This window comes from Phyllobates terribilis, unplaced genomic scaffold (assembly GCF_046119375.1).
Source record: "Phyllobates terribilis strain yellow unplaced genomic scaffold, ASM4611937v1 Scaffold_2__4_contigs__length_985480577, whole genome shotgun sequence".
Taxonomy (NCBI): Eukaryota; Metazoa; Chordata; class Amphibia; order Anura; family Dendrobatidae; genus Phyllobates; species Phyllobates terribilis.
The window spans coordinates 971,784,009-971,856,097 of record NW_027362762.1 but is presented as its reverse complement, the minus strand read 5'-3'; positions in this window follow the sequence as shown (position 1 = coordinate 971,856,097).

Sequence of the window (72,089 nt, the reverse complement as noted above, 5' to 3'; positions counted from 1 at the left end):
AGACATTACTAGTGTAATAACCAGCTCTAGAATAATCTCTACATCAGACATTACAAGTGTAATAACCGGCACTAGAATAATCTCTACGTCAGACACTACTAGTGTAATAACCAGCTCTAGAATAATCTCTACATCAGACACTACTAGTGTAATAAACGGCTCTAGAATAATCTCTACGTCAGACATTACTAGTGTAATAACCGGCTCTAGAATAATCTCTACATCAGACATTACTAGCGTAATAACCAGCTCTAGAATAATCTCCACGTCAGACACTACTAGTGTAATAACCAGCTCTAGAATAATCTCTACGTCAGACATTACTAGCGTAATAGCCGGCTCTAGCATAATCTCCACGTCAGACATTACTAGTGTAATAACCAGCTCTAGAATAATCTCTGCGTCAGACATTACTAGCGTTATAACCAGCTCTAGAATAATCTCTACGTCAGACATTACTAGCGTAATAACCGGCTCTAGAATAATCTCTACGTCAGACATTACTAGTGTAATAACCGGCTCTAGAATAATCTCCACGTCAGACACTACTAGTGTAATAACCGGCTCTAGAATAATCTCTAGGTCAGACATTACTAGTGTAATAACCGGCTCTAGAATAATCTCTACTTCAGACATTACTAGTGTAATAACCGGCTCTAGAATAATCTCTACGTCAGACACTACTAGTGTAATAACCGGCTCTAGAATAATCTCCACGTCAGACATTACTAGCGTTATAACCAGCTCTAGAATAATCTCTACTTCAGACGTTACTAGCGTAATAACCAGCTCTAGAATAATCTCCATGTCAGACACTACTAGTGTAATAACCGGCTCTAGAATAATCTCCACGTCAGACATTACTAGCGTAATAACCAGCTCTAGAATAATATCCACGTCAGACACTACTAGTGTAATAACCAGCTCTAGAATAATCTCTACGTCAGACACTACTAGCGTAATAACCGGCTCTAGAATAATCTCCACGTCAGACATTACTAGTATAATAACCGGCTCTAGAATAATCTCGACGTCAGACATTACTAGTGTAATAACCGGCTCTAGAATAATCTATACGTCAGACATTACTAGTGTAATAACCAGCTCTAGAATAATCACTACATCAGACATTACTAGCGTAATAACCGGCTCTAGAATAATCTCTACGTCAGACATTACTAGCGTAATAACCGGCTCCAGAATAATCTCTACGTCAGACACAACTAGCGTAATAACCGGCTCTAGAATAAACTCTACGTCAGACATTACTAGTGTAATAACCAGCTCTAGAATAATCTCGACGTCAGACATTACTAGTGTAATAACCAGCTCTAGAATAATCTCCACGTCAGACATTACTAGCGTAATAACCAGCTCTAGAATAATCTCCACGTCAGACATTACTAGCGTAATAACCGGCTCTAGAATAATCTCAATGTCAGATATTACTAGTGTAATAACCAGCTCTAGAATAATCTCGACGTCAGACATTACTAGTGTAATAACCAGCTCTAGAATAATCTCTACGTCAGACATTACTAGCGTAATACCCGGCTCCAGAATAATCTCTACGTCAGACTTTACTAGCGTAATAACCGGCTCTAGAATAATCTCTACGTCAGACACTACTAGCATTATAACCAGCTCTAGAATAATCTCCACGTCAGACACTACTAGCGTAATAACCAGCTCTGGAATAATCTCTACGTCAGACACTACTAGCGTAATAACCGGCTCTAGAATAAACTCTACGTCAGACACTACTAGCATTATAACCAGCTCTAGAATAATCTCCACGTCAGACACTACTAGCGTAATAATCAGCTCTGGAATAATCTCTACGTCAGACACTACTAGCGTAATAACCGGCTATAGAATAAACTCTACGTCAGACATTACTAGCGTAATAACCAGCTCTAGAATAATCTCTACGTCAGACATTACTAGTGTAATAAGCAGCTCTAGAATCTCTACATCAGACATTACTAGCGTAATAACCGGCTCTAGAATAATCTCTACGTCAGACATTACTAGCGTAATAACCGGCTCTAGAATAATCTCTACGTCAGACATTACTAGCGTAATAACCGGCTCTAGAATAATCTCTACGTCAGACATTACTAGTATAATAACCGGCTCTAGAATAATCTTTACGTCAGACACTACTAGTGTAAGAAGCGGCTCTAGAATAATCTCTACGTCAGACATTACTAGCGTAATAACCGGCTCTAGAATAATCTCTACGTCAGACACTACTAGTGTAATAACCGACTCCAGAATAATCTCTACGTCAGACATTACTAATGTAATAACCGGCTCTAGAATAATCTCTACGTCAGACACTACTAGTGTAATAAACGGCTCTAGAATAATCTCTACGTCAGACGTTACTAGTGTAATAACCAGCTCTAGAATAATCTCCACGTCAGACACTACTAGTGTAATAACCGGCTCTAGAATAATCTCCACGTCAGACATTACTAGCGTAATAACCAGCTCTAGAATAATATACACGTCAGACACTACTAGTGTAATAACCAGCTCTAGAATAATCTCTACGTCAGACACTACTAGCGTAATAACCAGCTCTAGAATAATCTTAACGTCAGACATTACTAGTGTAATAACCGGCTCTAGAATAATCTCGACGTCAGACATTACTAGTGTAATAACCGGCTCTAGAATAATCTCTTCGTCAGACATTACTAGTGTAATAACCAGCTCTAGAATAATCACTACATCAGACATTACTAGCGTAATAACCGGCTCTAGAATAATCTCTACGTCAGACATTACTAGCGTAATACCCGGCTCCAGAATAATCTCTACGTCAGACTTTACTAGCGTAATAACCGGCTCTAGAATAATCTCTACGTCAGACACTACTAGCATTATAACCAGCTCTAGAATAATCTCCACGTCAGACACTACTAGCGTAATAACCAGCTCTGGAATAATCTCTACGTCAGACACTACTAGCGTAATAACCGGCTCTAGAATAAACTCTACGTCAGACATTACTAGTGTAATAACCAGCTCTAGAATAATCTCGACGTCAGACATTACTAGTGTAATAACCAGCTCTAGAATAATCTCGACGTCAGACATTACTAGTGTAATAACCAGCTCTAGAATAATCTCTAGGTCAGACATTACTAGTGTAATAACCGGCTCTAGAATAATCTCTACGTCAGACGTTACTAGCGTTATAACCGGCTCTAGAATAATCTCTACGTCAGACGTTACTAGCGTAGTAACCAGCTCTAGAATAATCTCTACGTCAGACATTACTAGCGTAATATCCAGCTCTAGAATAATCTCCACGTCAGACATTACTAGTGTAATAACCAGCTCTAGAATAATCTCCACGTCAGACATTACTAGCGTAATAACCAGCTCTAGAATAATCTCCACGTCAGACATTACTAGTGTAATAACCATCTCTAGAATAATCTCCACGACAGACATTACTAGTGTAATAACCAGCTCTAGAATAATCTCCACGTCAGACATTACTAGCGTAATAACCAGCTCTAGAATAATCTCCACGTCAGACATTACTAGTGTAATAACCAGCTCTAGAATAATCTCCACGTCAGACATTACTAGCGTAATAACCATCTCTAGAATAATCTCCACGTCAGACATTACTAGCGTAATAACCAGCTCTAGAATAATCTCTACGTCAGACATTACTAGCGTAATAACCAGCTCTAGAATAATCTCTACGTCAGACTTTACTAGCGTAATAACCAGCTCTAGAATAATCTCCACGTCAGACACTACTAGTGTAATTACCGGCTCTAGAATAATCTCTAGGTCAGACATTACTAGTGTAATAACCGGCTCTAGAATAATCTCTACTTCAGACATTACTAGTGTAATAACCGGCTCTAGAATAATCTCTACGTCAGACACTACTAGTGTAATAACCGGATCTAGAATAATCTCTACGTCAGACGTTACTAGCGTTATAACCAGCTCTAGAATAATCTCTACTTCAGACATTACTAGTGTAATAACCGGCTCTAGAATAATCTCTACGTCAGACACTACTAGTGTAATAACCAGCTCTAGAATAATCTCTACGTCAGACATTACTAGTGTAATAACCAGCTCTAGAATAATCTCTACGTCAGACAATACTAGCGTAATAACCGGCTCTAGAATAATCTCTACGTTAGACATTACTAGTGTAATAACCGGCTCTAGAATAAGCTCGACGTCAGACATTACTAGTGTAATAACCAGCTCTAGAATAATCTCCACGTCAGACATTACTAGCGTAATAACCAGCTCTAGAATAATCACCACGTCAGACATTACTAGTGTAATAACCAGCTCTAGAATAATCTCCACGTCAGACATTACTAGCGTAATAACCAGCTCTAGAATAATCTCCACGTCAGACATTACTAGCGTAATAACCATCTCTAGAATAATCTCCACGTCAGACATTACTAGCGTAATAACCAGCTCTAGAATAATCTCTACGTCAGACATTACTAGTGTAATAAGCAGCTCTAGAATCTCTACATCAGACATTACTAGCGTAATAACCGGCTCTAGAATAATCTCTACGTCAGACATTACTAGCGTAATAACCGGCTCTAGAATAATCTCTACGTCAGACATTACTAGTGTAATAACCGGCTTTAGAATAATCTCTACGTCAGACACTACTAGTGTAAGAACCGGCTCTAGAATAATCTCTACGTCAGACATTACTAGCGTAATAACCGGCTCTAGAATAATCTCTACGTCAGACACTACTAGTGTAATAACCGGCTCCAGAATAATCTCTACGTCAGACATTACTAATGTAATAACCGGCTCTAGAATAATCTCTACGTCAGACACTACTAGTGTAATAACCGGCTCTAGAATAATCTCTACGTCAGACATTACTAGTGTAATAACTGGCTCTAGAATAATCTGTACGTCAGACATTACTAGTGTAATAACCGGCTCTAGAATAATCTCTACGTCAGACATTACTAGTGTAATAACCGGCTCTAGAATAATCTATACGTCAGACATTACTAGTGTAATAACCAGCTCTAGAATAATCTCCACGTCAGACATTACTAGTGTAATAACCAGCTCTAGAATAATTTCTACGTCAGACATTACTAGTGTAATAACCGGCTCTAGAATAATCTCTACATCAGACATTACTAGTGTAATAACCAGCTCTAGAATAATCTCCACGTCAGACATTACTAGTGTAATAACCAGCTCTAGAATAATGTCTACATCAGACATTACAAGTGTAATAACCGGCACTAGAATAATCTCTACGTCAGACACTACTAGTGTAATAACCAGCTCTAGAATAATCTCTACATCAGACACTACTAGTGTAATAAACGGCTCTAGAATAATCTCTACGTCAGACATTACTAGTGTAATAACTGGCTCTAGAATAATCTCTACATCAGACATTACTAGCGTAATAACCAGCTCTAGAATAATCTCCACGTCAGACACTACTAGTGTAATAACCATCTCTAGAATAATCTCTACGTCAGACATTACTAGCGTAATAGCCGGCTCTAGCATAATCTCCACGTCAGACATTACTAGTGTAATAACCAGCTCTAGAATAATCTCTGCGTCAGACATTACTAGCGTTATAACCAGCTCTAGAATAATCTCTACGTCAGACATTACTAGCGTAATAACCGGCTCTAGAATAATCTCTACGTCAGACATTACTAGTGTAATAACCGGCTCTAGAATAATCTCCACGTCAGACACTACTAGTGTAATAACCGGCTCTAGAATAATCTCTAGGTCAGACATTACTAGTGTAATAACCGGCTCTAGAATAATCTCTACTTCAGACATTACTAGTGTAATAACCGGCTCTAGAATAATCTCTACGTCAGACACTACTAGTGTAATAACCGGCTCTAGAATAATCTCTACGTCAGACATTACTAGCGTTATAACCAGCTCTAGAATAATCTCTACTTCAGACGTTACTAGCGTAATAACCAGCTCTAGAATAATCTCCATGTCAGACACTACTAGTGTAATAACCGGCTCTAGAATAATCTCCACGTCAGACATTACTTGCGTAATAACCAGCTCTAGAATAATATCCACGTCAGACACTACTAGTGTAATAACCAGCTCTAGAATAATCTCTACGTCAGACACTACTAGCGTAATAACCGGCTCTAGAATAATCTCGACGTCAGACATTACTAGTATAATAACCGGCTCTAGAATAATCTCGACGTCAGACATTACTAGTGTAATAACCGGCTCTAGAATAATCTATACGTCAGACATTACTAGTGTAATAACCAGCTCTAGAATAATCACTACATCAGACATTACTAGCGTAATAACCGGCTCTAGAATAATCTCTACGTCAGACATTACTAGCGTAATAACCGGCTCCAGAATAATCTCTACGTCAGACACAACTAGCGTAATAACCGGCTCTAGAATAAACTCTACGTCAGACATTACTAGTGTAATAACCAGCTCTAGAATAATCTCGACGTCAGACATTACTAGTGTAATAACCAGCTCTAGAATAATCTCCACGTCAGACATTACTAGCGTAATAACCAGCTCTAGAATAATCTCCACGTCAGACATTACTAGTGTAATAACCAGCTCTAGAATAATCTCCACGTCAGACATTACTAGCGTAATAACCAGCTCTAGAATAATCTCCACGTCAGACATTACTAGCGTAATAACCATCTGTAGAATAATCTCCACGTCAGACATTACTAGCGTAATAACCAGCTCTAGAATAATCTCTACGTCAGACATTACTAGTGTAATAAGCAGCTCTAGAATCTCTACATCAGACATTACTAGCGTAATAACCGGCTCTAGAATAATCTCTACGTCAGACATTACTTGCGTAATAACCGGCTCTAGAATAATCTCTACGTCAGACATTACTAGTATAATAACCGGCTCTAGAATAATCTTTACGTCAGACACTACTAGTGTAAGAAGCGGCTCTAGAATAATCTCTACGTCAGACATTACTAGCGTAATAACCGGCTCTAGAATAATCTCTACGTCAGACACTACTAGTGTAATAACCGACTCCAGAATAATCTCTACGTCAGACATTACTAATGTAATAACCGGCTCTAGAATAATCTCTACGTCAGACACTACTAGTGTAATAAACGGCTCTAGAATAATCTCTACGTCAGACGTTACTAGTGTAATAACCAGCTCTAGAATAATCTCCACGTCAGACACTACTAGTGTAATAACCGGCTCTAGAATAATCTCCACGTCAGACATTACTAGCGTAATAACCAGCTCTAGAATAATATCCACGTCAGACACTACTAGTGTAATAACCAGCTCTAGAATAATCTCTACGTCAGACACTACTAGCGTAATAACCGGCTCTAGAATAATCTTAACGTCAGACATTACTAGTGTAATAACCGGCTCTAGAATAATCTCGACGTCAGACATTACTAGTGTAATAACCGGCTCTAGAATAATCTCTTCGTCAGACATTACTAGTGTAATAACCAGCTCTAGAATAATCACTACATCAGACATTACTAGCGTAATAACCGGCTCTAGAATAATCTCTACGTCAGACATTACTAGCGTAATACCCGGCTCCAGAATAATCTCTACGTCAGACTTTACTAGCGTAATAACCGGCTCTAGAATAATCTCTACGTCAGACACTACTAGCATTATAACCAGCTCTAGAATAATCTCCACGTCAGACACTACTAGCGTAATAACCAGCTCTGGAATAATCTCTACGTCAGACACTACTAGCGTAATAACCGGCTCTAGAATAAACTCTACGTCAGACATTACTAGTGTAATAACCAGCTCTAGAATAATCTCGACGTCAGACATTACTAGTGTAATAACCAGCTCTAGAATAATCTCGACGTCAGACATTACTAGTGTAATAACCAGCTCTAGAATAATCTCTAGGTCAGACATTACTAGTGTAATAACCGGCTCTAGAATAATCTCTACGTCAGACGTTACTAGCGTTATAACCGGCTCTAGAATAATCTCTACGTCAGACGTTACTAGCGTAGTAACCAGCTCTAGAATAATCTCTACGTCAGACATTACTAGCGTAATATCCAGCTCTAGAATAATCTCCACGTCAGACATTACTAGTGTAATAACCAGCTCTAGAATAATCTCCACGTCAGACATTACTAGCGTAATAACCAGCTCTAGAATAATCTCCACGTCAGACATTACTAGTGTAATAACCATCTCTAGAATAATCTCCACGACAGACATTACTAGTGTAATAACCAGCTCTAGAATAATCTCCACGTCAGACATTACTAGCGTAATAACCAGCTCTAGAATAATCTCCACGTCAGACATTACTAGTGTAATAACCAGCTCTAGAATAATCTCCACGTCAGACATTACTAGCGTAATAACCATCTCTAGAATAATCTCCACGTCAGACATTACTAGCGTAATAACCAGCTCTAGAATAATCTCTACGTCAGACATTACTAGCGTAATAACCAGCTCTAGAATAATCTCTACGTCAGACTTTACTAGCGTAATAACCAGCTCTAGAATAATCTCCACGTCAGACACTACTAGTGTAATTACCGGCTCTAGAATAATCTCTAGGTCAGACATTACTAGTGTAATAACCGGCTCTAGAATAATCTCTACTTCAGACATTACTAGTGTAATAACCGGCTCTAGAATAATCTCTACGTCAGACACTACTAGTGTAATAACCGGATCTAGAATAATCTCTACGTCAGACGTTACTAGCGTTATAACCAGCTCTAGAATAATCTCTACTTCAGACATTACTAGTGTAATAACCGGCTCTAGAATAATCTCTACGTCAGACACTACTAGTGTAATAACCAGCTCTAGAATAATCTCTACGTCAGACATTACTAGTGTAATAACCAGCTCTAGAATAATCTCTACGTCAGACAATACTAGCGTAATAACCGGCTCTAGAATAATCTCTACGTTAGACATTACTAGTGTAATAACCGGCTCTAGAATAAGCTCGACGTCAGACATTACTAGTGTAATAACCAGCTCTAGAATAATCTCCACGTCAGACATTACTAGCGTAATAACCAGCTCTAGAATAATCTCCACGTCAGACATTACTAGTGTAATAACCAGCTCTAGAATAATCTCCACGTCAGACATTACTAGCGTAATAACCAGCTCTAGAATAATCTCCACGTCAGACATTACTAGCGTAATAACCATCTCTAGAATAATCTCCACGTCAGACATTACTAGCGTAATAACCAGCTCTAGAATAATCTCTACGTCAGACATTACTAGTGTAATAAGCAGCTCTAGAATCTCTACATCAGACATTACTAGCGTAATAACCGGCTCTAGAATAATCTCTACGTCAGACATTACTAGCGTAATAACCGGCTCTAGAATAATCTCTACGTCAGACATTACTAGTGTAATAACCGGCTTTAGAATAATCTCTACGTCAGACACTACTAGTGTAAGAACCGGCTCTAGAATAATCTCTACGTCAGACATTACTAGCGTAATAACCGGCTCTAGAATAATCTCTACGTCAGACACTACTAGTGTAATAACCGGCTCCAGAATAATCTCTACGTCAGACATTACTAATGTAATAACCGGCTCTAGAATAATCTCTACGTCAGACACTACTAGTGTAATAACCGGCTCTAGAATAATCTCTACGTCAGACATTACTAGTGTAATAACTGGCTCTAGAATAATCTGTACGTCAGACATTACTAGTGTAATAACCGGCTCTAGAATAATCTCTACGTCAGACATTACTAGTGTAATAACCGGCTCTAGAATAATCTATACGTCAGACATTACTAGTGTAATAACCAGCTCTAGAATAATCTCCACGTCAGACATTACTAGTGTAATAACCAGCTCTAGAATAATTTCTACGTCAGACATTACTAGTGTAATAACCGGCTCTAGAATAATCTCTACATCAGACATTACTAGTGTAATAACCAGCTCTAGAATAATCTCCACGTCAGACATTACTAGTGTAATAACCAGCTCTAGAATAATCTCTACATCAGACATTACAAGTGTAATAACCGGCACTAGAATAATCTCTACGTCAGACACTACTAGTGTAATAACCAGCTCTAGAATAATCTCTACATCAGACACTACTAGTGTAATAAACGGCTCTAGAATAATCTCTACGTCAGACATTACTAGTGTAATAACTGGCTCTAGAATAATCTCTACATCAGACATTACTAGCGTAATAACCAGCTCTAGAATAATCTCCACGTCAGACACTACTAGTGTAATAACCATCTCTAGAATAATCTCTACGTCAGACATTACTAGCGTAATAGCCGGCTCTAGCATAATCTCCACGTCAGACATTACTAGTGTAATAACCAGCTCTAGAATAATCTCTGCGTCAGACATTACTAGCGTTATAACCAGCTCTAGAATAATCTCTACGTCAGACATTACTAGCGTAATAACCGGCTCTAGAATAATCTCTACGTCAGACATTACTAGTGTAATAACCGGCTCTAGAATAATCTCCACGTCAGACACTACTAGTGTAATAACCGGCTCTAGAATAATCTCTAGGTCAGACATTACTAGTGTAATAACCGGCTCTAGAATAATCTCTACTTCAGACATTACTAGTGTAATAACCGGCTCTAGAATAATCTCTACGTCAGACACTACTAGTGTAATAACCGGCTCTAGAATAATCTCTACGTCAGACATTACTAGCGTTATAACCAGCTCTAGAATAATCTCTACTTCAGACGTTACTAGCGTAATAACCAGCTCTAGAATAATCTCCATGTCAGACACTACTAGTGTAATAACCGGCTCTAGAATAATCTCCACGTCAGACATTACTAGCGTAATAACCAGCTCTAGAATAATATCCACGTGAGACACTACTAGTGTAATAACCAGCTCTAGAATAATCTCTACGTCAGACACTACTAGCGTAATAACCGGCTCTAGAATAATCTCGACGTCAGACATTACTAGTATAATAACCGGCTCTAGAATAATCTCGACGTCAGACATTACTAGTGTAATAACCGGCTCTAGAATAATCTATACGTCAGACATTACTAGTGTAATAACCAGCTCTAGAATAATCACTACATCAGACATTACTAGCGTAATAACCGGCTCTAGAATAATCTCTACGTCAGACATTACTAGCGTAATAACCGGCTCCAGAATAATCTCTACGTCAGACACAACTAGCGTAATAACCGGCTCTAGAATAAACTCTACGTCAGACATTACTAGTGTAATAACCAGCTCTAGAATAATCTCGACGTCAGACATTACTAGTGTAATAACCAGCTCTAGAATAATCTCCACGTCAGACATTACTAGCGTAATAACCAGCTCTAGAATAATCTCCACGTCAGACATTACTAGCGTAATAACCGGCTCTAGAATAATCTCAATGTCAGATATTACTAGTGTAATAACCAGCTCTAGAATAATCTCGACGTCAGACATTACTAGTGTAATAACCAGCTCTAGAATAATCTCTACGTCAGACATTACTAGCGTAATACCCGGCTCCAGAATAATCTCTACGTCAGACTTTACTAGCGTAATAACCGGCTCTAGAATAATCTCTACGTCAGACACTACTAGCATTATAACCAGCTCTAGAATAATCTCCACGTCAGACACTACTAGCGTAATAACCAGCTCTGGAATAATCTCTACGTCAGACACTACTAGCGTAATAACCGGCTCTAGAATAAACTCTACGTCAGACACTACTAGCATTATAACCAGCTCTAGAATAATCTCCACGTCAGACACTACTAGCGTAATAACCAGCTCTGGAATAATCTCTACGTCAGACACTACTAGCGTAATAACCGGCTCTAGAATAAACTCTACGTCAGACATTACTAGTGTAATAACTAGCTCTAGAATAATCTCGACGTCAGACATTACTAGTGTAATAACCAGCTCTAGAATAATCTCGACGTCAGACATTACTAATGTAATAACCGGCTCTAGAATAATCTCTACGTCAGACGTTACTAGCGTTATAACCGGCTCTAGAATAATCTCTACATCAGACGTTACTAGCGTAATAACCAGCTCTAGAATAATCTCCACGTCAGACATTACTAGCGTAATAACCAGCTCTAGAATAATCTCCACGTCAGACATTACTAGCGTAATAACCAGCTCTAGAATAATCTCCACGTCAGACATTACTAGTGTAATAGCCAGCTCTAGAATAATCTCCACGTCAGACATTACTAGCGTAATAACCAGCTCTAGAATAATCTCCACGTCAGACATTACTAGCGTAATAACCATCTCTAGAATAATCTCCACGTCAGACATTACTAGCGTAATAACCGGCTCTAGAATAATCTCTACGTCAGACATTACTAGCGTAATAACCGGCTCTAGAATAATCTCTACGTCAGACATTACTAGTATAATAACCGGCTCTAGAATAATCTTTACGTCAGACACTACTAGTGTAAGAAGCGGCTCTAGAATAATCTCTACGTCAGACATTACTAGCGTAATAACCGGCTCTAGAATAATCTCTACGTCAGACACTACTAGTGTAATAACCGGCTCCAGAATAATCTCTACGTCAGACATTACTAATGTAATAACCGGCTCTAGAATAATCTCTACGTCAGACACTACTAGTGTAATAAACGGCTCTAGAATAATCTCTACGTCAGACGTTACTAGTGTAATAACCAGCTCTAGAATAATCTCCACGTCAGACACTACTAGTGTAATAACCGGCTCTAGAATAATCTCCACGTCAGACATTACTAGCGTAATAACCAGCTCTAGAATAATATCCACGTCAGACACTACTAGTGTAATAACCAGCTCTAGAATAATCTCTACGTCAGACACTACTAGCGTAATAACCGGCTCTAGAATAATCTTAACGTCAGACATTACTAGTGTAATAACCGGCTCTAGAATAATCTCGACGTCAGACATTACTAGTGTAATAACCGGCTCTAGAATAATCTCTTCGTCAGACATTACTAGTGTAATAACCAGCTCTAGAATAATCACTACATCAGACATTACTAGCGTAATAACCGGCTCTAGAATAATCTCTACGTCAGACATTACTAGCGTAATACCCGGCTCCAGAATAATCTCTACGTCAGACTTTACTAGCGTAATAACCGGCTCTAGAATAATCTCTACGTCAGACACTACTAGCATTATAACCAGCTCTAGAATAATCTCCACGTCAGACACTACTAGCGTAATAACCAGCTCTGGAATAATCTCTACGTCAGACACTACTAGCGTAATAACCGGCTCTAGAATAAACTCTACGTCAGACATTACTAGTGTAATAACCAGCTCTAGAATAATCTCGACGTCAGACATTACTAGTGTAATAACCAGCTCTAGAATAATCTCGACGTCAGACATTACTAGTGTAATAACCAGCTCTAGAATAATCTCTAGGTCAGACATTACTAGCGTAATAACCGGCTCTAGAATAATCTCTACGTCAGACGTTACTAGCGTTATAACCGGCTCTAGAATAATCTCTACGTCAGACGTTACTAGCGTAGTAACCAGCTCTAGAATAATCTCTACGTCAGACATTACTAGCGTAATATCCAGCTCTAGAATAATCTCCACGTCAGACATTACTAGTGTAATAACCAGCTCTAGAATAATCTCCACGTCAGACATTACTAGCGTAATAACCAGCTCTAGAATAATCTCCACGTCAGACATTACTAGTGTAATAACCATCTCTAGAATAATCTCCACGACAGACATTACTAGTGTAATAACCAGCTCTAGAATAATCTCCACGTCAGACATTACTAGCGTAATAACCAGCTCTAGAATAATCTCCACGTCAGACATTACTAGTGTAATAACCAGCTCTAGAATAATCTCCACGTCAGACATTACTAGCGTAATAACCATCTCTAGAATAATCTCCACGTCAGACATTACTAGCGTAATAACCAGCTCTAGAATAATCTCTACGTCAGACATTACTAGCGTAATAACCAGCTCTAGAATAATCTATACGTCAGACATTACTAGTGTAATAAGCAGCTCTAGAATCTCTACATCAGACATTACTAGCGTAATAACCGGCTCTAGAATAATCTCTACGTCAGACATTACTAGCGTAATAACCGGCTCTAGAATAATCTCTACGTCAGACATTACTAGTGTAATAACCGGCTTTAGAATAATCTCTACGTCAGACACTACTAGTGTAAGAACCGGCTCTAGAATAATCTCTACGTCAGACATTACTAGCGTAATAACCGGCTCTAGAATAATCTCTACGTCAGACACTACTAGTGTAATAACCGGCTCCAGAATAATCTCTACGTCAGACATTACTAATGTAATAACCGGCTCTAGAATAATCTCTACGTCAGACACTACTAGTGTAATAACCGGCTCTAGAATAATCTCTACGTCAGACATTACTAGTGTAATAACTGGCTCTAGAATAATCTGTACGTCAGACATTACTAGTGTAATAACCGGCTCTAGAATAATCTCTACGTCAGACATTACTAGTGTAATAACCGGCTCTAGAATAATCTATACGTCAGACATTACTAGTGTAATAACCAGCTCTAGAATAATCTCCACGTCAGACATTACTAGTGTAATAACCAGCTCTAGAATAATTTCTACGTCAGACATTACTAGTGTAATAACCGGCTCTAGAATAATCTCTACATCAGACATTACTAGTGTAATAACCAGCTCTAGAATAATCTCCACGTCAGACATTACTAGTGTAATAACCAGCTCTAGAATAATCTCTACATCAGACATTACAAGTGTAATAACCGGCACTAGAATAATCTCTACGTCAGACACTACTAGTGTAATAACCAGCTCTAGAATAATCTCTACATCAGACACTACTAGTGTAATAAACGGCTCTAGAATAATCTCTACGTCAGACATTACTAGTGTAATAACTGGCTCTAGAATAATCTCTACATCAGACATTTCTAGCGTAATAACCAGCTCTAGAATAATCTCCACGTCAGACACTACTAGTGTAATAACCATCTCTAGAATAATCTCTACGTCAGACATTACTAGCGTAATAGCCGGCTCTAGCATAATCTCCACGTCAGACATTACTAGTGTAATAACCAGCTCTAGAATAATCTCTGCGTCAGACATTACTAGCGTTATAACCAGGTCTAGAATAATCTCTACGTCAGACATTACTAGCGTAATAACCGGCTCTAGAATAATCTCTACGTCAGACATTACTAGTGTAATAACCGGCTCTAGAATAATCTCCACGTCAGACACTACTAGTGTAATAACCGGCTCTAGAATAATCTCTAGGTCAGACATTACTAGTGTAATAACCGGCTCTAGAATAATCTCTACTTCAGACATTACTAGTGTAATAACCGGCTCTAGAATAATCTCTACGTCAGACACTACTAGTGTAATAACCGGCTCTAGAATAATCTCTACGTCAGACATTACTAGCGTAATAACCAGCTCTAGAATAATCTCCATGTCAGACACTACTAGTGTAATAACCAGCTCTAGAATAATCTCTACTTCAGACGTTACTAGCGTAATAACCAGCTCTAGAATAATCTCCATGTCAGACACTACTAGTGTAATAACCGGCTCTAGAATAATCTCCACGTCAGACATTACTAGCGTAATAACCAGCTCTAGAATAATATCCACGTCAGACACTACTAGTGTAATAACCAGCTCTAGAATAATCTCTACGTCAGACACTACTAGCGTAATAACCGGCTCTAGAATAATCTCGACGTCAGACATTACTAGTATAATAACCGGCTCTAGAATAATCTCGACGTCAGACATTACTAGTGTAATAACCGGCTCTAGAATAATCTATACGTCAGACATTACTAGTGTAATAACCAGCTCTAGAATAATCACTACATCAGACATTACTAGCGTAATAACCGGCTCTAGAATAATCTCTACGTCAGACATTACTAGCGTAATAACCGGCTCCAGAATAATCTCTACGTCAGACACAACTAGCGTAATAACCGGCTTTAGAATAAACTCTACGTCAGACATTACTAGTGTAATAACCAGCTCTAGAATAATCTCGACGTCAGACATTACTAGTGTAATAACCAGCTCTAGAATAATCTCCACGTCAGACATTACTAGCGTAATAACCAGCTCTAGAATAATCTCCACGTCAGACATTACTAGTGTAATAACCAGCTCTAGAATAATCTCCACGTCAGACATTACTAGCGTAATAACCAGCTCTAGAATAATCTCCACGTCAGACATTACTAGCGTAATAACCATCTCTAGAATAATCTCCACGTCAGACATTACTAGCGTAATAACCAGCTCTAGAATAATCTCTACGTCAGACATTACTAGTGTAATAAGCAGCTCTAGAATCTCTACATCAGACATTACTAGCGTAATAACCGGCTCTAGAATAATCTCTACGTCAGACATTACTAGCGTAATAACCGGCTCTAGAATAATCTCTACGTCAGACATTACTAGTATAATAACCGGCTCTAGAATAATCTTTACGTCAGACACTACTAGTGTAAGAAGCGGCTCTAGAATAATCTCTACGTCAGACATTACTAGCGTAATAACCGGCTCTAGAATAATCTCTACGTCAGACACTACTAGTGTAATAACCGACTCCAGAATAATCTCTACGTCAGACATTACTAATGTAATAACCGGCTCTAGAATAATCTCTACGTCAGACACTACTAGTGTAATAAACGGCTCTAGAATAATCTCTACGTCAGACGTTACTAGTGTAATAACCAGCTCTAGAATAATCTCCACGTCAGACACTACTAGTGTAATAACCGGCTCTAGAATAATCTCCACGTCAGACATTACTAGCGTAATAACCAGCTCTAGAATAATATCCACGTCAGACACTACTAGTGTAATAACCAGCTCTAGAATAATCTCTACGTCAGACACTACTAGCGTAATAACCGGCTCTAGAATAATCTTAACGTCAGACATTACTAGTGTAATAACCGGCTCTAGAATAATCTCGACGTCAGACATTACTAGTGTAATAACCGGCTCTAGAATAATCTCTTCGTCAGACATTACTAGTGTAATAACCAGCTCTAGAATAATCACTACATCAGACATTACTAGCGTAATAACCGGCTCTAGAATAATCTCTACGTCAGACATTACTAGCGTAATACCCGGCTCCAGAATAATCTCTACGTCAGACTTTACTAGCGTAATAACCGGCTCTAGAATAATCTCTACGTCAGACACTACTAGCATTATAACCAGCTCTAGAATAATCTCCACGTCAGACACTACTAGCGTAATAACCAGCTCTGGAATAATCTCTACGTCAGACACTACTAGCGTAATAACCGGCTCTAGAATAAACTCTACGTCAGACATTACTAGTGTAATAACCAGCTCTAGAATAATCTCGACGTCAGACATTACTAGTGTAATAACCAGCTCTAGAATAATCTCGACGTCAGACATTACTAGTGTAATAACCAGCTCTAGAATAATCTCTACGTCAGACATTACTAGCGTAATATCCAGCTCTAGAATAATCTCCACGTCAGACATTACTAGTGTAATAACCAGCTCTAGAATAATCTCCACGTCAGACATTACTAGCGTAATAACCAGCTCTAGAATAATCTCCACGTCAGACATTACTAGTGTAATAACCATCTCTAGAATAATCTCCACGACAGACATTACTAGTGTAATAACCAGCTCTAGAATAATCTCCACGTCAGACATTACTAGCGTAATAACCAGCTCTAGAATAATCTCCACGTCAGACATTACTAGCGTAATAACCAGCTCTAGAATAATCTCTACGTCAGACATTACTAGCGTAATAACCAGCTCTAGAATAATCTCTACGTCAGACTTTACTAGCGTAATAACCAGCTCTAGAATAATCTCCACGTCAGACACTACTAGTGTAATTACCGGCTCTAGAATAATCTCTAGGTCAGACATTACTAGTGTAATAACCGGCTCTAGAATAATCTCTACTTCAGACATTACTAGTGTAATAACCGGCTCTAGAATAATCTCTACGTCAGACACTACTAGTGTAATAACCGGATCTAGAATAATCTCTACGTCAGACGTTACTAGCGTTATAACCAGCTCTAGAATAATCTCTACTTCAGACATTACTAGTGTAATAACCGGCTCTAGAATAATCTCTACGTCAGAAACTACTAGTGTAATAACCAGCTCTAGAATAATCTCTACGTCAGACATTACTAGTGTAATAACCAGCTCTAGAATAATCTCTACGTCAGACATTACTAGTGTAATAACCGGCTCTAGAATAATCTCTACGTTAGACATTACTAGTGTAATAACCGGCTCTAGAATAAGCTCGACGTCAGACATTACTAGTGTAATAACCAGCTCTAGAATAATCTCTACGTCAGACATTACTAGCGTAATAACCGGCTCTAGAATAATCTCTACGTTAGACATTACTAGTGTAATAACCGGCTCTAGAATAAGCTCGACGTCAGACATTACTAGTGTAATAACCAGCTCTAGAATAATCTCCACGTCAGACATTACTAGCGTAATAACCAGCTCTAGAATAATCTCCACGTCAGACATTACTAGTGTAATAACCAGCTCTAGAATAACACCACGTCAGACATTACTAGCGTAATAACCAGCTCTAGAATAATCTCCACGTCAGACATTACTAGCGTAATAACCATCTCTAGAATAATCTCCACGTCAGACATTACTAGCGTAATAACCAGCTCTAGAATAATCTCTACGTCAGACATTACTAGTGTAATAAGCAGCTCTAGAATCTCTACATTAGACATTACTAGCGTAATAACCGGCTCTAGAATAATCTCTACGTCAGACATTACTAGCGTAATAACCGGCTCTAGAATAATCTCTACGTCAGACATTACTAGTGTAATAACCGGCTTTAGAATAATCTCTACGTCAGACACTACTAGTGTAAGAACCGGCTCTAGAATAATCTCTACGTCAGACATTACTAGCGTAATAACCGGCTCTAGAATAATCTCTACGTCAGACACTACTAGTGTAATAACCGGCTCCAGAATAATCTCTACGTCAGACATTACTAATGTAATAACCGGCTCTAGAATAATCTCTACGTCAGACACTACTAGTGTAATAACCGGCTCTAGAATAATCTCTACGTCAGACATTACTAGTGTAATAACTGGCTCTAGAATAATCTGTACGTCAGACATTACTAGTGTAATAACCGGCTCTAGAATAATCTCTACGTCAGACGTTACTAGTGTAATAACCGGCTCTAGAATAATCTATACGTCAGACATTACTAGTGTAATAACCAGCTCTAGAATAATCTCCACGTCAGATATTACTAGTGTAATAACCAGCTCTAGAATAATTTCTACGTCAGACATTACTAGTGTAATAACCGGCTCTAGAATAATCTCTACATCAGACATTACTAGTGTAATAACCAGCTCTAGAATAATCTCCACGTCAGACATTACTAGTGTAATAACCAGCTCTAGAATAATCTCTACATCAGACATTACAAGTGTAATAACCGGCACTAGAATAATCTCTACGTCAGACACTACTAGTGTAATAACCAGCTCTAGAATAATCTCTACATCAGACACTACTAGTGTAATAAACGGCTCTAGAATAATCTCTACGTCAGACATTACTAGTGTAATAACTGGCTCTAGAATAATCTCTACATCAGACATTACTAGCGTAATAACCAGCTCTAGAATAATCTCCACGTCAGACACTACTAGTGTAATAACCATCTCTAGAATAATCTCTACGTCAGACATTACTAGCGTAATAGCCGGCTCTAGCATAATCTCCACGTCAGACATTACTAGTGTAATAACCAGCTCTAGAATAATCTCTGCGTCAGACATTACTAGCGTTTTAACCAGCTCTAGAATAATCTCTACGTCAGACATTACTAGCGTAATAACCGGCTCTAGAATAATCTCTACGTCAGACATTACTAGTGTAATAACCGGCTCTAGAATAATCTCCACGTCAGACACTACTAGTGTAATAACCGGCTCTAGAATAATCTCTAGGTCAGACATTACTAGTGTAATAACCGGCTCTAGAATAATCTCTACTTCAGACATTACTAGTGTAATTACCGGCTCTAGAATAATCTCTACGTCAGACACTACTAGTGTAATAACCGGCTCTAGAATAATCTCTACGTCAGACATTACTAGCTTTATAACCAGCTCTAGAATAATCTCTACTTCAGACGTTACTAGCGTAATAACCAGCTCTAGAATAATCTCCATGTCAGACACTACTAGTGTAATAACCGGCTCTAGAATAATCTCCACGTCAGACATTACTAGCGTAATAACCAGCTCTAGAATAATATCCACGTCAGACACTACTAGTGTAATAACCAGCTCTAGAATAATCTCTACGTCAGACACTACTAGCGTAATAACCGGCTCTAGAATAATCTCGACGTCAGACATTACTAGTATAATAACCGGCTCTAGAATAATCTCGACGTCAGACATTACTAGTGTAATAACCGGCTCTAGAATAATCTATACGTCAGACATTACTAGTGTAATAACCAGCTCTAGAATAATCACTATATCAGACATTACTAGCGTAATAACCGGCTCTAGAATAATCTCTACGTCAGACATTACTAGCGTAATAACCGGCTCCAGAATAATCTCTACGTCAGACACAACTAGCGTAATAACCGGCTCTAGAATAAACTCTACGTCAGACATTACTAGTGTAATAACCAGCTCTAGAATAATCTCGACGTCAGACATTACTAGTGTAATAACCAGCTCTAGAATAATCTCCACGTCAGACATTACTAGCGTAATAACCAGCTCTAGAATAATCTCCACGTCAGACATTACTAGCGTAATAACCGGCTCTAGAATAATCTCAATGTCAGATATTACTAGTGTAATAACCAGCTCTAGAATAATCTCGACGTCAGACATTACTAGTGTAATAACCAGCTCTAGAATAATCTCTACGTCAGACATTACTAGCGTAATACCCGGCTCCAGAATAATCTCTACGTCAGACTTTACTAGCGTAATAACCGGCTCTAGAATAATCTCTACGTCAGACACTACTAGCATTATAACCAGCTCTAGAATAATCTCCACGTCAGACACTACTAGCGTAATAACCAGCTCTGGAATAATCTCTACGTCAGACACTCCTAGCGTAATAACCGGCTCTAGAATAAACTCTACGTCAGACACTACTAGCATTATAACCAGCTCTAGAATAATCTCCACGTCAGACACTACTAGCGTAATAACCAGCTCTGGAATAATCTCTACGTCAGACACTACTAGCGTAATAACCGGCTCTAGAATAAACTCTACGTCAGACATTACTAGTGTAATAACTAGCTCTAGAATAATCTCGACGTCAGACATTACTAGTGTAATAACCAGCTCTAGAATAATCTCGACGTCAGACATTACTAATGTAATAACCGGCTCTAGAATAATCTCTACGTCAGACGTTACTAGCGTTATAACCGGCTCTAGAATAATCTCTACATCAGACGTTACTAGCGTAATAACCAGCTCTAGAATAATCTCCACGTCAGACATTACTAGCGTAATAACCAGCTCTAGAATAATCTCCACGTCAGACATTACTAGCGTAATAACCAGCTCTAGAATAATCTCCACGTCAGACATTACTAGTGTAATAGCCAGCTCTAGAATAATCTCCACGTCAGACATTACTAGCGTAATAACCAGCTCTAGAATAATCTCCACGTCAGACATTACTAGCGTAATAACCATCTCTAGAATAATCTCCACGTCAGACATTACTAGCGTAATAACCAGCTCTAGAATAATCTCTACGTCAGACATTACTAGTGTAATAAGCAGCTCTAGAATCTCTACATCAGACATTACTAGCGTAATAACCGGCTCTAGAATAATCTCTACGTCAGACATTACTAGCGTAATAACCGGCTCTAGAATAATCTCTACGTCAGACATTACTAGTATAATAACCGGCTCTAGAATAATCTTTACGTCAGACACTACTAGTGTAAGAAGCGGCTCTAGAATAATCTCTACGTCAGACATTACTAGCGTAATAACCGGCTCTAGAATAATCTCTACGTCAGACACTACTAGTGTAATAACCGGCTCCAGAATAATCTCTACGTCAGACATTACTAATGTAATAACCGGCTCTAGAATAATCTCTACGTCAGACACTACTAGTGTAATAAACGGCTCTAGAATAATCTCTACGTCAGACGTTACTAGTGTAATAACCAGCTCTAGAATAATCTCCACGTCAGACACTACTAGTGTAATAACCGGCTCTAGAATAATCTCCACGTCAGACATTACTAGCGTAATAACCAGCTCTAGAATAATATCCACGTCAGACACTACTAGTGTAATAACCAGCTCTAGAATAATCTCTACGTCAGACACTACTAGCGTAATAACCGGCTCTAGAATAATCTTAACGTCAGACATTACTAGTGTAATAACCGGCTCTAGAATAATCTCGACGTCAGACATTACTAGTGTAATAACCGGCTCTAGAATAATCTCTTCGTCAGACATTACTAGTGTAATAACCAGCTCTAGAATAATCACTACATCAGACATTACTAGCGTAATAACCGGCTCTAGAATAATCTCTACGTCAGACATTACTAGCGTAATACCCGGCTCCAGAATAATCTCTACGTCAGACTTTACTAGCGTAATAACCGGCTCTAGAATAATCTCTACGTCAGACACTACTAGCATTATAACCAGCTCTAGAATAATCTCCACGTCAGACACTACTAGCGTAATAACCAGCTCTGGAATAATCTCTACGTCAGACACTACTAGCGTAATAACCGGCTCTAGAATAAACTCTACGTCAGACATTACTAGTGTAATAACCAGCTCTAGAATAATCTCGACGTCAGACATTACTAGTGTAATAACCAGCTCTAGAATAATCTCGACGTCAGACATTACTAGTGTAATAACCAGCTCTAGAATAATCTCTAGGTCAGACATTACTAGCGTAATAACCGGCTCTAGAATAATCTCTACGTCAGACGTTACGAGCGTTATAACCGGCTCTAGAATAATCTCTACGTCAGACGTTACTAGCGTAGTAACCAGCTCTAGAATAATCTCTACGTCAGACATTACTAGCGTAATATCCAGCTCTAGAATAATCTCCACGTCAGACATTACTAGTGTAATAACCAGCTCTAGAATAATCTCCACGTCAGACATTACTAGCGTAATAACCAGCTCTAGAATAATCTCCACGTCAGACATTACTAGTGTAATAACCATCTCTAGAATAATCTCCACGACAGACATTACTAGTGTAATAACCAGCTCTAGAATAATCTCCACGTCAGACATTACTAGCGTAATAACCAGCTCTAGAATAATCTCCACGTCAGACATTACTAGTGTAATAACCAGCTCTAGAATAATCTCCACGTCAGACATTACTAGCGTAATAACCATCTCTAGAATAATCTCCACGTCAGACATTACTAGCGTAATAACCAGCTCTAGAATAATCTCTACGTCAGACATTACTAGCGTAATAACCAGCTCTAGAATAATCTCTACGTCAGACTTTACTAGCGTAATAACCAGCTCTAGAATAATCTCCACGTCAGACACTACTAGTGTAATTACCGGCTCTAGAATAATCTCTAGGTCAGACATTACTAGTGTAATAACCGGCTCTAGAATAATCTCTACTTCAGACATTACTAGTGTAATAACCGGCTCTAGAATAATCTCTACGTCAGACACTACTAGTGTAATAACCGGATCTAGAATAATCTCTACGTCAGACGTTACTAGCGTTATAACCAGCTCTAGAATAATCTCTACTTCAGACATTACTAGTGTAATAACCGGCTCTAGAATAATCTCTACGTCAGACACTACTAGTGTAATAACCAGCTCTAGAATAATCTCTACGTCAGACATTACTAGTGTAATAACCAGCTCTAGAATAATCTCTACGTCAGACAATACTAGCGTAATAACCGGCTCTAGAATAATCTCTACGTTAGACATTACTAGTGTAATAACCGGCTCTAGAATAAGCTCGACGTCAGACATTACTAGTGTAATAACCAGCTCTAGAATAATCTCCACGTCAGACATTACTATCGTAATAACCAGCTCTAGAATAATCTCCACGTCAGACATTACTAGTGTAATAACCAGCTCTAGAATAATCTCCACGTCAGACATTACTAGCGTAATAACCAGCTCTAGAATAATCTCCACGTCAGACATTACTAGCGTAATAACCATCTCTAGAATAATCTCCACGTCAGACATTACTAGCGTAATAACCAGCTCTAGAATAATCTCTACGTCAGACATTACTAGTGTAATAAGCAGCTCTAGAATCTCTACATCAGACATTACTAGCGTAATAACCGGCTCTAGAATAATCTCTACGTCAGACATTACTAGCGTAATAACCGGCTCTAGAATAATCTATACGTCAGACATTACTAGTGTAATAACCGGCTCTAGAATAATCTTTACGTCAGACACTACTAGTGTAAGAAGCGGCTCTAGAATAATCTCTACGTCAGACATTACTAGCGTAATAACCGGCTCTAGAATAATCTCTACGTCAGACACTACTAGTGTAATAACCGGCTCCAGAATAATCTCTACGTCAGACATTACTAATGTAATAACCGGCTCTAGAATAATCTCTACGTCAGACACTACTAGTGTAATAAACGGCTCTAGAATAATCTCTACGTCAGACATTACTAGTGTAATAACCGGCTCTAGAATAATCTGTACGTCAGACATTACTAGTGTAATAACCGGCTCTAGAATAATCTCTACGTCAGACATTACTAGTGTAATAACCGGCTCTAGAATAATCTCTACGTCAGACATTACTAGTGTAATAACCAGCTCTAGAATAATCTCCACGTCAGACATTACTAGTGTAATAACCAGCTCTAGAATAATTTCTACGTCAGACATTACTAGTGTAATAACCGGCTCTAGAATAATCTCTACATCAGACATTACTAGTGTAATAACCAGCTCTAGAATAATCTCCACGTCAGACATTACTAGCGTAATAACCAGCTCTAGAATAATCTCCACGTCAGACATTACTAGCGTAATAACCATCTCTAGAATAATCTCCACGTCAGACATTACTAGCGTAATAACCAGCTCTAGAATAATCTCTACGTCAGACATTACTAGCGTAATAACCGGCTCTAGAATAATCTCTACGTCAGACATTACTAGTGTAATAACCGGCTCTAGAATAATCTCTACGTCAGACATTACTAGTGTAAGAACCGGCTCTAGAATAATCTCTACGTCAGACATTACTAGCGTAATAACCGGCTCTAGAATAATCTCTACGTCAGACACTACTAGTGTAATAACCGGCTCCAGAATAATCTCTACGTCAGACATTACTAATGTAATAACCGGCTCTAGAATAATCTCTACGTCAGACACTACTAGTGTAATAACCGGCTCTAGAATAATCTCTACGTCAGACATTACTAGTGTAATAACTGGCTCTAGAATAATCTGTACGTCAGACATTACTAGTGTAATAAACGGCTCTAGAATAATCTCTACGTCAGACGTTACTAGTGTAATAACCGGCTCTAGAATAATCTCTACATCAGACATTACTAGCGTAATAACCAGCTCTAGAATAATCTCCACGTCAGACACTACTAGTGTAATAACCGGCTCCAGAATAATCTCTACGTCAGACATTACTAATGTAATAACCGGCTCTAGAATAATCTCTACGTCAGACACTACTAGTGTAATAACCGGCTCTAGAATAATCTCTACGTCAGACATTACTAGTGTAATAACTGGCTCTAGAATAATCTGTACGTCAGACATTACTAGTGTAATAAACGGCTCTAGAATAATCTCTACGTCAGACATTACTAGTGTAATAACCGGCTCTAGAATAATCTCTACATCAGACATTACTAGCGTAATAACCAGCTCTAGAATAATCTCCACGTCATACACTACTAGTGTAATAACCAGCTCTAGAATAATCTCTACGTCAGACATTACTAGCGTAATAGCCGGCTCTAGCATAATCTCCACGTCAGACATTACTAGTGTAATAACCAGCTCTAGAATAATCTCTGCGTCAGACATTACTAGCGTTATAACCAGCTCTAGAATAATCTCTACGTCAGACATTACTAGCGTAATAACCGGCTCTAGAATAATCTCTACGTCAGACATTACTAGTGTAATAACCGGCTCTAGAATAATCTCCACGTCAGACACTACTAGTGTAATAACCGGCTCTAGAATAATCTCTAGGTCAGACATTACTAGTGTAATAACCGGCTCTAGAATAATCTCTACTTCAGACATTACTAGTGTAATAACCGGCTCTAGAATAATCTCTACGTCAGACACTACTAGTGTAATAACCGGCTCTAGAATAATCTCTACGTCAGACGTTACTAGCGTTATAACCAGCTCTAGAATAATCTCTACGTCAGACGTTACTAGTGTAATAAACGGCTCTAGAATAATCTCTACGTAATACACTACTAGTGTAATAACCAGCTCTAGAATAATCTCTACGTCAGACGTTACTAGCGTAATAACCAGCTCTAGAATAATCTCCATGTCAGACACTACTAGTGTAATAACCGGCTCTAGAATAATCTCCACGTCAGACATTACTAGCGTAATAACCAGCTCTAGAATAATATCCACGTCAGACACTACTAGTGTAATAACCAGCTCTAGAATAATCTCTACTTCAGACATTACTAGTGTAATAACCGGCTCTAGAATAATCTCGACGTCAGACATTACTAGTATAATAACCGGCTCTAGAATAATCTCGACGTCAGACATTACTAGTGTAATAACCGGCTCTAGAATAATCTATACGTCAGACATTACTAGTGTAATAACCAGCTCTAGAATAATCTCGACGTCAGACATTACTAGTGTAATAACCAGCTCTAGAATAATCTCCACGTCAGACATTACTAGCGTAATAACCAGCTCTAGAATAATCTCCACGTCAGACATTACTAGCGTAATAACCGGCTCTAGAATAATCTCAATGTCAGATATTACTAGTGTAATAACCAGCTCTAGAATAATCTCGACGTCAGACATTACTAGTGTAATAACCAGCTCTAGAATAATCTCTACGTCAGACATTACTAGCGTAATACCCGGCTCCAGAATAATCTCTACGTCAGACTTTACTAGCGTAATAACCGGCTCTAGAATAATCTCTACGTCAGACACTACTAGCATTATAACCAGCTCTAGAATAATCTCCACGTCAGACACTACTAGCGTAATAACCAGCTCTGGAATAATCTCTACGTCAGACACTACTAGCGTAATAACCGGCTCTAGAATAAACTCTACGTCAGACATTACTAGTGTAATAACTAGCTCTAGAATAATCTCGACGTCAGACATTACTAGTGTAATAACCAGCTCTAGAATAATCTCGACGTCAGACATTACTAATGTAATAACCGGCTCTAGAATAATCTCTACGTCAGACGTTACTAGCGTTATAACCGGCTCTAGAATAATCTCTACATCAGACGTTACTAGCGTAATAACCAGCTCTAGAATAATCTCTACGTCAGACATTACTAGCGTAATATCCAGCTCTAGAATAATCTCCACGTCAGACATTACTAGTGTAATAACCAGCTCTAGAATAATCTCCACGTCAGACATTACTAGCATAATAACCAGCTCTAGAATAATCTCCACGTCAGACATTACTAGCGTAATAACCAGCTCTAGAATAATCTCCACGTCAGACATTACTAGTGTAATAACCAGTTCTAGAATAATCTCCACGTCAGACATTACTAGCGTAATAACCAGCTCTAGAATAATCTCCACGTCAGACATTACTAGTGTAATAACCAGCTCTAGAATAATCTCCACGTCAGACATTACTAGCGTAATAACCAGCTCTAGAATAATCTCCACGTCAGACATTACTAGCGTAATAACCAGCTCTAGAATAATCTCTACGTCAGACATTACTAGCGTAATAACCAGCTCTAGAATAATCTCTACGTCAGACATTACTAGCGTAATAACCAGCTCTACAATAATCTCCACGTCAGACACTACTAGTGTAATAACCGGCTCTAGAATAATCTCTAGGTCAGATATTACTAGTGTAATAACCGGCTCTAGAATAATCTCTACTTCAGACATTACTAGTGTAATAACCGGCTCTAGAATAATCTCTAGGTCAGACACTACTAGTGTAATAACCGGCTCTAGAATAATCTCTACGTCAGACGTTACTAGCGTTATAACCGCTCTAGAATATTCTCTACTTCAGACATTACTAGTGTAATAACCGGCTCTAGAATAATCTCTGCGTCAGACACTACTAGTGTAATAGCCAGCTCTAGAATAATCTCTACGTTAGACATTACTAGTGTAATAACCAGCTCTAGAATAATCTCTACGTCAGACATTACTAGCGTAATAACCGGCTCTAGAATAATCTCTACGTTAGACATTACTAGTGTAATAACCGGCTCTAGAATAATTTCGACGTCAGACATTACAAGCGTAATAACCAGCTCTAGAATAATCTCCACGTCAGACATTACTAGCGTAATAACCGGCTCTAGAATAATCTCAATGTCAGATATTACTAGTGTAATAACCAGCTCTAGAATAATCTCGACGTCAGACATTACTAGTGTAATAACCAGCTCTAGAATAATCTCTACGTCAGACGTTACTAGCGTAATAACCAGCTCTAGAATAATCTTCACGTCAGACACTACTAGTGTAATAACCGGCTCTAGAATAATCTCCACGTCAGACATTACTAGTGTAATAACCAGCTCTAGAATAATATCCACGTCAGACACTACTAGTGTAATAACCAGCTCTAGAATAATCTCTACGTCAGACACTACTAGCGTAATAACCGGCTCTAGAATAATCTCAACGTCAGACATTACTAGTGTAATAACCGGCTCTAGAATAATCTCGACGTCAGACATTACTAGTGTAATAACCGGCTCTAGAATAATCTCTACGTCAGACATTACTACTGTAATAACCAGCTCTAGAATAATCACTACATCAGACATTACTAGCGTAATAACCGGCTCTAGAATAATCTCTACGTCAGACATTACTAGCGTAATACCCGGCTCCAGAATAATCTCTACGTCAGACTTTACTAGCGTAATAACCGGCTCTAGAATAATCTCTACGTCAGACACTACTAGCATTATAACCAGCTCTAGAATAATCTCCACGTCAGACACTACTAGCGTAATAATAAGCTCTGGAATAATCTCTACGTCAGACACTACTAGCATAATAACCGGCTCTAGAATAAACTCTACGTCAGACATTACTAGTGTAATAACCAGCTCTAGAATAATCTCGACGTCAGACATTACTAGTGTAATAACCAGCTCTAGAATAATCTTGACGTCAGACATTACTAGTGTAATAACCAGCTCTAGAATAATCTCTACGTCAGACATTACTAGTGTAATAACCGGCTCTAGAATAATCTCTACGTCAGACGTTACTAGCGTTATAACCGGCTCTAGAATAATCTCTACGTCAGACGTTACTAGCGTAATAACCAGCTCTAGAATAATCTCTACGTCAGACATTACTAGCGTAATATCCAGCTCTAGAATAATCTCCACGTCAGACATTACTAGTGTAATAACCAGCTCTAGAATAATCTCCACGTCAGACATTACTAGTGTAATAACCAGCTCTAGAATAATCTCCACGTCAGACATTACTAGCGTAATAACCAGCGCTAGAATAATCTCCACGTCAGACATTACTAGCGTAATAACCAGCTCTAGAATAATCTCCACGTCAGACATTACCAGCGTAATAACCATCTCTAGAATAATCTCCACGTCAGACATTACTAGTGTAATAACCAGCTCTAGAATAATCTCCACGTCAGACATTACTAGCGTAATAACCGGCTCTAGAATAATCTCAACGTCAGACATTACTAGTGTAATAACCGGCTCTAGAATAATCTCGACGTCAGACATTACTAGTGTAATAACCGGCTCTAGAATAATCTCTACGTCAGACATTACTAGTGTAATAACCAGCTCTAGAATAATCACTACATCAGACATTACTAGCGTAATAACCGGCTCTAGAATAATCTCTACGTCAGACATTACTAGCGTAATACCCGGCTCCAGAATAATCTCTACGTCAGACTTTACTAGCGTAATAACCGGCTCTAGAATAATCTCTACGTCAGACACTACTAGCATTATAACCAGCTCTAGAATAATCTCCACGTCAGACACTACTAGCGTAATAACCAGCTCTGGAATAATCTCTACGTCAGACACTACTAGCGTAATAACCGGCTCTAGAATAAACTCTACGTCAGACATTACTAGTGTAATAACCAGCTCTAGAATAATCTCGACATCAGACATTACTAGTGTAATAACCAGCTCTAGAATAATCTCGACGTCAGACATTACTAGTGTAATAACCAGCTCTAGAATAATCTCTACGTCAGACATTACTAGTGTAATAACCGGCTCTAGAATAATCTCTACGTCAGACGTTACTAGCGTTATAACCGGCTCTAGAATAATCTCTACGTCAGACGTTACTAGCGTAATAACCAGCTCTAGAATAATCTCTACGTAAGACATTACTAGCGTAATATCCAGCTCTAGAATAATCTCCACGTCAGACATTGCTAGTGTAATAACCAGCTCTAGAATAATCTCCACGTCAGACATTACTAGCGTAATAACCAGCTCTAGAATAACCTCCACGTCAGGCATTACTAGCGTAATAACCAGCTCTAGAATAATCTCCACGTCAGACATTACTAGCGTAATAACCATCTCTAGAATAATCTCCACGTCAGACATTACTAGTGTAATAACCAGCTCTAGAATAATCTCCACGTCAGACATTACTAGCGTAATAACCAGCTCTAGAATAATCTCCACGTCAGACATTACTAGTGTAATAACCAGCTCTAGAATAATCTCCACGTCAGACATTACTAGCGTAATAACCATCTCTAGAATAATCTCCACGTCAGACATTACTAGCGTAATAACCAGTTCTAGAATAATCTCTACGTCAGACATTACTAGCGTAATAACCAGCTCTAGAATAATCTCTACGTCAGACATTACTAGCGTAATAACCAGCTCTAGAATAATCTCCACGTCAGACACTACTAGTGTAATAACCGGCTCTAGAATAATCTCTAGGTCAGACATTACTAGTGTAATAACCGGCTCTAGAATAATCTCTACTTCAGACATTACTGGTGTAATAACCGGCTCTAGAATAATCTCTACGTCAGACACTACTAGTGTAATAACCGGCTCTAGAATAATCTCTACGTCAGACGTTACTAGCGTTATAACCAGCTCTAGAATAATCTCTACTTCAGACATTACTAGTGTAATAACCGGCTCTAGAATAATTTCTACGTCAGACACTACTAGTGTAATAACCAGCTCTAGAATAATCTCTACGTCAGACATTACTAGTGTAATAACCAGCTCTAGAATAATCTCTACGTCAGACATTACTAGCGTAATAACCGGCTCTAGAATAATCTCTACGTTAGACATTACTAGTGTAATAACCGGCTCTAGAATAATCTCGACGTCAGACATTACTAGTGTAATAACCAGCTCTAGAATTATCTCCACGTCAGACATTACTAGCGTAATAACCAGCTCTAGAATAATCTCCACGTCAGACATTACTAGCGTAAAAACCAGCTCTAGAATAATCTCCACGTCAGACATTACTAGTGTAATAACCATCTCTAGAATAATCTCTACGTCAGACATTACTAGCGTAATAACCAGCTCTAGAATAATCTCCACGTCAGACATTACTCGTGCAATAACCAGCTCTAGAATAATCTCCACGTCAGACATTACTAGCGTAATAACCAGCTCTAGAATAATCTCCACGTCAGACATTACTAGCGTAATAACCATCTCTAGAATAATCTCCACGTCAGACATTACTAGCGTAATAACCAGCTCTAGAATAATCTCTACGTCAGACATTACTAGTGTAATAAGCAGCTCTAGAATAATCTCTACGTCAGACATTACTAGCGTAATAACCGGCTCTAGAATAATCTCTACGTCAGACATTACTAGTGTAATAACCGGCTCTAGAATAATCTCTACGTCAGACACTACTAGTGTAAGAACCGGCTCTAGAATAATCTCTACGTCAGACATTACTAGCGTAATAACCGGCTCTAGAACAATCTCTATGTCAGACACTACTAGTGTAATAACCGGCTCTAGAATAATCTCTACGTCAGACATTACTAGCGTTATAACCAGCTCTAGAATAATCTCTACTTCAGACGTTACTAGCGTAATAACCAGCTCTAGAATAATCTCCATGTCAGACACTACTAGTGTAATAACCGGCTCTAGAATAATCTCCACGTCAGACATTACTAGCGTAATAACCAGCTCTAGAATAATATCCACGTCAGACACTACTAGTGTAATAACCAGCTCTAGAATAATCTCTACGTCAGACACTACTAGCGTAATAACCGGCTCTAGAATAATCTCGACGTCAGACATTACTAGTATAATAACCGGCTCTAGAATAATCTCGACGTCAGACATTACTAGTGTAATAACCGGCTCTAGAATAATCTATACGTCAGACATTACTAGTGTAATAACCAGCTCTAGAATAATCACTATATCAGACATTACTAGCGTAATAACCGGCTCTAGAATAATCTCTACGTCAGACATTACTAGCGTAATAACCGGCTCCAGAATAATCTCTACGTCAGACACAACTAGCGTAATAACCGGCTCTAGAATAAACTCTACGTCAGACATTACTAGTGTAATAACCAGCTCTAGAATAATCTCGACGTCAGACATTACTAGTGTAATAACCAGCTCTAGAATAATCTCCACGTCAGACATTACTAGCGTAATAACCAGCTCTAGAATAATCTCCACGTCAGACATTACTAGCGTAATAACCGGCTCTAGAATAATCTCAATGTCAGATATTACTAGTGTAATAACCAGCTCTAGAATAATCTCGACGTCAGACATTACTAGTGTAATAACCAGCTCTAGAATAATCTCTACGTCAGACATTACTAGCGTAATACCCGGCTCCAGAATAATCTCTACGTCAGACTTTACTAGCGTAATAACCGGCTCTAGAATAATCTCTACGTCAGACACTACTAGCATTATAACCAGCTCTAGAATAATCTCCACGTCAGACACTACTAGCGTAATAACCAGCTCTGGAATAATCTCTACGTCAGACACTCCTAGCGTAATAACCGGCTCTAGAATAAACTCTACGTCAGACACTACTAGCATTATAACCAGCTCTAGAATAATCTCCACGTCAGACACTACTAGCGTAATAACCAGCTCTGGAATAATCTCTACGTCAGACACTACTAGCGTAATAACCGGCTCTAGAATAAACTCTACGTCAGACATTACTAGTGTAATAACTAGCTCTAGAATAATCTCGACGTCAGACATTACTAGTGTAATAACCAGCTCTAGAATAATCTCGACGTCAGACATTACTAATGTAATAACCGGCTCTAGAATAATCTCTACGTCAGACGTTACTAGCGTTATAACCGGCTCTAGAATAATCTCTACATCAGACGTTACTAGCGTAATAACCAGCTCTAGAATAATCTCTACGTCAGACATTACTAGCGTAATATCCAGCTCTAGAATAATCTCCACGTCAGACATTACTAGTGTAATAACCAGCTCTAGAATAATCTCCACGTCAGACATTACTAGCATAATAACCAGCTCTAGAATAATCTCCACGTCAGACATTACTAGCGTAATAACCAGCTCTAGAATAATCTCCACGTCAGACATTACTAGTGTAATAACCAGTTCTAGAATAATCTCCACGTCAGACATTACTAGCGTAATAACCAGCTCTAGAATAATCTCCACGTCAGACATTACTAGTGTAATAACCAGCTCTAGAATAATCTCGACGTCAGACATTACTAGCGTAATAACCAGCTCTAGAATAATCTCCACGTCAGACATTACTAGCGTAATAACCAGCTCTAGAATAATCTCTACGTCAGACATTACTAGCGTAATAACCAGCTCTAGAATAATCTCTACGTCAGACATTACTAGCGTAATAACCAGCTCTACAATAATCTCCACGTCAGACACTACTAGTGTAATAACCGGCTCTAGAATAATCTCTAGGTCAGATATTACTAGTGTAATAACCGGCTCTAGAATAATCTCTACTTCAGACATTACTAGTGTAATAACCGGCTCTAGAATAATCTCTAGGTCAGACACTACTAGTGTAATAACCGGCTCTAGAATAATCTCTACGTCAGACGTTACTAGCGTTATAACCGCTCTAGAATATTCTCTACTTCAGACATTACTAGTGTAATAACCGGCTCTAGAATAATCTCTGCGTCAGACACTACTAGTGTAATAGCCAGCTCTAGAATAATCTCTACGTTAGACATTACTAGTGTAATAACCAGCTCTAGAATAATCTCTACGTCAGACATTACTAGCGTAATAACCGGCTCTAGAATAATCTCTACGTTAGACATTACTAGTGTAATAACCGGCTCTAGAATAATTTCGACGTCAGACATTACAAGCGTAATAACCAGCTCTAGAATAATCTCCACGTCAGACATTACTAGCGTAATAACCGGCTCTAGAATAATCTCAATGTCAGATATTACTAGTGTAATAACCAGCTCTAGAATAATCTCGACGTCAGACATTACTAGTGTAATAACCAGCTCTAGAATAATCTCTACGTCAGACGTTACTAGCGTAATAACCAGCTCTAGAATAATCTTCACGTCAGACACTACTAGTGTAATAACCGGCTCTAGAATAATCTCCACGTCAGACATTACTAGTGTAATAACCAGCTCTAGAATAATATCCACGTCAGACACTACTAGTGTAATAACCAGCTCTAGAATAATCTCTACGTCAGACACTACTAGCGTAATAACCGGCTCTAGAATAATCTCAACGTCAGACATTACTAGTGTAATAACCGGCTCTAGAATAATCTCGACGTCAGACATTACTAGTGTAATAACCGGCTCTAGAATAATCTCTACGTCAGACATTACTACTGTAATAACCAGCTCTAGAATAATCACTACATCAGACATTACTAGCGTAATAACCGGCTCTAGAATAATCTCTACGTCAGACATTACTAGCGTAATACCCGGCTCCAGAATAATCTCTACGTCAGACTTTACTAGCGTAATAACCGGCTCTAGAATAATCTCTACGTCAGACACTACTAGCATTATAACCAGCTCTAGAATAATCTCCACGTCAGACACTACTAGCGTAATAATAAGCTCTGGAATAATCACTACGTCAGACACTACTAGCATAATAACCGGCTCTAGAATAAACTCTACGTCAGACATTACTAGTGTAATAACCAGCTCTAGAATAATCTCGACGTCAGACATTACTAGTGTAATAACCAGCTCTAGAATAATCTTGACGTCAGACATTACTAGTGTAATAACCAGCTCTAGAATAATCTCTACGTCAGACATTACTAGTGTAATAACCGGCTCTAGAATAATCTCTACGTCAGACGTTACTAGCGTTATAACCGGCTCTAGAATAATCTCTACGTCAGACGTTACTAGCGTAATAACCAGCTCTAGAATAATCTCTACGTCAGACATTACTAGCGTAATATCCAGCTCTAGAATAATCTCCACGTCAGACATTACTAGTGTAATAACCAGCTCTAGAATAATCTCCACGTCAGACATTACTAGTGTAATAACCAGCTCTAGAATAATCTCCACGTCAGACATTACTAGCGTAATAACCAGCGCTAGAATAATCTCCACGTCAGACATTACTAGCGTAATAACCAGCTCTAGAATAATCTCCACGTCAGACATTACCAGCGTAATAACCATCTCTAGAATAATCTCCACGTCAGACATTACTAGTGTAATAACCAGCTCTAGAATAATCTCCACGTCAGACATTACTAGCGTAATAACCGGCTCTAGAATAATCTCAACGTCAGACATTACTAGTGTAATAACCGGCTCTAGAATAATCTCGACGTCAGACATTACTAGTGTAATAACCGGCTCTAGAATAATCTCTACGTCAGACATTACTAGTGTAATAACCAGCTCTAGAATAATCACTACATCAGACATTACTAGCGTAATAACCGGCTCTAGAATAATCTCTACGTCAGACATTACTAGCGTAATACCCGGCTCCAGAATAATCTCTACGTCAGACTTTACTAGCGTAATAACCGGCTCTAGAATAATCTCTACGTCAGACACTACTAGCATTATAACCAGCTCTAGAATAATCTCCACGTCAGACACTACTAGCGTAATAACCAGCTCTGGAATAATCTCTACGTCAGACACTACTAGCGTAATAACCGGCTCTAGAATAAACTCTACGTCAGACATTACTAGTGTAATAACCAGCTCTAGAATAATCTCGACATCAGACATTACTAGTGTAATAACCAGCTCTAGAATAATCTCGACGTCAGACATTACTAGTGTAATAACCAGCTCTAGAATAATCTCTACGTCAGACATTACTAGTGTAATAACCGGCTCTAGAATAATCTCTACGTCAGACGTTACTAGCGTTATAACCGGCTCTAGAATAATCTCTACGTCAGACGTTACTAGCGTAATAACCAGCTCTAGAATAATCTCTACGTAAGACATTACTAGCGTAATATCCAGCTCTAGAATAATCTCCACGTCAGACATTGCTAGTGTAATAACCAGCTCTAGAATAATCTCCACGTCAGACATTACTAGCGTAATAACCAGCTCTAGAATAACCTCCACGTCAGGCATTACTAGCGTAATAACCAGCTCTAGAATAATCTCCACGTCAGACATTACTAGCGTAATAACCATCTCTAGAATAATCTCCACGTCAGACATTACTAGTGTAATAACCAGCTCTAGAATAATCTCCACGTCAGACATTACTAGCGTAATAACCAGCTCTAGAATAATCTCCACGTCAGACATTACTAGTGTAATAACCAGCTCTAGAATAATCTCCACGTCAGACATTACTAGCGTAATAACCATCTCTAGAATAATCTCCACGTCAGACATTACTAGCGTAATAACCAGTTCTAGAATAATCTCTACGTCAGACATTACTAGCGTAATAACCAGCTCTAGAATAATCTCTACGTCAGACATTACTAGCGTAATAACCAGCTCTAGAATAATCTCCACGTCAGACACTACTAGTGTAATAACCGGCTCTAGAATAATCTCTAGGTCAGACATTACTAGTGTAATAACCGGCTCTAGAATAATCTCTACTTCAGACATTACTAGTGTAATAACCGGCTCTAGAATAATCTCTACGTCAGACACTACTAGTGTAATAACCGGCTCTAGAATAATCTCTACGTCAGACGTTACTAGCGTTATAACCAGCTCTAGAATAATCTCTACTTCAGACATTACTAGTGTAATAACCGGCTCTAGAATAATCTCTACGTCAGACACTACTAGTGTAATAACCAGCTCTAGAATAATCTCTACGTCAGACATTACTAGTGTAATAACCAGCTCTAGAATAATCTCTACGTCAGACATTACTAGCGTAATAACCGGCTCTAGAATAATCTCTACGTTAGACATTACTAGTGTAATAACCGGCTCTAGAATAATCTCGACGTCAGACATTACTAGTGTAATAACCAGCTCTAGAATTATCTCCACGTCAGACATTACTAGCGTAATAACCAGCTCTAGAATAATCTCCACGTCAGACATTACTAGCGTAAAAACCAGCTCTAGAATAATCTCCACGTCAGACATTACTAGTGTAATAACCATCTCTAGAATAATCTCTACGTCAGACATTACTAGCGTAATAACCAGCTCTAGAATAATCTCCACGTCAGACATTACTCGTGCAATAACCAGCTCTAGAATAATCTCCACGTCAGACATTACTAGCGTAATAACCAGCTCTAGAATAATCTCCACGTCAGACATTACTAGCGTAATAACCATCTCTAGAATAATCTCCACGTCAGACATTACTAGCGTAATAACCAGCTCTAGAATAATCTCTACGTCAGACATTACTAGTGTAATAAGCAGCTCTAGAATAATCTCTACGTCAGACATTACTAGCGTAATAACCGGCTCTAGAATAATCTCTACGTCAGACATTACTAGTGTAATAACCGGCTCTAGAATAATCTCTACGTCAGACACTACTAGTGTAAGAACCGGCTCTAGAATAATCTCTACGTCAGACATTACTAGCGTAATAACCGGCTCTAGAACAATCTCTATGTCAGACACTACTAGTGTAATAACCGGCTCTAGAATAATCTCTACGTCAGACATTACTAGCGTTATAACCAGCTCTAGAATAATCTCTACTTCAGACGTTACTAGCGTAATAACCAGCTCTAGAATAATCTCCATGTCAGACACTACTAGTGTAATAACCGGCTCTAGAATAATCTCCACGTCAGACATTACTAGCGTAATAACCAGCTCTAGAATAATATCCACGTCAGACACTACTAGTGTAATAACCAGCTCTAGAATAATCTCTACGTCAGACACTACTAGCGTAATAACCGGCTCTAGAATAATCTCGACGTCAGACATTACTAGTATAATAACCGGCTCTAGAATAATCTCGACGTCAGACATTACTAGTGTAATAACCGGCTCTAGAATAATCTATACGTCAGACATTACTAGTGTAATAACCAGCTCTAGAATAATCACTATATCAGACATTACTAGCGTAATAACCGGCTCTAGAATAATCTCTACGTCAGACATTACTAGCGTAATAACCGGCTCCAGAATAATCTCTACGTCAGACACAACTAGCGTAATAACCGGCTCTAGAATAAACTCTACGTCAGACATTACTAGTGTAATAACCAGCTCTAGAATAATCTCGACGTCAGACATTACTAGTGTAATAACCAGCTCTAGAATAATCTCCACGTCAGACATTACTAGCGTAATAACCAGCTCTAGAATAATCTCCACGTCAGACATTACTAGCGTAATAACCGGCTCTAGAATAATCTCAATGTCAGATATTACTAGTGTAATAACCAGCTCTAGAATAATCTCGACGTCAGACATTACTAGTGTAATAACCAGCTCTAGAATAATCTCTACGTCAGACATTACTAGCGTAATACCCGGCTCCAGAATAATCTCTACGTCAGACTTTACTAGCGTAATAACCGGCTCTAGAATAATCTCTACGTCAGACACTACTAGCATTATAACCAGCTCTAGAATAATCTCCACGTCAGACACTACTAGCGTAATAACCAGCTCTGGAATAATCTCTACGTCAGACACTCCTAGCGTAATAACCGGCTCTAGAATAAACTCTACGTCAGACACTACTAGCATTATAACCAGCTCTAGAATAATCTCCACGTCAGACACTACTAGCGTAATAACCAGCTCTGGAATAATCTCTACGTCAGACACTACTAGCGTAATAACCGGCTCTAGAATAAACTCTACGTCAGACATTACTAGTGTAATAACTAGCTCTAGAATAATCTCGACGTCAGACATTACTAGTGTAATAACCAGCTCTAGAATAATCTCGACGTCAGACATTACTAATGTAATAACCGGCTCTAGAATAATCTCTACGTCAGACGTTACTAGCGTTATAACCGGCTCTAGAATAATCTCTACATCAGACGTTACTAGCGTAATAACCAGCTCTAGAATAATCTCCACGTCAGACATTACTAGCGTAATAACCAGCTCTAGAATAATCTCCACGTCAGACATTACTAGCGTAATAACCAGCTCTAGAATAATCTCCACGTCAGACATTACTAGTGTAATAGCCAGCTCTAGAATAATCTCCACGTCAGACATTACTAGCGTAATAACCAGCTCTAGAATAATCTCCACGTCAGACATTACTAGCGTAATAGCCATCTCTAGAATAATCTCCACGTCAGACATTACTAGCGTAATAACCAGCTCTAGAATAATCTCTACGTCAGACATTACTAGTGTAATAAGCAGCTCTAGAATCTCTACATCAGACATTACTAGCGTAATAACCGGCTCTAGAATAATCTCTACGTCAGACATTACTAGCGTAATAACCGGCTCTAGAATAATCTCTACGTCAGACATTACTAGTATAATAACCGGCTCTAGAATAATCTTTACGTCAGACACTACTAGTGTAAGAAGCGGCTCTAGAATAATCTCTACGTCAGACATTACTAGCGTAATAACCGGCTCTAGAATAATCTCTACGTCAGACACTACTAGTGTAATAACCGGCTCCAGAATAATCTCTACGTCAGACATTACTAATGTAATAACCGGCTCTAGAATAATCTCTACGTCAGACACTACTAGTGTAATAAACGGCTCTAGAATAATCTCTACGTCAGACGTTACTAGTGTAATAACCAGCTCTAGAATAATCTCCACGTCAGACACTACTAGTGTAATAACCGGCTCTAGAATAATCTCCACGTCAGACATTACTAGCGTAATAACCAGCTCTAGAATAATATCCACGTCAGACACTACTAGTGTAATAACCAGCTCTAGAATAATCTCTACGTCAGACACTACTAGCGTAATAACCGGCTCTAGAATAATCTTAACGTCAGACATTACTAGTGTAATAACCGGCTCTAGAATAATCTCGACGTCAGACATTACTAGTGTAATAACCGGCTCTAGAATAATCTCTTCGTCAGACATTACTAGTGTAATAACCAGCTCTAGAATAATCACTACATCAGACATTACTAGCGTAATAACCGGCTCTAGAATAATCTCTACGTCAGACATTACTAGCGTAATACCCGGCTCCAGAATAATCTCTACGTCAGACTTTACTAGCGTAATAACCGGCTCTAGAATAATCTCTACGTCAGACACTACTAGCATTATAACCAGCTCTAGAATAATCTCCACGTCAGACACTACTAGCGTAATAACCAGCTCTGGAATAATCTCTACGTCAGACACTACTAGCGTAATAACCGGCTCTAGAATAAACTCTACGTCAGACATTACTAGTGTAATAACCAGCTCTAGAATAATCTCGACGTCAGACATTACTAGTGTAATAACCAGCTCTAGAATAATCTCGACGTCAGACATTACTAGTGTAATAACCAGCTCTAGAATAATCTCTAGGTCAGACATTACTAGCGTAATAACCGGCTCTAGAATAATCTCTACGTCAGACGTTACTAGCGTTATAACCGGCTCTAGAATAATCTCTACGTCAGACGTTACTAGCGTAGTAACCAGCTCTAGAATAATCTCTACGTCAGACATTACTAGCGTAATATCCAGCTCTAGAATAATCTCCACGTCAGACATTACTAGTGTAATAACCAGCTCTAGAATAATCTCCACGTCAGACATTACTAGCGTAATAACCAGCTCTAGAATAATCTCCACGTCAGACATTACTAGTGTAATAACCATCTCTAGAATAATCTCCACGACAGACATTACTAGTGTAATAACCAGCTCTAGAATAATCTCCACGTCAGACATTACTAGCGTAATAACCAGCTCTAGAATAATCTCCACGTCAGACATTACTAGTGTAATAACCAGCTCTAGAATAATCTCCACGTCAGACATTACTAGCGTAATAACCATCTCTAGAATAATCTCCACGTCAGACATTACTAGCGTAATAACCAGCTCTAGAATAATCTCTACGTCAGACATTACTAGCGTAATAACCAGCTCTAGAATAATCTCTACGTCAGACTTTACTAGCGTAATAACCAGCTCTAGAATAATCTCCACGTCAGACACTACTAGTGTAATTACCGGCTCTAGAATAATCTCTAGGTCAGACATTACTAGTGTAATAACCGGCTCTAGAATAATCTCTACTTCAGACATTACTAGTGTAATAACCGGCTCTAGAATAATCTCTACGTCAGACACTACTAGTGTAATAACCGGATCTAGAATAATCTCTACGTCAGACGTTACTAGCGTTATAACCAGCTCTAGAATAATCTCTACTTCAGACATTACTAGTGTAATAACCGGCTCTAGAATAATCTCTACGTCAGACACTACTAGTGTAATAACCAGCTCTAGAATAATCTCTACGTCAGACATTACTAGTGTAATAACCAGCTCTAGAATAATCTCTACGTCAGACAATACTAGCGTAATAACCGGCTCTAGAATAATCTCTACGTTAGACATTACTAGTGTAATAACCGGCTCTAGAATAAGCTCGACGTCAGACATTACTAGTGTAATAACCAGCTCTAGAATAATCTCCACGTCAGACATTACTAGCGTAATAACCAGCTCTAGAATAATCTCCACGTCAGACATTACTAGTGTAATAACCAGCTCTAGAATAATCTCCACGTCAGACATTACTAGCGTAATAACCAGCTCTAGAATAATCTCCACGTCAGACATTACTAGCGTAATAACCATCTCTAGAATAATCTCCACGTCAGACATTACTAGCGTAATAACCAGCTCTAGAATAATCTCTACGTCAGACATTACTAGTGTAATAAGCAGCTCTAGAATCTCTACATCAGACATTACTAGCGTAATAACCGGCTCTAGAATAATCTCTACGTCAGACATTACTAGCGTAATAACCGGCTCTAGAATAATCTATACGTCAGACATTACTAGTGTAATAACCGGCTCTAGAATAATCTTTACGTCAGACACTACTAGTGTAAGAAGCGGCTCTAGAATAATCTCTACGTCAGACATTACTAGCGTAATAACCGGCTCTAGAATAATCTCTACGTCAGACACTACTAGTGTAATAACCGGCTCCAGAATAATCTCTACGTCAGACATTACTAATGTAATAACCGGCTCTAGAATAATCTCTACGTCAGACACTACTAGTGTAATAAACGGCTCTAGAATAATCTCTACGTCAGACATTACTAGTGTAATAACCGGCTCTAGAATAATCTGTACGTCAGACATTACTAGTGTAATAACCGGCTCTAGAATAATCTCTACGTCAGACATTACTAGTGTAATAACCGGCTCTAGAATAATCTCTACGTCATACATTACTAGTGTAATAACCAGCTCTAGAATAATCTCCACGTCAGACATTACTAGTGTAATAACCAGCTCTAGAATAATTTCTACGTCAGACATTACTAGTGTAATAACCGGCTCTAGAATAATCTCTACATCAGACATTACTAGTGTAATAACCAGCTCTAGAATAATCTCCACGTCAGACATTACTAGCGTAATAACCAGCTCTAGAATAATCTCCACGTCAGACATTACTAGCGTAATAACCATCTCTAGAATAATCTCCACGTCAGACATTACTAGCGTAATAACCAGCTCTAGAATAATCTCTACGTCAGACATTACTAGCGTAATAACCGGCTCTAGAATAATCTCTACGTCAGACATTACTAGTGTAATAACCGGCTCTAGAATAATCTCTACGTCAGACATTACTAGTGTAAGAACCGGCTCTAGAATAATCTCTACGTCAGACATTACTAGCGTAATAACCGGCTCTAGAATAATCTCTACGTCAGACACTACTAGTGTAATAACCGGCTCCAGAATAATCTCTACGTCAGACATTACTAATGTAATAACCGGCTCTAGAATAATCTCTACGTCAGACACTACTAGTGTAATAACCGGCTCTAGAATAATCTCTACGTCAGACATTACTAGTGTAATAACTGGCTCTAGAATAATCTGTACGTCAGACATTACTAGTGTAATAAACGGCTCTAGAATAATCTCTACGTCAGACGTTACTAGTGTAATAACCGGCTCTAGAATAATCTCTACATCAGACATTACTAGCGTAATAACCAGCTCTAGAATAATCTCCACGTCAGACACTACTAGTGTAATAACCGGCTCCAGAATAATCTCTACGTCAGACATTACTAATGTAATAACCGGCTCTAGAATAATCTCTACGTCAGACACTACTAGTGTAATAACCGGCTCTAGAATAATCTCTACGTCAGACATTACTAGTGTAATAACTGGCTCTAGAATAATCTGTACGTCAGACATTACTAGTGTAATAAACGGCTCTAGAATAATCTCTACGTCAGACATTACTAGTGTAATAACCGGCTCTAGAATAATCTCTACATCAGACATTACTAGCGTAATAACCAGCTCTAGAATAATCTCCACGTCATACACTACTAGTGTAATAACCAGCTCTAGAATAATCTCTACGTCAGACATTACTAGCGTAATAGCCGGCTCTAGCATAATCTCCACGTCAGACATTACTAGTGTAATAACCAGCTCTAGAATAATCTCTGCGTCAGACATTACTAGCGTTATAACCAGCTCTAGAATAATCTCTACGTCAGACATTACTAGCGTAATAACCGGCTCTAGAATAATCTCTACGTCAGACATTACTAGTGTAATAACCGGCTCTAGAATAATCTCCACGTCAGACACTACTAGTGTAATAACCGGCTCTAGAATAATCTCTAGGTCAGACATTACTAGTGTAATAACCGGCTCTAGAATAATCTCTACTTCAGACATTACTAGTGTAATAACCGGCTCTAGAATAATCTCTACGTCAGACACTACTAGTGTAATAACCGGCTCTAGAATAATCTCTACGTCAGACGTTACTAGCGTTATAACCAGCTCTAGAATAATCTCTACGTCAGACGTTACTAGTGTAATAAACGGCTCTAGAATAATCTCTACGTAATACACTACTAGTGTAATAACCAGCTCTAGAATAATCTCTACGTCAGACGTTACTAGCGTAATAACCAGCTCTAGAATAATCTCCATGTCAGACACTACTAGTGTAATAACCGGCTCTAGAATAATCTCCACGTCAGACATTACTAGCGTAATAACCAGCTCTAGAATAATATCCACGTCAGACACTACTAGTGTAATAACCAGCTCTAGAATAATCTCTACTTCAGACATTACTAGTGTAATAACCAGCTCTAGAATAATCTCGACGTCAGACATTACTAGTGTAATAACCAGCTCTAGAATAATCTCTAGGTCAGACATTACTAGCGTAATAACCGGCTCTAGAATAATCTCTACGTCAGACGTTACTAGCGTTATAACCGGCTCTAGAATAATCTCTACGTCAGACGTTACTAGCGTAGTAACCAGCTCTAGAATAATCTCTACGTCAGACATTACTAGCGTAATATCCAGCTCTAGAATAATCTCCACGTCAGACATTACTAGTGTAATAACCAGCTCTAGAATAATCTCCACGTCAGACATTACTAGCGTAATAACCAGCTCTAGAATAATCTCCACGTCAGACATTACTAGTGTAATAACCATCTCTAGAATAATCTCCACGACAGACATTACTAGTGTAATAACCAGCTCTAGAATAATCTCCACGTCAGACATTACTAGCGTAATAACCAGCTCTAGAATAATCTCCACGTCAGACATTACTAGTGTAATAACCAGCTCTAGAATAATCTCCACGTCAGACATTACTAGCGTAATAACCATCTCTAGAATAATCTCCACGTCAGACATTACTAGCGTAATAACCAGCTCTAGAATAATCTCTACGTCAGACATTACTAGCGTAATAACCAGCTCTAGAATAATCTCTACGTCAGACTTTACTAGCGTAATAACCAGCTCTAGAATAATCTCCACGTCAGACACTACTAGTGTAATTACCGGCTCTAGAATAATCTCTAGGTCAGACATTACTAGTGTAATAACCGGCTCTAGAATAATCTCTACTTCAGACATTACTAGTGTAATAACCGGCTCTAGAATAATCTCTACGTCAGACACTACTAGTGTAATAACCGGATCTAGAATAATCTCTACGTCAGACGTTACTAGCGTTATAACCAGCTCTAGAATAATCTCTACTTCAGACATTACTAGTGTAATAACCGGCTCTAGAATAATCTCTACGTCAGACACTACTAGTGTAATAACCAGCTCTAGAATAATCTCTACGTCAGACATTACTAGTGTAATAACCAGCTCTAGAATAATCTCTACGTCAGACAATACTAGCGTAATAACCGGCTCTAGAATAATCTCTACGTTAGACATTACTAGTGTAATAACCGGCTCTAGAATAAGCTCGACGTCAGACATTACTAGTGTAATAACCAGCTCTAGAATAATCTCCACGTCAGACATTACTAGCGTAATAACCAGCTCTAGAATAATCTCCACGTCAGACATTACTAGTGTAATAACCAGCTCTAGAATAATCTCCACGTCAGACATTACTAGCGTAATAACCAGCTCTAGAATAATCTCCACGTCAGACATTACTAGCGTAATAACCATCTCTAGAATAATCTCCACGTCAGACATTACTAGCGTAATAACCAGCTCTAGAATAATCTCTACGTCAGACATTACTAGTGTAATAAGCAGCTCTAGAATCTCTACATCAGACATTACTAGCGTAATAACCGGCTCTAGAATAATCTCTACGTCAGACATTACTAGCGTAATAACCGGCTCTAGAATAATCTATACGTCAGACATTACTAGTGTAATAACCGGCTCTAGAATAATCTTTACGTCAGACACTACTAGTGTAAGAAGCGGCTCTAGAATAATCTCTACGTCAGACATTACTAGCGTAATAACCGGCTCTAGAATAATCTCTACGTCAGACACTACTAGTGTAATAACCGGCTCCAGAATAATCTCTACGTCAGACATTACTAATGTAATAACCGGCTCTAGAATAATCTCTACGTCAGACACTACTAGTGTAATAAACGGCTCTAGAATAATCTCTACGTCAGACATTACTAGTGTAATAACCGGCTCTAGAATAATCTGTACGTCAGACATTACTAGTGTAATAACCGGCTCTAGAATAATCTCTACGTCAGACATTACTAGTGTAATAACCGGCTCTAGAATAATCTCTACGTCAGACATTACTAGTGTAATAACCAGCTCTAGAATAATCTCCACGTCAGACATTACTAGTGTAATAACCAGCTCTAGAATAATTTCTACGTCAGACATTACTAGTGTAATAACCGGCTCTAGAATAATCTCTACATCAGACATTACTAGTGTAATAACCAGCTCTAGAATAATCTCCACGTCAGACATTACTAGCGTAATAACCAGCTCTAGAATAATCTCCACGTCAGACATTACTAGCGTAATAACCATCTCTAGAATAATCTCCACGTCAGACATTACTAGCGTAATAACCAGCTCTAGAATAATCTCTACGTCAGACATTACTAGCGTAATAACCGGCTCTAGAATAATCTCTACGTCAGACATTACTAGTGTAATAACCGGCTCTAGAATAATCTCTACGTCAGACATTACTAGTGTAAGAACCGGCTCTAGAATAATCTCTACGTCAGACATTACTAGCGTAATAACCGGCTCTAGAATAATCTCTACGTCAGACACTACTAGTGTAATAACCGGCTCCAGAATAATCTCTACGTCAGACATTACTAATGTAATAACCGGCTCTAGAATAATCTCTACGTCAGACACTACTAGTGTAATAACCGGCTCTAGAATAATCTCTACGTCAGACATTACTAGTGTAATAACTGGCTCTAGAATAATCTGTACGTCAGACATTACTAGTGTAATAAACGGCTCTAGAATAATCTCTACGTCAGACGTTACTAGTGTAATAACCGGCTCTAGAATAATCTCTACATCAGACATTACTAGCGTAATAACCAGCTCTAGAATAATCTCCACGTCAGACACTACTAGTGTAATAACCGGCTCCAGAATAATCTCTACGTCAGACATTACTAATGTAATAACCGGCTCTAGAATAATCTCTACGTCAGACACTACTAGTGTAATAACCGGCTCTAGAATAATCTCTACGTCAGACATTACTAGTGTAATAACTGGCTCTAGAATAATCTGTACGTCAGACATTACTAGTGTAATAAACGGCTCTAGAATAATCTCTACGTCAGACATTACTAGTGTAATAACCGGCTCTAGAATAATCTCTACATCAGACATTACTAGCGTAATAACCGGCTCTAGAATAATCTCCACGTCATACACTACTAGTGTAATAACCAGCTCTAGAATAATCTCTACGTCAGACATTACTAGCGTAATAGCCGGCTCTAGCATAATCTCCACGTCAGACATTACTAGTGTAATAACCAGCTCTAGAATAATCTCTGCGTCAGACATTACTAGCGTTATAACCAGCTCTAGAATAATCTCTACGTCAGACATTACTAGCGTAATAACCGGCTCTAGAATAATCTCTACGTCAGACATTACTAGTGTAATAACCGGCTCTAGAATAATCTCCACGTCAGACACTACTAGTGTAATAACCGGCTCTAGAATAATCTCTAGGTCAGACATTACTAGTGTAATAACCGGCTCTAGAATAATCTCTACTTCAGACATTACTAGTGTAATAACCGGCTCTAGAATAATCTCTACGTCAGACACTACTAGTGTAATAACCGGCTCTAGAATAATCTCTACGTCAGACGTTACTAGCGTTATAACCAGCTCTAGAATAATCTCTACGTCAGACGTTACTAGTGTAATAAACGGCTCTAGAATAATCTCTACGTAATACACTACTAGTGTAATAACCAGCTCTAGAATAATCTCTACGTCAGACGTTACTAGCGTAATAACCAGCTCTAGAATAATCTCCATGTCAGACACTACTAGTGTAATAACCGGCTCTAGAATAATCTCCACGTCAGACATTACTAGCGTAATAACCAGCTCTAGAATAATATCCACGTCAGACACTACTAGTGTAATAACCAGCTCTAGAATAATCTCTACTTCAGACATTACTAGTGTAATAACCGGCTCTAGAATAATCTCGACGTCAGACATTACTAGTATAATAACCGGCTCTAGAATAATCTCGACGTCAGACATTACTAGTGTAATAACCGGCTCTAGAATAATCTATACGTCAGACATTACTAGTGTAATAACCAGCTCTAGAATAATCTCGACGTCAGACATTACTAGTGTAATAACCAGCTCTAGAATAATCTCCACGTCAGACATTACTAGCGTAATAACCAGCTCTAGAATAATCTCCACGTCAGACATTACTAGCGTAATAACCGGCTCTAGAATAATCTCAATGTCAGATATTACTAGTGTAATAACCAGCTCTAGAATAATCTCGACGTCAGACATTACTAGTGTAATAACCAGCTCTAGAATAATCTCTACGTCAGACATTACTAGCGTAATACCTGGCTCCAGAATAATCTCTACGTCAGACTTTACTAGCGTAATAACCGGCTCTAGAATAATCTCTACGTCAGACACTACTAGCATTATAACCAGCTCTAGAATAATCTCCACGTCAGACACTACTAGCGTAATAACCAGCTCTGGAATAATCTCTACGTCAGACACTACTAGCGTAATAACCGGCTCTAGAATAAACTCTACGTCAGACATTACTAGTGTAATAACTAGCTCTAGAATAATCTCGACGTCAGACATTACTAGTGTAATAACCAGCTCTAGAATAATCTCGACGTCAGACATTACTAATGTAATAACCGGCTCTAGAATAATCTCTACGTCAGACGTTACTAGCGTTATAACCGGCTCTAGAATAATCTCTACATCAGACGTTACTAGCGTAATAACCAGCTCTAGAATAATCTCTACGTCAGACATTACTAGCGTAATATCCAGCTCTAGAATAATCTCCACGTCAGACATTACTAGTGTAATAACCAGCTCTAGAATAATCTCCACGTCAGACATTACTAGCATAATAACCAGCTCTAGAATAATCTCCACGTCAGACATTACTAGCGTAATAACCAGCTCTAGAATAATCTCCACGTCAGACATTACTAGTGTAATAACCAGTTCTAGAATAATCTCCACGTCAGACATTACTAGCGTAATAACCAGCTCTAGAATAATCTCCACGTCAGACATTACTAGTGTAATAACCAGCTCTAGAATAATCTCCACGTCAGACATTACTAGCGTAATAACCAGCTCTAGAATAATCTCCACGTCAGACATTACTAGCGTAATAACCAGCTCTAGAATAATCTCTACGTCAGACATTACTAGCGTAATAACCAGCTCTAGAATAATCTCTACGTCAGACATTACTAGCGTAATAACCAGCTCTACAATAATCTCCACGTCAGACACTACTAGTGTAATAACCGGCTCTAGAATAATCTCTAGGTCAGATATTACTAGTGTAATAACCGGCTCTAGAATAATCTCTACTTCAGACATTACTAGTGTAATAACCGGCTCTAGAATAATCTCTAGGTCAGACACTACTAGTGTAATAACCGGCTCTAGAATAATCTCTACGTCAGACGTTACTAGCGTTATAACCGCTCTAGAATATTCTCTACTTCAGACATTACTAGTGTAATAACCGGCTCTAGAATAATCTCTGCGTCAGACACTACTAGTGTAATAACCAGCTCTAGAATAATCTCTACGTTAGACATTACTAGTGTAATAACCAGCTCTAGAATAATCTCTACGTCAGACATTACTAGCGTAATAACCGGCTCTAGAATAATCTCTACGTTAGACATTACTAGTGTAATAACCGGCTCTAGAATAATTTCGACGTCAGACATTACAAGCGTAATAACCAGCTCTAGAATAATCTCCACGTCAGACATTACTAGCGTAATAACCGGCTCTAGAATAATCTCAATGTCAGATATTACTAGTGTAATAACCAGCTCTAGAATAATCTCGACGTCAGACATTACTAGTGTAATAACCAGCTCTAGAATAATCTCTACGTCAGACGTTACTAGCGTAATAACCAGCTCTAGAATAATCTTCACGTCAGACACTACTAGTGTAATAACCGGCTCTAGAATAATCTCCACGTCAGACATTACTAGTGTAATAACCAGCTCTAGAATAATATCCACGTCAGACACTACTAGTGTAATAACCAGCTCTAGAATAATCTCTACGTCAGACACTACTAGCGTAATAACCGGCTCTAGAATAATCTCAACGTCAGACATTACTAGTGTAATAACCGGCTCTAGAATAATCTCGACGTCAGACATTACTAGTGTAATAACCGGCTCTAGAATAATCTCTACGTCAGACATTACTACTGTAATAACCAGCTCTAGAATAATCACTACATCAGACATTACTAGCGTAATAACCGGCTCTAGAATAATCTCTACGTCAGACATTACTAGCGTAATACCCGGCTCCAGAATAATCTCTACGTCAGACTTTACTAGCGTAATAACCGGCTCTAGAATAATCTCTACGTCAGACACTACTAGCATTATAACCAGCTCTAGAATAATCTCCACGTCAGACACTACTAGCGTAATAATAAGCTCTGGAATAATCTCTACGTCAGACACTACTAGCATAATAACCGGCTCTAGAATAAACTCTACGTCAGACATTACTAGTGTAATAACCAGCTCTAGAATAATCTCGACGTCAGACATTACTAGTGTAATAACCAGCTCTAGAATAATCTTGACGTCAGACATTACTAGTGTAATAACCAGCTCTAGAATAATCTCTACGTCAGACATTACTAGTGTAATAACCGGCTCTAGAATAATCTCTACGTCAGACGTTACTAGCGTTATAACCGGCTCTAGAATAATCTCTACGTCAGACGTTACTAGCGTAATAACCAGCTCTAGAATAATCTCTACGTCAGACATTACTAGCGTAATATCCAGCTCTAGAATAATCTCCACGTCAGACATTACTAGTGTAATAACCAGCTCTAGAATAATCTCCACGTCAGACATTACTAGTGTAATAACCAGCTCTAGAATAATCTCCACGTCAGACATTACTAGCGTAATAACCAGCGCTAGAATAATCTCCACGTCAGACATTACTAGCGTAATAACCAGCTCTAGAATAATCTCCACGTCAGACATTACCAGCGTAATAACCATCTCTAGAATAATCTCCACGTCAGACATTACTAGTGTAATAACCAGCTCTAGAATAATCTCCACGTCAGACATTACTAGCGTAATAACCGGCTCTAGAATAATCTCAACGTCAGACATTACTAGTGTAATAACCGGCTCTAGAATAATCTCGACGTCAGACATTACTAGTGTAATAACCGGCTCTAGAATAATCTCTACGTCAGACATTACTAGTGTAATAACCAGCTCTAGAATAATCACTACATCAGACATTACTAGCGTAATAACCGGCTCTAGAATAATCTCTACGTCAGACATTACTAGCGTAATACCCGGCTCCAGAATAATCTCTACGTCAGACTTTACTAGCGTAATAACCGGCTCTAGAATAATCTCTACGTCAGACACTACTAGCATTATAACCAGCTCTAGAATAATCTCCACGTCAGACACTACTAGCGTAATAACCAGCTCTGGAATAATCTCTACGTCAGACACTACTAGCGTAATAACCGGCTCTAGAATAAACTCTACGTCAGACATTACTAGTGTAATAACCAGCTCTAGAATAATCTCGACATCAGACATTACTAGTGTAATAACCAGCTCTAGAATAATCTCGACGTCAGACATTACTAGTGTAATAACCAGCTCTAGAATAATCTCTACGTCAGACATTACTAGTGTAATAACCGGCTCTAGAATAATCTCTACGTCAGACGTTACTAGCGTTATAACCGGCTCTAGAATAATCTCTACGTCAGACGTTACTAGCGTAATAACCAGCTCTAGAATAATCTCTACGTAAGACATTACTAGCGTAATATCCAGCTCTAGAATAATCTCCACGTCAGACATTGCTAGTGTAATAACCAGCTCTAGAATAATCTCCACGTCAGACATTACTAGCGTAATAACCAGCTCTAGAATAACCTCCACGTCAGGCATTACTAGCGTAATAACCAGCTCTAGAATAATCTCCACGTCAGACATTACTAGTGTAATAACCAGCTCTAGAATAATCTCCACGTCAGACATTACTAGCGTAATAACCAGCTCTAGAATAATCTCCACGTCAGACATTACTAGTGTAATAACCAGCTCTAGAATAATCTCCACGTCAGACATTACTAGCGTAATAACCATCTCTAGAATAATCTCCACGTCAGACATTACTAGCGTAATAACCAGTTCTAGAATAATCTCTACGTCAGACATTACTAGCGTAATAACCAGCTCTAGAATAATCTCTACGTCAGACATTACTAGCGTAATAACCAGCTCTAGAATAATCTCCACGTCAGACACTACTAGTGTAATAACCGGCTCTAGAATAATCTCTAGGTCAGACATTACTAGTGTAATAACCGGCTCTAGAATAATCTCTACTTCAGACATTACTAGTGTAATAACCGGCTCTAGAATAATCTCTACGTCAGACACTACTAGTGTAATAACCGGCTCTAGAATAATCTCTACGTCAGACGTTACTAGCGTTATAACCAGCTCTAGAATAATCTCTACTTCAGACATTACTAGTGTAATAACCGGCTCTAGAATAATCTCTACGTCAGACACTACTAGTGTAATAACCAGCTCTAGAATAATCTCTACGTCAGACATTACTAGTGTAATAACCAGCTCTAGAATAATCTCTACGTCAGACATTACTAGCGTAATAACCGGCTCTAGAATAATCTCTACGTTAGACATTACTAGTGTAATAACCGGCTCTAGAATAATCTCGACGTCAGACATTACTAGTGTAATAACCAGCTCTAGAATTATCTCCACGTCAGACATTACTAGCGTAATAACCAGCTCTAGAATAATCTCCACGTCAGACATTACTAGCGTAAAAACCAGCTCTAGAATAATCTCCACGTCAGACATTACTAGTGTAATAACCATCTCTAGAATAATCTCTACGTCAGACATTACTAGCGTAATAACCAGCTCTAGAATAATCTCCACGTCAGACATTACTCGTGCAATAACCAGCTCTAGAATAATCTCCACGTCAGACATTACTAGCGTAATAACCAGCTCTAGAATAATCTCCACGTCAGACATTACTAGCGTAATAACCATCTCTAGAATAATCTCCACGTCAGACATTACTAGCGTAATAACCAGCTCTAGAATAATCTCTACGTCAGACATTACTAGTGTAATAAGCAGCTCTAGAATAATCTCTACGTCAGACATTACTAGCGTAATAACCGGCTCTAGAATAATCTCTACGTCAGACATTACTAGTGTAATAACCGGCTCTAGAATAATCTCTACGTCAGACACTACTAGTGTAAGAACCGGCTCTAGAATAATCTCTACGTCAGACATTACTAGCGTAATAACCGGCTCTAGAACAATCTCTATGTCAGACACTACTAGTGTAATAACCGGCTCCAGAATAATCTCTACATCAGACATTACTAATGTAATAACCGGCTCTAGAATAATCTCTACGTCAGACACTACTAGTGTAATAACCGGCTCTAGAATAATCTCTACGTCAGACATTACTAGTGTAATAACCGGCTTTAGAATAATCTGTACGTCAGACATTACTAGTGTAATAACCGGCTCTAGAATAATCTCTACGTCAGACATTACTAGTGTAATAACCGGCTCTAGAATAATCTCTACGTCAGACATTACTAGTGTAATAACCAGCTCTAGAATAATCTCCACGTCAGACATTACTACTGTAATAACCAGCTCTAGAATAATTTCTACGTCAGACATTACTAGTGTAATAACCGGCTCTAGAATAATCTCTACATCAGACATTACTAGTGTAATAACCAGCTCTAGAATAATCTCTACGTCAGACATTACTAGTGTAATAACCAGCTCTAGAATAATCTCTACATCAGACATTACTAGTGTAATAACCATCTCTAGAATAATCTCTACGTCAGACATTACTAGTGTAATAACCGGCTCTAGAATAATCTCTACATCAGACATTACTAGTGTAATAACCAGCTCTAGAATAATCTCCACGTCAGACATTACTAGTGTAATAACCAGCTCTAGAATAATCTCTACATCAGACATTACTAGTGTAATAACCATCTCTAGAATAATCTCTACGTCAGACATTACTAGTGTAATAACCGGCTCTAGAATAATCTCTACATCAGACACTACTAGTGTAATAACCGGCTCTAGAATAATCTCTACGTCAGACATTACTAGTGTAATAACCAGCTCTAGAATAATCTCTACATCAGACACTACTAGTGTAATAACCGGCTCTAGAATAATCTCTACGTCAGACATTACTAGTGTAATAACCGGCTCTAGAATAATCTCTACATCAGACATTACTAGCGTAATAACCAGCTCTAGAATAATCTCCACGTCAGACACTACTAGTGTAATAACCAGCTCTAGAATAATCTCTACGTCAGACATTACTAGCGTAATAGCCGGCTCTAGCAAAATCTCCACGTCAGACATTACTAGTGTAATAACCAGCTCTAGAATAATCTCTGCGTCAGACATTACTAGCGTTATAACCAGCTCTAGAATAATCTCTACGTCAGACATTACTAGTGTAATAACCGGCTCTAGAATAATCTCTACGTCAGACATTACTAGTGTAATAACCGGCTCTAGAATAATCTCCACGTCAGACATTACTAGTGTAATAACCGGCTCTAGAATAATCTCTGCGTCAGACATTACTAGCGTTATAACCAGCTCTAGAATAATCTCTACGTCAGACATTACTAGCGTAATAACCAGCTCTAGAATAATCTCCACGTCAGACACTACTAGTGTAATAACCGGCTCTAGAATAATCTCTACGTCAGACATTACTAGTGTAATAACCGGCTCTAGAATAATCTCTACGTCAGACATTACTAGTGTAATAACCAGCTCTAGAATAATCTCCACGTCAGACATTACTACTGTAATAACCAGCTCTAGAATAATTTCTACGTCAGACATTACTAGTGTAATAACCGGCTCTAGAATAATCTCTACATCAGACATTACTAGTGTAATAACCAGCTCTAGAATAATCTCTACGTCAGACATTACTAGTGTAATAACCAGCTCTAGAATAATCTCTACATCAGACATTACTAGTGTAATAACCATCTCTAGAATAATCTCTACGTCAGACATTACTAGTGTAATAACCGGCTCTAGAATAATCTCTACATCAGACATTACTAGTGTAATAACCAGCTCTAGAATAATCTCCACGTCAGACATTACTAGTGTAATAACCAGCTCTAGAATAATCTCTACATCAGACATTACTAGTGTAATAACCATCTCTAGAATAATCTCTACGTCAGACATTACTAGTGTAATAACTGGCTCTAGAATAATCTCTACATCAGACACTACTAGTGTAATAACCGGCTCTAGAATAATCTCTACGTCAGACATTACTAGTGTAATAACCAGCTCTAGAATAATCTCTACATCAGACACTACTAGTGTAATAACCGGCTCTAGAATAATCTCTACGTCAGACATTACTAGCGTAATAACCGGCTCTAGAATAATCTCTACATCAGACATTACTAGCGTAATAACCAGCTCTAGAATAATCTCCACGTCAGACACTACTAGTGTAATAACCAGCTCTAGAATAATCTCTACGTCAGACATTACTAGCGTAATAGCCGGCTCTAGCATAATCTCCACGTCAGACATTACTAGTGTAATAACCAGCTCTAGAATAATCTCTGCGTCAGACATTACTAGCGTTATAACCAGCTCTAGAATAATCTCTACGTCAGACATTACTAGTGTAATAACCGGCTCTAGAATAATCTCTACGTCAGACATTACTAGTGTAATAACCGGCTCTAGAATAATCTCCACGTCAGACATTACTAGTGTAATAACCGGCTCTAGAATAATCTCTGCGTCAGACATTACTAGCGTTATAACCAGCTCTAGAATAATCTCTACGTCAGACATTACTAGCGTAATAACCAGCTCTAGAATAATCTCCACGTCAGACACTACTAGTGTCATAACCGGCTCTAGAATAATCTCTACGTCAGACCTTACTAGTGTAATAACCAGCTCTAGAATAATCTCCACGTCAGACACTACTAGTGTAATAAACGGCTCTAGAATAATCTCTACGCCAGACATTACTAGTGTAATAACCGGCTCTAGGATAATCTCTACATCAGACATTACTAGCGTAATAACCAGCTCTAGAATAATCTCCACGTCAGACACTACTAGTGTAATAACGGCTCTAGAATAATCTCTGTGTCAGACATTACTAGTGTAATGACCAGCTCTAGAATAATCTCTACGTCAGACATTACTAGCGTAATAACCAGCTCTAGAATAATCTCCACGTCAGACATTACTAGCGTAATAATCATCTCTAGAATAATCTCCACGTCAGACATTACTAGCGTAATAACCAGCTCTAGAATAATCTCCATGTCAGACACTACTAGTGTAATAACCGGCTCTAGAATAATCTCCACGTCAGACATTACTAGCGTAATAACCAGCTCTAGAATAATATCCACGTCAGACACTACTAGTGTAATAACCAGCTCTAGAATAATCTCCACGTCAGACATTACTAGCGTAATAACCGGCTCTAGAATAATCTCAACGTCAGACATTACTAGTGTAATAACCGGCTCTAGAATAATCTCGACGTCAGACATTACTAGTGTAATAACCGGCTCTAGAATAATCTCTACGTCAGACATTACTAGTGTAATAACCAGCTCTAGAATAATCACTACATCAGACATTACTAGCGTAATAACCGGCTCTAGAATAATCTCTACGTCAGACATTACTAGCGTAATACCCGGCTCCAGAATAATCTCTACGTCAGACTTTACTAGCGTAATAACCGGCTCTAGAATAATCTCTACGTCAGACACTACTAGCATTATAACCAGCTCTAGAATAATCTCCACGTCAGACACTACTAGCGTAATAACCAGCTCTGGAATAATCTCTACGTCAGACACTACTAGCGTAATAACCGGCTCTAGAATAAACTCTACGTCAGACATTACTAGTGTAATAACCAGCTCTAGAATAATCTCGACATCAGACATTACTAGTGTAATAACCAGCTCTAGAATAATCTCGACGTCAGACATTACTAGTGTAATAACCAGCTCTAGAATAATCTCTACGTCAGACATTACTAGTGTAATAACCGGCTCTAGAATAATCTCTACGTCAGACGTTACTAGCGTTATAACCGGCTCTAGAATAATCTCTACGTCAGACGTTACTAGCGTAATAACCAGCTCTAGAATAATCTCTACGTAAGACATTACTAGCGTAATATCCAGCTCTAGAATAATCTCCACGTCAGACATTGCTAGTGTAATAACCAGCTCTAGAATAATCTCCACGTCAGACATTACTAGCGTAATAACCAGCTCTAGAATAACCTCCACGTCAGGCATTACTAGCGTAATAACCAGCTCTAGAATAATCTCCACGTCAGACATTACTAGTGTAATAACCAGCTCTAGAATAATCTCCACGTCAGACATTACTAGCGTAATAACCAGCTCTAGAATAATCTCCACGTCAGACATTACTAGTGTAATAACCAGCTCTAGAATAATCTCCACGTCAGACATTACTAGCGTAATAACCATCTCTAGAATAATCTCCACGTCAGACATTACTAGCGTAATAACCAGTTCTAGAATAATCTCTACGTCAGACATTACTAGCGTAATAACCAGCTCTAGAATAATCTCTACGTCAGACATTACTAGCGTAATAACCAGCTCTAGAATAATCTCCACGTCAGACACTACTAGTGTAATAACCGGCTCTAGAATAATCTCTAGGTCAGACATTACTAGTGTAATAACCGGCTCTAGAATAATCTCTACTTCAGACATTACTAGTGTAATAACCGGCTCTAGAATAATCTCTACGTCAGACACTACTAGTGTAATAACCGGCTCTAGAATAATCTCTACGTCAGACGTTACTAGCGTTATAACCAGCTCTAGAATAATCTCTACTTCAGACATTACTAGTGTAATAACCGGCTCTAGAATAATCTCTACGTCAGACACTACTAGTGTAATAACCAGCTCTAGAATAATCTCTACGTCAGACATTACTAGTGTAATAACCAGCTCTAGAATAATCTCTACGTCAGACATTACTAGCGTAATAACCGGCTCTAGAATAATCTCTACGTTAGACATTACTAGTGTAATAACCGGCTCTAGAATAATCTCGACGTCAGACATTACTAGTGTAATAACCAGCTCTAGAATTATCTCCACGTCAGACATTACTAGCGTAATAACCAGCTCTAGAATAATCTCCACGTCAGACATTACTAGCGTAAAAACCAGCTCTAGAATAATCTCCACGTCAGACATTACTAGTGTAATAACCATCTCTAGAATAATCTCTACGTCAGACATTACTAGCGTAATAACCAGCTCTAGAATAATCTCCACGTCAGACATTACTCGTGCAATAACCAGCTCTAGAATAATCTCCACGTCAGACATTACTAGCGTAATAACCAGCTCTAGAATAATCTCCACGTCAGACATTACTAGCGTAATAACCATCTCTAGAATAATCTCCACGTCAGACATTACTAGCGTAATAACCAGCTCTAGAATAATCTCTACGTCAGACATTACTAGTGTAATAAGCAGCTCTAGAATAATCTCTACGTCAGACATTACTAGCGTAATAACCGGCTCTAGAATAATCTCTACGTCAGACATTACTAGTGTAATAACCGGCTCTAGAATAATCTCTACGTCAGACACTACTAGTGTAAGAACCGGCTCTAGAATAATCTCTACGTCAGACATTACTAGCGTAATAACCGGCTCTAGAACAATCTCTATGTCAGACACTACTAGTGTAATAACCGGCTCCAGAATAATCTCTACATCAGACATTACTAATGTAATAACCGGCTCTAGAATAATCTCTACGTCAGACACTACTAGTGTAATAACCGGCTCTAGAATAATCTCTACGTCAGACATTACTAGTGTAATAACCGGCTTTAGAATAATCTGTACGTCAGACATTACTAGTGTAATAACCGGCTCTAGAATAATCTCTACGTCAGACATTACTAGTGTAATAACCGGCTCTAGAATAATCTCTACGTCAGACATTACTAGTGTAATAACCAGCTCTAGAATAATCTCCACGTCAGACATTACTACTGTAATAACCAGCTCTAGAATAATTTCTACGTCAGACATTACTAGTGTAATAACCGGCTCTAGAATAATCTCTACATCAGACATTACTAGTGTAATAACCAGCTCTAGAATAATCTCTACGTCAGACATTACTAGTGTAATAACCAGCTCTAGAATAATCTCTACATCAGACATTACTAGTGTAATAACCATCTCTAGAATAATCTCTACGTCAGACATTACTAGTGTAATAACCGGCTCTAGAATAATCTCTACATCAGACATTACTAGTGTAATAACCAGCTCTAGAATAATCTCCACGTCAGACATTACTAGTGTAATAACCAGCTCTAGAATAATCTCTACATCAGACATTACTAGTGTAATAACCATCTCTAGAATAATCTCTACGTCAGACATTACTAGTGTAATAACCGGCTCTAGAATAATCTCTACATCAGACACTACTAGTGTAATAACCGGCTCTAGAATAATCTCTACGTCAGACATTACTAGTGTAATAACCAGCTCTAGAATAATCTCTACATCAGACACTACTAGTGTAATAACCGGCTCTAGAATAATCTCTACGTCAGACATTACTAGTGTAATAACCGGCTCTAGAATAATCTCTACATCAGACATTACTAGCGTAATAACCAGCTCTAGAATAATCTCCACGTCAGACACTACTAGTGTAATAACCAGCTCTAGAATAATCTCTACGTCAGACATTACTAGCGTAATAGCCGGCTCTAGCAAAATCTCCACGTCAGACATTACTAGTGTAATAACCAGCTCTAGAATAATCTCTGCGTCAGACATTACTAGCGTTATAACCAGCTCTAGAATAATCTCTACGTCAGACATTACTAGTGTAATAACCGGCTCTAGAATAATCTCTACGTCAGACATTACTAGTGTAATAACCGGCTCTAGAATAATCTCCACGTCAGACATTACTAGTGTAATAACCGGCTCTAGAATAATCTCTGCGTCAGACATTACTAGCGTTATAACCAGCTCTAGAATAATCTCTACGTCAGACATTACTAGCGTAATAACCAGCTCTAGAATAATCTCCACGTCAGACACTACTAGTGTAATAACCGGCTCTAGAATAATCTCTACGTCAGACATTACTAGTGTAATAACCGGCTCTAGAATAATCTCTACGTCAGACATTACTAGTGTAATAACCAGCTCTAGAATAATCTCCACGTCAGACATTACTACTGTAATAACCAGCTCTAGAATAATTTCTACGTCAGACATTACTAGTGTAATAACCGGCTCTAGAATAATCTCTACATCAGACATTACTAGTGTAATAACCAGCTCTAGAATAATCTCTACGTCAGACATTACTAGTGTAATAACCAGCTCTAGAATAATCTCTACATCAGACATTACTAGTGTAATAACCATCTCTAGAATAATCTCTACGTCAGACATTACTAGTGTAATAACCGGCTCTAGAATAATCTCTACATCAGACATTACTAGTGTAATAACCAGCTCTAGAATAATCTCCACGTCAGACATTACTAGTGTAATAACCAGCTCTAGAATAATCTCTACATCAGACATTACTAGTGTAATAACCATCTCTAGAATAATCTCTACGTCAGACATTACTAGTGTAATAACTGGCTCTAGAATAATCTCTACATCAGACACTACTAGTGTAATAACCGGCTCTAGAATAATCTCTACGTCAGACATTACTAGTGTAATAACCAGCTCTAGAATAATCTCTACATCAGACACTACTAGTGTAATAACCGGCTCTAGAATAATCTCTACGTCAGACATTACTAGCGTAATAACCGGCTCTAGAATAATCTCTACATCAGACATTACTAGCGTAATAACCAGCTCTAGAATAATCTCCACGTCAGACACTACTAGTGTAATAACCAGCTCTAGAATAATCTCTACGTCAGACATTACTAGCGTAATAGCCGGCTCTAGCATAATCTCCACGTCAGACATTACTAGTGTAATAACCAGCTCTAGAATAATCTCTGCGTCAGACATTACTAGCGTTATAACCAGCTCTAGAATAATCTCTACGTCAGACATTACTAGTGTAATAACCGGCTCTAGAATAATCTCTACGTCAGACATTACTAGTGTAATAACCGGCTCTAGAATAATCTCCACGTCAGACATTACTAGTGTAATAACCGGCTCTAGAATAATCTCTGCGTCAGACATTACTAGCGTTATAACCAGCTCTAGAATAATCTCTACGTCAGACATTACTAGCGTAATAACCAGCTCTAGAATAATCTCCACGTCAGACACTACTAGTGTCATAACCGGCTCTAGAATAATCTCTACGTCAGACCTTACTAGTGTAATAACCAGCTCTAGAATAATCTCCACGTCAGACACTACTAGTGTAATAAACGGCTCTAGAATAATCTCTACGCCAGACATTACTAGTGTAATAACCGGCTCTAGGATAATCTCTACATCAGACATTACTAGCGTAATAACCAGCTCTAGAATAATCTCCACGTCAGACACTACTAGTGTAATAACGGCTCTAGAATAATCTCTGTGTCAGACATTACTAGTGTAATGACCAGCTCTAGAATAATCTCTACGTCAGACATTACTAGCGTAATAACCAGCTCTAGAATAATCTCCACGTCAGACATTACTAGCGTAATAATCATCTCTAGAATAATCTCCACGTCAGACATTACTAGCGTAATAACCAGCTCTAGAATAATCTCCATGTCAGACACTACTAGTGTAATAACCGGCTCTAGAATAATCTCCACGTCAGACATTACTAGCGTAATAACCAGCTCTAGAATAATATCCACGTCAGACACTACTAGTGTAATAACCAGCTCTAGAATAATCTCTACGTCAGACACTACTAGCGTAATAACCGGCTCTAGAATAATCTCGACGTCAGACATTACTAGTATAATAAACGGCTCTAGAATAATCTCGACGTCAGACATTACTAGTGTAATAACCGGCTCTAGAATAATCTCTACGTCAGACATTACTAGTGTAATAACCAGCTCTAGAATAATCTCTACATCAGACATTACTAGCGTAATAACCGGCTCTAGAATAATCTCTACGTCAGACATTATTAGCGTAATAACCGGCTCCAGAATAATCTCTACGTCAGACACAACTAGTGTAATAACCGGCTCTAGAATAAACTCTACGTCAGACATTACTAGTGTAATAACCAGCTCTAGAATAATCTCGACGTCAGACATTACTAGTGTAATAACCAGCTCTAGAATAATCTCCACGTCAGACATTACTAGCGTAATAACCAGCTCTAGAATAATCTCCACGTCAGAGATTACTAGCGTAATAACCGGCTCTAGAATAATCTCAATGTCAGATATTACTAGTGTAATAACCAGCTCTAGAATAATCTCGACGTCAGACATTACTAGTGTAATAACCAGCTCTAGAATAATCTCTACGTCAGACATTACTAGCGTAATACCCGGCTCCAGAATAATCTCTACGTCAGACTTTACTAGCGTAATAACCGGCTCCAGAATAATCTCTACGTCAGACTTTACTAGCGTAATAACCGGCTCTAGAATAATCTCTACGTCAGACACTACTAGCATTATAACCAGCTCTAGAATAATCTCCACGTCAGACACTACTAGCGTAATAACCAGCTCTGGAATAATCTCTACGTCAGACACTACTAGCGTAATAACCGGCTCTAGAATAAACTCTACGTCAGACATTACTAGTGTAATAACTAGCTCTAGAATAATCTCGACGTCAGACATTACTAGTGTAATAACCAGCTCTAGAATAATCTCGACGTCAGACATTACTAATGTAATAACCGGCTCTAGAATAATCTCTACGTCAGACGTTACTAGCGTTATAACCGGCTCTAGAATAATCTCTACATCAGACGTTACTAGCGTAATAACCAGCTCTAGAATAATCTCTACGTCAGACATTACTAGCGTAATATCCAGCTCTAGAATAATCTCCACGTCAGACATTACTAGTGTAATAACCAGCTCTAGAATAATCTCCACGTCAGACATTACTAGCATAATAACCAGCTCTAGAATAATCTCCACGTCAGACATTACTAGCGTAATAACCAGCTCTAGAATAATCTCCACGTCAGACATTACTAGTGTAATAACCAGTTCTAGAATAATCTCCACGTCAGACATTACTAGCGTAATAACCAGCTCTAGAATAATCTCCACGTCAGACATTACTAGTGTAATAACCAGCTCTAGAATAATCTCCACGTCAGACATTACTAGCGTAATAACCAGCTCTAGAATAATCTCCACGTCAGACATTACTAGCGTAATAACCAGCTCTAGAATAATCTCTACGTCAGACATTACTAGCGTAATAACCAGCTCTAGAATAATCTCTACGTCAGACATTACTAGCGTAATAACCAGCTCTACAATAATCTCCACGTCAGACACTACTAGTGTAATAACCGGCTCTAGAATAATCTCTAGGTCAGATATTACTAGTGTAATAACCGGCTCTAGAATAATCTCTACTTCAGACATTACTAGTGTAATAACCGGCTCTAGAATAATCTCTAGGTCAGACACTACTAGTGTAATAACCGGCTCTAGAATAATCTCTACGTCAGACGTTACTAGCGTTATAACCGCTCTAGAATATTCTCTACTTCAGACATTACTAGTGTAATAACCGGCTCTAGAATAATCTCTGCGTCAGACACTACTAGTGTAATAACCAGCTCTAGAATAATCTCTACGTTAGACATTACTAGTGTAATAACCAGCTCTAGAATAATCTCTACGTCAGACATTACTAGCGTAATAACCGGCTCTAGAATAATCTCTACGTTAGACATTACTAGTGTAATAACCGGCTCTAGAATAATTTCGACGTCAGACATTACAAGCGTAATAACCAGCTCTAGAATAATCTCCACGTCAGACATTACTAGCGTAATAACCGGCTCTAGAATAATCTCAATGTCAGATATTACTAGTGTAATAACCAGCTCTAGAATAATCTCGACGTCAGACATTACTAGTGTAATAACCAGCTCTAGAATAATCTCTACGTCAGACGTTACTAGCGTAATAACCAGCTCTAGAATAATCTTCACGTCAGACACTACTAGTGTAATAACCGGCTCTAGAATAATCTCCACGTCAGACATTACTAGTGTAATAACCAGCTCTAGAATAATATCCACGTCAGACACTACTAGTGTAATAACCAGCTCTAGAATAATCTCTACGTCAGACACTACTAGCGTAATAACCGGCTCTAGAATAATCTCAACGTCAGACATTACTAGTGTAATAACCGGCTCTAGAATAATCTCGACGTCAGACATTACTAGTGTAATAACCGGCTCTAGAATAATCTCTACGTCAGACATTACTACTGTAATAACCAGCTCTAGAATAATCACTACATCAGACATTACTAGCGTAATAACCGGCTCTAGAATAATCTCTACGTCAGACATTACTAGCGTAATACCCGGCTCCAGAATAATCTCTACGTCAGACTTTACTAGCGTAATAACCGGCTCTAGAATAATCTCTACGTCAGACACTACTAGCATTATAACCAGCTCTAGAATAATCTCCACGTCAGACACTACTAGCGTAATAATAAGCTCTGGAATAATCTCTACGTCAGACACTACTAGCATAATAACCGGCTCTAGAATAAACTCTACGTCAGACATTACTAGTGTAATAACCAGCTCTAGAATAATCTCGACGTCAGACATTACTAGTGTAATAACCAGCTCTAGAATAATCTTGACGTCAGACATTACTAGTGTAATAACCAGCTCTAGAATAATCTCTACGTCAGACATTACTAGTGTAATAACCGGCTCTAGAATAATCTCTACGTCAGACGTTACTAGCGTTATAACCGGCTCTAGAATAATCTCTACGTCAGACGTTACTAGCGTAATAACCAGCTCTAGAATAATCTCTACGTCAGACATTACTAGCGTAATATCCAGCTCTAGAATAATCTCCACGTCAGACATTACTAGTGTAATAACCAGCTCTAGAATAATCTCCACGTCAGACATTACTAGTGTAATAACCAGCTCTAGAATAATCTCCACGTCAGACATTACTAGCGTAATAACCAGCGCTAGAATAATCTCCACGTCAGACATTACTAGCGTAATAACCAGCTCTAGAATAATCTCCACGTCAGACATTACCAGCGTAATAACCATCTCTAGAATAATCTCCACGTCAGACATTACTAGTGTAATAACCAGCTCTAGAATAATCTCCACGTCAGACATTACTAGCGTAATAACCGGCTCTAGAATAATCTCAACGTCAGACATTACTAGTGTAATAACCGGCTCTAGAATAATCTCGACGTCAGACATTACTAGTGTAATAACCGGCTCTAGAATAATCTCTACGTCCGACATTACTAGTGTAATAACCAGCTCTAGAATAATCACTACATCAGACATTACTAGCGTAATAACCGGCTCTAGAATAATCTCTACGTCAGACATTACTAGCGTAATACCCGGCTCCAGAATAATCTCTACGTCAGACTTTACTAGCGTAATAACCGGCTCCAGAATAATCTCTACGTCAGACTTTACTAGCGTAATAACCGGCTCTAGAATAATCTCTACGTCAGACACTACTAGCATTATAACCAGCTCTAGAATAATCTCCACGTCAGACACTACTAGCGTAATAACCAGCTCTGGAATAATCTCTACGTCAGACACTACTAGCGTAATAACCGGCTCTAGAATAAACTCTACGTCAGACATTACTAGTGTAATAACTAGCTCTAGAATAATCTCGACGTCAGACATTACTAGTGTAATAACCAGCTCTAGAATAATCTCGACGTCAGACATTACTAATGTAATAACCGGCTCTAGAATAATCTCTACGTCAGACGTTACTAGCGTTATAACCGGCTCTAGAATAATCTCTACATCAGACGTTACTAGCGTAATAACCAGCTCTAGAATAATCTCTACGTCAGACATTACTAGCGTAATATCCAGCTCTAGAATAATCTCCACGTCAGACATTACTAGTGTAATAACCAGCTCTAGAATAATCTCCACGTCAGACATTACTAGCATAATAACCAGCTCTAGAATAATCTCCACGTCAGACATTACTAGCGTAATAACCAGCTCTAGAATAATCTCCACGTCAGACATTACTAGTGTAATAACCAGTTCTAGAATAATCTCCACGTCAGACATTACTAGCGTAATAACCAGCTCTAGAATAATCTCCACGTCAGACATTACTAGTGTAATAACCAGCTCTAGAATAATCTCCACGTCAGACATTACTAGCGTAATAACCAGCTCTAGAATAATCTCCACGTCAGACATTACTAGCGTAATAACCAGCTCTAGAATAATCTCTACGTCAGACATTACTAGCGTAATAACCAGCTCTAGAATAATCTCTACGTCAGACATTACTAGCGTAATAACCAGCTCTACAATAATCTCCACGTCAGACACTACTAGTGTAATAACCGGCTCTAGAATAATCTCTAGGTCAGATATTACTAGTGTAATAACCGGCTCTAGAATAATCTCTACTTCAGACATTACTAGTGTAATAACCGGCTCTAGAATAATCTCTAGGTCAGACACTACTAGTGTAATAACCGGCTCTAGAATAATCTCTACGTCAGACGTTACTAGCGTTATAACCGCTCTAGAATATTCTCTACTTCAGACATTACTAGTGTAATAACCGGCTCTAGAATAATCTCTGCGTCAGACACTACTAGTGTAATAACCAGCTCTAGAATAATCTCTACGTTAGACATTACTAGTGTAATAACCAGCTCTAGAATAATCTCTACGTCAGACATTACTAGCGTAATAACCGGCTCTAGAATAATCTCTACGTTAGACATTACTAGTGTAATAACCGGCTCTAGAATAATTTCGACGTCAGACATTACAAGCGTAATAACCAGCTCTAGAATAATCTCCACGTCAGACATTACTAGCGTAATAACCGGCTCTAGAATAATCTCAATGTCAGATATTACTAGTGTAATAACCAGCTCTAGAATAATCTCGACGTCAGACATTACTAGTGTAATAACCAGCTCTAGAATAATCTCTACGTCAGACGTTACTAGCGTAATAACCAGCTCTAGAATAATCTTCACGTCAGACACTACTAGTGTAATAACCGGCTCTAGAATAATCTCCACGTCAGACATTACTAGTGTAATAACCAGCTCTAGAATAATATCCACGTCAGACACTACTAGTGTAATAACCAGCTCTAGAATAATCTCTACGTCAGACACTACTAGCGTAATAACCGGCTCTAGAATAATCTCAACGTCAGACATTACTAGTGTAATAACCGGCTCTAGAATAATCTCGACGTCAGACATTACTAGTGTAATAACCGGCTCTAGAATAATCTCTACGTCAGACATTACTACTGTAATAACCAGCTCTAGAATAATCACTACATCAGACATTACTAGCGTAATAACCGGCTCTAGAATAATCTCTACGTCAGACATTACTAGCGTAATACCCGGCTCCAGAATAATCTCTACGTCAGACTTTACTAGCGTAATAACCGGCTCTAGAATAATCTCTACGTCAGACACTACTAGCATTATAACCAGCTCTAGAATAATCTCCACGTCAGACACTACTAGCGTAATAATAAGCTCTGGAATAATCTCTACGTCAGACACTACTAGCATAATAACCGGCTCTAGAATAAACTCTACGTCAGACATTACTAGTGTAATAACCAGCTCTAGAATAATCTCGACGTCAGACATTACTAGTGTAATAACCAGCTCTAGAATAATCTTGACGTCAGACATTACTAGTGTAATAACCAGCTCTAGAATAATCTCTACGTCAGACATTACTAGTGTAATAACCGGCTCTAGAATAATCTCTACGTCAGACGTTACTAGCGTTATAACCGGCTCTAGAATAATCTCTACGTCAGACGTTACTAGCGTAATAACCAGCTCTAGAATAATCTCTACGTCAGACATTACTAGCGTAATATCCAGCTCTAGAATAATCTCCACGTCAGACATTACTAGTGTAATAACCAGCTCTAGAATAATCTCCACGTCAGACATTACTAGTGTAATAACCAGCTCTAGAATAATCTCCACGTCAGACATTACTAGCGTAATAACCAGCGCTAGAATAATCTCCACGTCAGACATTACTAGCGTAATAACCAGCTCTAGAATAATCTCCACGTCAGACATTACCAGCGTAATAACCATCTCTAGAATAATCTCCACGTCAGACATTACTAGTGTAATAACCAGCTCTAGAATAATCTCCACGTCAGACATTACTAGCGTAATAACCGGCTCTAGAATAATCTCAACGTCAGACATTACTAGTGTAATAACCGGCTCTAGAATAATCTCGACGTCAGACATTACTAGTGTAATAACCGGCTCTAGAATAATCTCTACGTCCGACATTACTAGTGTAATAACCAGCTCTAGAATAATCACTACATCAGACATTACTAGCGTAATAACCGGCTCTAGAATAATCTCTACGTCAGACATTACTAGCGTAATACCCGGCTCCAGAATAATCTCTACGTCAGACTTTACTAGCGTAATAACCGGCTCTAGAATAATCTCTACGTCAGACACTACTAGCATTATAACCAGCTCTAGAATAATCTCCACGTCAGACACTACTAGCGTAATAACCAGCTCTGGAATAATCTCTACGTCAGACACTACTAGCGTAATAACCGGCTCTAGAATAAACTCTACGTCAGACATTACTAGTGTAATAACCAGCTCTAGAATAATCTCGACATCAGACATTACTAGTGTAATAACCAGCTCTAGAATAATCTCGACGTCAGACATTACTAGTGTAATAACCAGCTCTAGAATAATCTCTACGTCAGACATTACTAGTGTAATAACCGGCTCTAGAATAATCTCTACGTCAGACGTTACTAGCGTTATAACCGGCTCTAGAATAATCTCTACGTCAGACGTTACTAGCGTAATAACCAGCTCTAGAATAATCTCTACGTAAGACATTACTAGCGTAATATCCAGCTCTAGAATAATCTCCACGTCAGACATTGCTAGTGTAATAACCAGCTCTAGAATAATCTCCACGTCAGACATTACTAGCGTAATAACCAGCTCTAGAATAACCTCCACGTCAGGCATTACTAGCGTAATAACCAGCTCTAGAATAATCTCCACGTCAGACATTACTAGCGTAATAACCATCTCTAGAATAATCTCCACGTCAGACATTACTAGTGTAATAACCAGCTCTAGAATAATCTCCACGTCAGACATTACTAGCGTAATAACCAGCTCTAGAATAATCTCCACGTCAGACATTACTAGTGTAATAACCAGCTCTAGAATAATCTCCACGTCAGACATTACTAGCGTAATAACCATCTCTAGAATAATCTCCACGTCAGACATTACTAGCGTAATAACCAGTTCTAGAATAATCTCTACGTCAGACATTACTAGCGTAATAACCAGCTCTAGAATAATCTCTACGTCAGACATTACTAGCGTAATAACCAGCTCTAGAATAATCTCCACGTCAGACACTACTAGTGTAATAACCGGCTCTAGAATAATCTCTAGGTCAGACATTACTAGTGTAATAACCGGCTCTAGAATAATCTCTACTTCAGACATTACTAGTGTAATAACCGGCTCTAGAATAATCTCTACGTCAGACACTACTAGTGTAATAACCGGCTCTAGAATAATCTCTACGTCAGACGTTACTAGCGTTATAACCAGCTCTAGAATAATCTCTACTTCAGACATTACTAGTGTAATAACCGGCTCTAGAATAATCTCTACGTCAGACACTACTAGTGTAATAACCAGCTCTAGAATAATCTCTACGTCAGACATTACTAGTGTAATAACCAGCTCTAGAATAATCTCTACGTCAGACATTACTAGCGTAATAACCGGCTCTAGAATAATCTCTACGTTAGACATTACTAGTGTAATAACCGGCTCTAGAATAATCTCGACGTCAGACATTACTAGTGTAATAACCAGCTCTAGAATTATCTCCACGTCAGACATTACTAGCGTAATAACCAGCTCTAGAATAATCTCCACGTCAGACATTACTAGCGTAAAAACCAGCTCTAGAATAATCTCCACGTCAGACATTACTAGTGTAATAACCATCTCTAGAATAATCTCTACGTCAGACATTACTAGCGTAATAACCAGCTCTAGAATAATCTCCACGTCAGACATTACTCGTGCAATAACCAGCTCTAGAATAATCTCCACGTCAGACATTACTAGCGTAATAACCAGCTCTAGAATAATCTCCACGTCAGACATTACTAGCGTAATAACCATCTCTAGAATAATCTCCACGTCAGACATTACTAGCGTAATAACCAGCTCTAGAATAATCTCTACGTCAGACATTACTAGTGTAATAAGCAGCTCTAGAATAATCTCTACGTCAGACATTACTAGCGTAATAACCGGCTCTAGAATAATCTCTACGTCAGACATTACTAGTGTAATAACCGGCTCTAGAATAATCTCTACGTCAGACACTACTAGTGTAAGAACCGGCTCTAGAATAATCTCTACGTCAGACATTACTAGCGTAATAACCGGCTCTAGAACAATCTCTATGTCAGACACTACTAGTGTAATAACCGGCTCCAGAATAATCTCTACA